Raw genomic sequence first — 69,754 nt, forward strand, 5'->3', positions numbered from 1 at the left:
CTTCTAGGCCAAGGGGACCCCTGAGCAGAGAGGGGAAGGAATGATGCCCTCCAGGGAGCCTCATGACTGGGGTGGCATCATCTAGAGGCCATGCTCCTGGCCTCATGATTTGGCCTGTATGTTATTCATCAGCTTGAAGTGCAGAGAGGGAGAGAATGGGGGCTACGAGCCAGAGTGGAAGTCCTCAGGCTGGCCAAAGGACCTGACCCAAAACTCAACTGAACTCTGAAAGGGCATGGTTCCGATGAAGCTCGGAGGAATATATTCCACAGAAAGTAGAACCGTCCCCTGGAAATGAAGTAACCTCTCCATTTTGGGGCCAGAGAGACTGAAGGCCTGGCGCCGCGCGGACTTGAGTCAGAAACCTTGGTGTTTGGAGGAAGCTTGAAGCCAACTCCTTTCCCTTCCTGGGCTGGCAGACACGTCTCCCAGGATGCCACTGGGGCTGAGTACCTTAGAGACATCAAACTATGGGGACTGAAAAGAGCTGCAGAAGGCACCCCTTCTGGTGGGAGAAGCAAAGCCCTGTACCCTGGGAGCCTCCAGTCTGATGGGAGAGACAGGCTGTGCTTTACAATGCCCCAGACTGGAGTGAAAAGTGGTGGTGGGTACACATCAACCCCTTATACACACACACACACACACACACACACACACACACACACACACACACACAGAGGATTTAGGAAGAGAAATTATCTAAGCTTCAGAGGGGATGTGTAACTTGCCCAAGGTTACACAGTAAGTAGGAACCAAAGCAGTGCTTTCCTCACCACCCTGTGACCCCTGAGATCCCTCCTCCTTGAGTTGCTGTCAGGGCAGGGGCGCAGAGGGTTCGGTGGAGCCCTCCGAGAGGACAGCCTTTGGGTTTCTGTGCCAGGGCTGGAATCTATGGCTACATCTGGGAGCCACAGGAAGGGCTGGGACGGGAGCTCTTGCTGGAGCTCAGGAAAGGAAGCAGGCAGGGCTTCAGGGAACAAAGAAAATAAAGTTATAATCAAATTATCAGGTTCTTGGCCATTCGGTCTCTCTCCCCAACTGCTTACCAGGGAAATATTCTCAGAAAATAGGAGACGGACAGCCAGGAAAAGGGGGTGGGAACGAGAAGGGAGCGGGAGAAGCTCACACATAGGGAAGCCAGTCTGTGCATTTCTGGGGATGTTTCAGTCTATTTTCGCATGTGTTTAAGTCCCTGGGCATTTCCTCTTGGTTCATCCCTTTGTGTTGTGCTTCAGTCTGTGAATACATAACCTGGGAGTGTACCTCTCTGTATATGTCCATGTACCACCATGGAAGGTTTCCTGTACACATGCTCACGTGTGTCTTGCATGCAGCTCTGCCCACTCCACGTATGCTGGTGTGTGTGTGCACGCACTTTGTTCTATGGCAATGTGTGTGCCCTTATGATGTCCCTGTGCCTGGGTCCTTGCATCTGCCTGTCTCTGTGCATTTGTCTGGGGCCTTTGTACTTTGAGGTTTGGGGTAGAAGAAACTTTAATTCCCCCCCTTTTAACCAATCCGAGCTGGCCAGGAAAGGGGGAAGGGGAGGCATGAGGAGGCAGCCACTTTTCTCTCTAACTTTTTTCATCTTGGAAGGGGAGAGACAGCAGTCGCCCAGGGACTCGCTGATAGGATTTCTCCCTGGCTGTCCCAGGTCCAACAGCAATGCTACTCAGAGAAGGGGTGGGAGGAAGGGCTGGAGAGGGGAGACTAGAGCTGAAGGGCCCCTCCTCTTCACTCCTCCTTGGCATGGGAGAAGCCAGGAGACAGATGGGAGAGAAGGGAAGATATGAAAGAGAAATACTTTAGGGTCAGTGAATTTTTCTTTTCTACCCTTATTGTTAAAACATTACTCATCTCTTGGAACAGGGGATCCCAGGTGAAGGGGGACATTCGACCCTTGAAAACCAGGTATTTTGGGAACAGGGTTCAGAGGAGTTTTTGCAGAGGTCTGAAGCCCATCCCCACACACTGGTCCCAGCCTCCTACCTTCCACCCCAGTCCCCTCTAGGCACCATACCCGCCTCCACCTCCTCCCAGGACAAATGAGCCCTGGCAAGGAAAGAGTTATCCCAGGTGAATTAGGGGTGGGAAACACCTGCAAGATGCTTCTCTGAAGGAAGAGGCTTCAGTGGTCCCAAGCACAGAAAGCTGGGAGGAGATCTGCCACCACTACAACGGCAAGAGTTGAGGTTAGATGCCAGACAGAACTAGAAAGCTGATTATCGGATCAGGGGAGGAGAGAGAGTGGGTGTATCATCACCTCCTTGGAAGCAAGAAGTCAGTGTATGTCTTCTCTGGCCCTTCCCCGCTCTACCCACATCCTTTATAAATTCTGGGGAAGTCCTTGATCTCTAAGGCCTCATCTACACAGGCCTCAGCTACCCGGATAACATTCCATTGACTCTGGATACAGTCCCAGAGGCAAGTTCAGGCATCCAAACTCAAGTGAGGCTTGGAGCTGAGTAATCAGCTGCTCGGGCTATGCAGACATTTTGTCGGGGGAACAGCCAGCTCCGCACCCCACCTTGCAGGGCAGATGTGTGGTGGGGGAGGGGCGGTCTGTCACTCGGTCTTCCCAGCCCCCTCCCACCATCGCAAGCTCCCTCTTCCCACCTGCAAGTAATTTGGCCAATGGGAGGGCAGTTCAGATGGCAGTGTGGAATCCCTCTAGATCTGTGTGTGATTGGTGGGGAGGGGGCTGACTCCTTCCCCCCAGACCCAGTGTGCCCTTCTCCTCTTCACAGCGGCAAATTACTTGTAATTATCTCGCATTGAAAGCCTTCAGGAGCTGCTCCCAAAATTGCTTTAATTGAATTAATTGAATCTCATTTTGTTGGGGGAGAGATGGGGGACATGTCTTAAAATAGCACGTGGGGAGAGGGCAGGACAGCTCCCAGTCAGCTTTCCTGTGGCTAAGACCCGTGCAGGTGAGAGAGTGGGCTCCAGGCTCAGCTGCTTCTAGATTCCGGCGCTTTTGCATTTAGGTCCTCGCCTGTGTCCTGCCTCTCAAAGGTGATGACCCGGGATGTGTGGAGTTCTCTAGTCTCCAGCCCCTTTTCTCCTCCTTGCCCTGAGGGGGCAGGTAGGCTGGAGGCAGGAGGTGAATGGATGGCCGTGGCAGTATGAATTCAGCATCGCTGTGACCTCTCCTCTTCGATAATCACACAGCAGCTACGAACACCACTTATTAAGTGCTTACTATGCTCCAGGTACCATGTCAAGCATGTTACAAGCACCATCTCATTTCATCATCACGACCGCACTGGGAAGCAGGTCCTATTAGTGTTCCCATCTTAGGGGGGAGAGAAAGGAGGCGGAGAGAGAGGTTAAGCAACTTTCCAAAAGTCACACAGAAGAGCAGGACTCTTTGGAGGCCAAAACCCCAGTTCTAAACCATTCAGTAGTGTCCCCCCTGCCTTACTGACCCAATTTTCCCAGAGGGGTGTCCTCACAGGAAGAAACCACAGCCTCCCTTTCTGCAGCTCCAGTGGTTTGTGGGAAGGGAATGGGGTACCTCTTCCACTGGGGTTCATTTCCATCAGCAGTCAGGAGCCCAGGGAAACAGGACCAGCTCCCAAGTGGACAAGGGTTCCTGTTTCCACTGAAAAGGGAGGATGGATGGGTGTAGGGAAGAGGGGGCACCGTCAGCTCAGCTGGCCGCTGGCTGGAAGAGTAATTACACTCCTTCTGCTACTGAAGTTTACAATCTGGGCTGTTGTTTTAACGATGCGACTCTTGTCGGGCTGTCCAATTAATCTCGCCTTTGGAGGTTTTCCGAGATGGAGCGGTAGATCTTATCTCAGGTCTGTGGAAAGAAGAGTGCAACCTGCCGTGGGAGGGAACAGCTGCCTTGAGGACCTGTGGCCTTCAGAGAAGACCCAGAGGAGGAATCTGGGGCTGGGACTACCAAGAGAGCCGGTGGAGATGGGGTGGGTGGCGAGTGGCAGGAGAAGGCATCGGTGGGGAGGAAGAGGAAGGCGTTTCTCTTCCTGACATCCTCATTCCTCACTGCTCCTAGAGCTTGTCTTTGACCCACCCTGTGCCATTTGCCACCCCCAGGAGACCCCTCCATGTGTATTTTGGGGAATGGGGGTGGCCGCTGACACATAACAGGGCCTAGGAGGGGCTGATTGCAGCCCTTTTGAGGTGGAGGGCTGCCACTGACTCTCATAACCCCTCTCCCCTACATAAGACTCCAATTTGGGCTTCTCTGTGGCCAGCCTGGGTTGGTGAGAAGTGCCTGGGTGGGCTTTCTAGTTTGCTTGGGAACGGGTTTAGGTAGTAAGAGGGAAGCTTGACTTGGGAGCTTCTAGTCTGGAACTGGAGGCCCCTCCCCCAAGGCCTCGGGCCAGGCTAGGCTGGATTCCCTGAATTATTTGCAGCCCCTGTCCTCAATCCCCCTGCTGCTGGGTGCCAGGTGCACGCATGTGTGTGTGTGTGTGTGTGTGTGTGTGTGTGTGTGTGTGTTGACTATGCCCTCACTGCCCTCTGTACTTCCCTTAGCCTGGCACTTCACACAAGTGGCTGGTCATTGTCTGGCCTCTGTTAGCCCACAGGGTCTGCCTAGGTCACCTTGATATCCCCAGGATCTAACACAGAGCAGCGGCTCTACAAATGTTCGTTGGATGGAGAAGTCCAGTTCCTTCTGGGGTTTTCCTTCTCCTCTCCCTCCTGCTCCCCCTTCCACTAGGTGAATTGGGGCCTTTCCACCCCAAGGAGCTCACTTCTCCCAGGGGAGGACTGGACTGGGTCAGTAGGTGTGGCCTCCCCCAAGGTGAGCAGGTGCTCTCCCTGGGCTGAAGGTGGGCACAGGGGGCTGTGAAGTGCCTGGCTCCCTCCAGAACTGGGCCAGGAGAGAATTTGCTGTGAGGATCACTCAGACTTTGATCGTTCCCTGTATTAGCATCTTCTGGTTTCACACTGGAGTGTCTGAAAATATGGATATTACTAGAACATTCCAGAGCTAGAACCGGATAGCCAGTTAGTGGTAGAGGAGGATCCAGTGCCTCCGGTTCAGTGCTGGAAGGGTCAGGTGGGAGAGAAGAGAAAGCTGAGCAGAAGTCATGAGACGAACATACCTCACAGCCAAGGCCCAGGCTTCTGTACAGACTTTAATCTCTGGATGCTTATGATATGGGGGCTGGTAAGAGCTTGGGGGGCTGCTAGTCAGACTGGTTATAAATACGAGCAGTTCTATTCGACAGAGACAGCTGTGAGGAGCTAAACTGCTGGGCTCACCCCACCTATTTGGGGGCATCTCTACCTACACTTGTCCCCATTCTCCCCAAAGTGTTACCCTGCTGGCTTCCAGAGAGTGTGTGCATGTGGGTTTGTTTAGGTATTAGGAGTAGGAATCAGACTCTTAATAATAAATACTAGATGGGTAATTGGGTCCATTATCTACTCATAGTGGGTAGACATGGGGAAAAGGGGCTTTTTTAGGAAGAGGGTAAAAATTACCCATAGGTGCACAAAACTCTGCTCCATCCCACCTACATCAGAGGATGGTGAGTAGGTGTCTCAGTTACGGGGGGAAAAATCAGGAAAAATCAGTGGGTGGGTCTCGATGGCGGTCAACTTGGAGACTCTGGGTGTCCACTTCACTTCTGCTTTTACGCACCCGTGGGTTGGGCAGGGCCCAAGGCACACAAAGAGAAAAAACACTCAGTGTTTGTTGCTGGTTGAACCCCAGGCTGTGGTGGGACTGCAGTCCTTTCAAGGAGGAGTGGCAAGACTAGGGGTCCTGGGAAGTCTGAACTCCAGCCAATGAGTCTCTCTCCAGAGCCTCTGACCAGCTGGAGGGAAGGTGTCCAGTCCTTGGTGGTGGTGGGGGGCAATGGCCAAGGCTGTCTGGGTTATGAGGCAAGGAGGAAAGGACTCCACCCCATCCTTTTTCTCCTCTACCTCCTCCTCCTCCTCCTGAGAAAACCCATCTGGGTCTGGCTTCCTCCTGGCCCAGGAGGGGTGCAGGTGGGCTGGGTCCTGCCTGGGCGCTATAGGAGGGCTGGGAGCCTGACCTGCACTTCCCCAGATTCACATCATCTGAGGTGGAACCAGGACATCAGGGGAGTTATGCTGATACCAGGCTCTGAAGTTGTTGCCATAGCCACTGGCGGGCAGGGCCCCTGCCTTGGGTAGATCCCAGGGGGATGGAAGGGGTGGGGAACGGGGAGACAGGGAGGGGGACCTCCCAGGGAAGTCCCCTTCCTGTCCCCCAGAGTTCTGCTTCAGGAGCTTCTTGTACTTGGAACGTTTGTTCTGAAACCAGATCTTTACCTACGGGGAGAAAAGGGGAAAGAATGGAAGGTCAGGAGGACTGTGCCTGTGGAAGGGAGTGACGAAGGGAAAGGGACCCCGCGGGAGGGAGCCGTCCTGGGAGAAGAGCAGAAGTTGGGAACATCTGCTCCAGCCCTCCATAAGCTCCTGAAGGCCCTGAGTTCCTGCATCTGAGTTAGAACACAGTTCTCCCAGTCTGGGTACCCTCCTCTACCCTCTGAATCACCGCCCTACCTCCCCCGCACCCCCCGCACACACCTTTTAACACATTCCCCCAATTTCCTGGGGGCCAGCTAGAACTGTGAAAACAGGGCTTGGGGGCTCATGAGTCGTTCACACCCGAGGGTGAGTTCCCAGAGAACACACTTGGGGAGGGCTAGCATGCAGGAAGGATGGGACTGGCCCCACCTGTGTCTGGGTGAGGCCAAGCTGCGCGGCCAGCTGGGCCCTCTCGGGCAGAGCCAGGTATTGCGTGTGCTGGAAACGCTGGTTCAGGCGCTGCAGCTGCAGACTCGAATAGATGGTCCTCGGCTTCCGGAGCTTCTTGGTCGAGGCCTGCGGGCGCCGCTCCGAGGGCTCCGGGGACAGCGGCGGCTTCTCCGAGTCTGGGGGGCGGCCCGAGACGATGTGTGCACGCATAGAGGGGCTGACGCGCCGTCTCACGGCTCATCTGCATCTCGTTTGCATTCCGGCCACGGGTTAGCAAAAACTCGGGCTTGGGGCTCGGCCCTTCTCTACCTTCCGCTCCACCCTCCTTTCGAACCCCACACGTCCACTGTGTGCCACGTGGGACTAGCCGCAGTTCTTGCCCTCAGGGAGCTCCCACTCTTAACGCTCATGTGTCCCTAAGGGGGACAGCGTCACCGGCCGGAGCGAGGGTCGGGGCGGCGCCCAGCGGCGGGATGACAGAGTTCAGCCGCGTGCGGTGGCGCCAGCTTGGGGCGGGGCGGGGAAGAAGGGCTGGGTCGAGGGCTGGGCTGAGGCCAGGAGAGCAAGGGGGAAGGGCGTTCCGGACTGGGGGGAACTCAAAAGCATTGTTCGGAGACCCGAGACAGTGTCTGCGTGGCAGCCTCCCCGCTGCCGGAAGAGGGGTGGTCAGAGGGGCCCGGCAGAGTGGGCCTTGAACGCCAGGATGAGCAGCCCTCCCAGCTTCAGAGTATGGAAAGTGCCCCAGGGTTTGCCATCACCTCCCCTATTGTAAGGGCCTCCCCCTCCTGAGGCACAGCCTCCAGAAGAGTGACCATCTCTTCCATCCGCCAAGGCTGGCTGGCTAGAGTAGTGGCTTTCAGGGGCCCTAGAAGCCCGGTGGTGCAAGGCAGCCCCCTCCTCCGCCCGGCCGCACCCACGGAGGGGTTCCCGGCTAGCACGGAAGGTGACCGGGGTTCGGAGAGAGCGCAGCGCCGGCAGCGCAGGCCCTCTGGGTCTCTGCTGGATCGCGCTTGCGGCGCCGCCGCGGGAGATCTGGTCACCTCCTGCCTCCCGGCCCAGCCTCTTGAGGAATCTCGGTCTGGGAACAGCTCGGCCCCGGGATGGGGGTGGGCGAGGGGTTCCCCTCTTCCGATCCGGGAGGCCCCAACTACGCCACTCTACGGGGACATTGGGACCATTCGTGTAGAGAGCAGTGTTGGGGAGGACGGAGCGGCCGAAATGCCCGCGGGCTTAGGGTTCGTTGCATTCCTCGCAGGGCTGCCGGCCGACCTCAGTCGACAGAGCGCTGCGCCCGGGTGCCCAGACGCAGCGGGGGTCCGACCGCGTCCCCCACCCCCTTCCTCCGGTCGGGCTCACCCCGCCCTTCAGGTTCCACGCCCTCGACCGGCCACGGTGACCCTGTGCCTTCACCTCCCCCGCATCCCTCACCCTTGGCCTCAGGCGCTGCGGGCTTCTCAGATCCACCCCCCTCGACCCCCGCCTCAGCCAATTCCCAGAAAAACCGTTGGGTTTCCGCTCCCGCCCGCGCCTGTCGGGCCTCCCCTGCTTAGACCCGGCTGCTCGCCGCCCCGGCGACCACTCGTGCCTCTCTGGCTGCGTGAAACAATTCGGACCGTGAGGCAGAGCTAGCGGGGAGCCTACCCCAGCTGCTAAGCTCTCAAAGCCCTCCGCGCCCTAACTCTGCCAGCAGACACCCCCCGACCCTTCCCAGTTCCTTTCCCGACAGCTGCTTTCTCCACAGCAGTTGCAGGAGTCACGACTGGATCTGCCCAGGTCTTGATTCAGGAGCCCAAGGGCCTCCCTTGGACCATAGCGGCACCTGCCTGCTCATCGGGGTGGTGGCACGCAGCTCACTTGGAGCCAAACCTCTCCCTGAGGCTGGGGTGGACAAGAGTGGCGGCAAAAGGAAGACCCCCCAAGCCCTCTCTCACACCCCAATCATTTAATCTAGAGTGAGCCCAATGCCCCAGTTTCAGTAGGTAAATGCTATAATCTAATCTAAGGACATGTGTGGTTTTCGTTGGATCCGGGGAAACTTTGTAAAGAAAAGGAACCTTCCGCTCTCTTGTCCTTAAACCAAGAAAAGGGAAGGCAAGAGTGTAGAAGACAGGACTGAAAATACCAACCCCAATTCCAAGAATTCTCTTAAGGACAAAGTTATCTTATTCCCACCCCACTAAACAGACACACACGCACACACAAATGTACCACATTAGCATATACCGAAGAGAAGAGGCCAAGGGATTCGTTTTTTAGAAACTAGATCATTTGTAGAAACACCCCCTCCCCAACTGCTCCTCTTCCAACCACAGACCCAGAAGCGGGAAAGAGGCAGCCCCAGTTCTAGCACAGAAGGCAGTTAACTTTTGGGGGCTTTGAGGAAGTTCCCTAAAATCCTCTTTTCTGGCTTCATGCAGTGAAAGCCAATTTGCAAGCGCCAAGCCTGGAAAACAGTCTGTGTCCTTGACCCATGCACACCCTTTCTTTGGACCTCAGTTTGCCCATCTCTACATTAAGAAGCTCCTAAATCTCTAGGGTCACTTCTGGCTCTGATGTTTATGAACTCATGTGTCTCAGCAGAGCAACAAGGGAAGGGAGGGAGACATCTTGGTCCTGGCTGAGTCCAGCTAAGTCACCCAGTGGATGTGCATCCTTAGAGGAAACTGTGCCAAGGACAATTGTGGGGTAATTAGGTGGGGACAGGGAGTGCAGGGGAACTGAGCTCTAAACCCAAGCCACTACAGATGGATGTATGTACTGTGTTGCATGGGTACAGCCTGTGCAAGGCCCAGGACCAGGAAGACTAGCCAGCTCCCTGGCTTCTTTGAGGCCTTCCAGTGAGCGCTTTCTTAGGAGCTCAGAGTTGCTCCAGGCAATGTAACTGGGGCCTGACCTACCCCAAAGGCAAGGGATGGAGATAACAGGAATGGCCAGTTCCTTTGGCTGGAAGGCTGAGATCTACTAGGAGAGACTGCCTGACCCACCTGTGGCTACATTCTTAGAACAATGGGTAGTAGGATTTAGCCTCAGATTCTACCAGGTCAGCTTTTGGTCTCGGTCTGGCACATTCGGGTGCCAGCTGGGGAGAGGGGGAGGGGCCCCGAATAAACCCCCACTTCTACTGCCCTCCAGCTGGGACCTGATTTCTACTTATCAGGCTGTGGCTTGAGCACTGCTTTATGAGACAAGAACGCGGAGAGGGGCGACATGGAGGAGAGAAGGAGTGCATGATGGAGAGAATCCTAGGGAAGGGGCTAGGCACCTACACCCACATCTGGATTGTTTCAGTTTTCCGTTATAAGTAGGTACACAACCCTGCTGCTCCAAGGGGGTGGGGTAGGGAGCCCTGCCACCCGCCTTCACATAACTGCAAATCGAAACCAGGTCGGTCTTGAAAGGAGACCTAGATCAACTCGCCCCCGCCCCTCCCCCCTGTCTCCCGCCCCATCCCTTCGCCCTCCCCCCAACCCCAGATCCCGTGGAATCTGAGTAAGGTCTGAATCCCGCCAGCTGCGCCCAACCAGGCGAGGGCGAAGTTCAGGGGCTCACTGGAGCAGGACCCCGGAGGTGGGAAGAGCCGCTGCGGCCGTACTTACCTGGCTCCCGCTCTTGATGAGACTGCTGAGACGGCGCCGTGGGTAGCTGGCAGGGCAGGTAGGAGTCTCCGGGGGTCGCCGGCCCAGGGTAGGGATAGGGCAGGACGTGGCCATACGGCCCAGAATAGGGCAAATCGGAGGCGGCTGCGGTTGCGGGGGACAGGCCAAGCTGGTAGGCAGCCACTACCGATGGGACGGGGGCGATGTCCGGGAAGACGGCTTTGGAGGCGTCCGGGCCAGGGAGCGGGCAGGGCAAAGAGGTCATTGCGGCCGGGGCCGGGGCCGAAGGGCCTAGGCCATGGTCCCGCACGGAGTCCGCTCCCTCCGCCAACTCTCTCTTTTCGGAGCCTCGGGCGTTGGAGCCCCCAGTCAGCCTCCCCCACACTTATCCTGGGGAAAGTGTCTCTCTGCGCCTCATCCAGCGGAGAGCGCGCGCCTGGGAAAGGGGTTCCGGGGGGTGCCCCCCATGGCTTTTCCCCTCCCCCCTAAATCCATGCCCCCCCCCCCCCCCCCGCTCGCTCTTGGCTTCGGTTCCCGGGACCCGACGGGGTCCCCGCCCACTTAAACGCCGCGGATTGGCTACCACACGCGGTGACCTCATGGAGGGCTGCAGCCGGGGCCCGCCCCTCCGGGGCAGCCCTGGGTAGGGAAATTCAGAACCGGGAGATGGGAGGAGAGCGGTGCGCACGGCCCAGGCCCAGCCATCTCGGAATCAGCTCCGAGAGGGATGCCGGGGTTGCAAGGCGATTGGGGCAGTCCGATCATAACCGCAGAAACGCAAGGAAGTTGACAGGGCCGCGAAGCCTTGGCGGAGGCGCTGCGGCTGCGGGGGCGCAAGGAACCTGCGGTCGCGCTCTCCGACTCTGGGGGATCTGCGCGACGGTTGTGATCCCGCCGCCACGGACCTGCAGAGGAGTCGAGACCAGCCAGCTAGCCCCGCAGCTTATTCAGCGCGTCGGAATGCGTCGCTGCCGAGCGCCGGCAGTTTGTTGGTAAACAGATGCCGGGTCGGAGGCGGTACCGCCCGGAGCCCAGCCGGCCTGCACGCGCGCGGCGCGCACACGCCCGCAGGGCGCCCTTGGCCTGGCACGCCGCAACCGCCGCGATTGAGCCTCACCGCCCCTGTCGCTTCCGCTTCCGGCAGGGGCCAGGGTTTGGTTGCGACACCGCAGCTCCGCAGGCCCCCGAGGCCGAAGGAGGGGTCCGCCGTCTGAGCTTCTGCCAGTGCGGCGCCCCGCCTTTCCTGGCGCCGCTTGAGACTGAAGCCTCGCACGAAGCCGGACAAAATCCGAAAGTGGGAGGCAAGTCCAGTTTGATGGCTCCTCGGCGGGCGTAGGAAATACGGCAAGCCGGGCTCCGTGGCCAAATCTTCCAGTCTGTGCACAGGGCTTTCCTCTAAGATCTTGGTGGGTGGGTGTCTCTGTGGCCACAGATACACAACTACACAGAGACTCCATTCAAATACAACAGATGCACTAGCGTTTACCAGCACACAGGTGTCTACAACGATGTTCACATTAGCATCCCTCCGTGAACAGAAGTTCATTTATGGATCTGCAAATGCAGAGCACAGACTGTGGTGTGTACACACCTACACACCCAAAGATGAATAGCAACACCCCTGAATAAAAGCACTATGGTTGTCTTACACAGACCCACGACAGACCCAAACTGTTGGTGCACGCTCTAAAATACAGAAAACCCAACCATATAAACATTTATGTACTTGTATGCATCTTAGGAGAACACCAGTCCACACACATTTAGGCTGCTCCATGTTAGCGGACAGTTACCCCGCCCAGAAACCTGTCAGTCCTCACAGATTCCCCAACATACATACAAACCCTCTGTCACTAGAATGTGCAGATAATTCGTGTTTGTACACACATGTGCTCTCGTTATCAGGGTGCAGAGTGAAGGCAGCAGTCTTAGAATTGGGGAGTAGGAGAGGACAACAGAGAAAGAGGGAAGCTTAGAAGAGTAAGAGAAGGCACTCGGGGGTGGGGGTAGCCAGGAGAGACAGAGAGATTTGGAAGGGTGTGCAGTCAAGTGTCCTGAGGGAAGGAAGAGCAAGTCGGCATCAAATTGGATGCCCTGCTGGAATGTATAGAGGTGAATTTTCCCAAGAAACCACTCCTCTGGCACCTGACTCTGAGTCCTCTCGCCTGAAGTCTTGGAGCTTCAGGAGAAGGAACTCTGTGAGGGAGCCCCCTCCCTGGATATCTGGAACCCACTTCCCTCTCATCCAACAGGGTGTGCAGGGTTTGCACGGTTGAGAAATGCTATTTCCACATGGGATCACCCTTCCCCCTTTGTTACCCAACTCTAGCCATGCCACCACCACCTCCTTAGAGCTGGGGCTAAGAACTTACCGGGATATCACCTTCCAAATCTTCCTTCCTGCCACCACCATTTTCCTCTGGAGAGAGGCAGCCACACAACAGTTCCGTGATGGGTTTCAAGGACTGCATTTGAGCATGCACCAAAGGAAGAGAACGCTCTCTGAGGTGGGGTGGGCCGTCAGGGAAGCTTTCACAAAAGAGGTGCTTTTGAGGTGGAACTTAAAGTTTGGGTTGCAGGACTCTTCCTCCCAGGGCCATGTACACAGAGTCCTTTCCATGCTAGACCTAGCAAGAAAGGGCAGGGTCAGCTTTTCCAGAGGCCCCTAAAGCAGTGACTTTGGGCATCCTCCAAAGCCAGGCGACCCATAGTGAGAGCATCTCCTAAGCTCAGGGGGCGTGGCTGGACTCATGCAGGATCTTCACTTCCATGTACCAGTAGGAAACATCCTGCAGCCCTCTAGAATTTATGAAGCACGCTCACAGCATACAAGCCTTGTGTATCTTCACCAAAAACCTGTGACGTGAGAACTGTTATTATCCCCAGTTTACAGACGAGGAAACCTCTGCTTCCATCACCACCTCCCTCTTCAGGGCTCCCTCTTCCCACATGCTGGAGGGTGTGGGGCTGCGACACCTCTTTGGGAAACTTCGTGGTCTCCTCAGATGCAGAATCCCCAGGGAGTGGTCCCCTCCAACAGGTGCCACATCTCACCAACTTTGGAGACTGGAGGGACAGTGGGGAAAGGTGGAAGGGATAGGCACGGGGGCTAGGAAGGGCTGTAAATCTGAGTTTGATCAGAAGGAAAGGGACGGCGAGACTGAGAGGCCTGAGGCCTGGGTTCCCATCCCAGCTCAGCCACGAGCTGGCTGGCTGTGATAGCCTGGGTCAGCCATTTACAGTCTCTCAGACTTATTTTATCCAATAAAATGAGGGAGCTGCGCTCAAGACCTCCAAGCCATTGTCATTTGCTTTAGAATGAATTGCAAAACCCAAAATCCCAAAACATAATAAAACCAAGAAGAAGGAGAAGGGGGAGTTGGAGGAGGGGAGGAAGGAAGGCAGGCAAAACATAGGAACTGTCTCCTGTCACTACCAATACCTCAACCCACTGTTTGTCACAAAAGCCAGAAGTGGCTCTCCCAGCTCTTTCTCACGCGGGTCTTCTCCCTTAGCGAAAAGGGGCCAGCTTGGAGAGCCCCAGCACCGAAGTGAGGGGCTGGGAGCCGACAGTGAGGCGGGGTCCCGAGTGGGGGACACGGCGCCGCCGAGGTCTGGGGAGTCAGCCGAGGCTCGTGAGTGGACGTGAAAGATCCGTGCGGTGCACGGTGGTTTGCAGGCTCTTCGCAGCCGCCCGGCAAGCGCAATCCCACCCGATTCGGTATTGATTCTTGGCTCAGAATAAGCGCCCAAGGCGGTGGGACGTATGCCTCACTTGCAGTTCCCCCGAATTCGGACTCTGCCCTGAAGACGGGAGCTCCATCCGAACGAGTGCCCCTTCCCGACACCCCAGACACCTGGTGGGTTCAGGGCTCACAGCACAGTCCCTGGACTCGGTACCGGACGGACCGCGCGCTTCTGAGCAAAGTGGGGGGCGTTTGCGAGGGGAGCCGGGCGTCAGGTCTGCAACCTGGTGCAGGCTCTCCACGCAGCACCTGTGTGGATCTGCCCTGGGGAGTAGTTTCCATCGCGACTCCAGTCCAAGGCCCTTGGCGGCCATTGCGGGATTATCAGCTCCCTTTCTCCTTCATCCCACACACTGACCCCCGAAGGAAATTTTAGTTTAGTTTCGTCTGTTCTCCGTGGAATTTAAGTACGATTTGTCGGGGCTCTCGTAGTAACTCGGTTTGGGGAAACTTTGTGAATAATTCGGTTTGGCGGGGATGGGGGGGATGAGGAATCCTTCCTCCGCTGGGCGGGGAGCGAGGTGGTTAAGGACCCACCCTCTGTGAGGCCCACGAGGCCGCGGAAGGGGCAGTCTGTAGAGGCTCGCGAGCTCCGCCACACACACACTCGGATTTGACTCTTCCTGAGATGTGGATGAATTGTTGTCTCTTTTGTCCTTCGTGATGGAGCAGTGAATGAGCGCTGGCGCGGGCGGGGCGGCATGCTGGCTCCTGAGGTCACACTGCCCGCCCCGCCGCGCTCCGGGTGCGCTCACGTCCACGCTCCCGAGAGCTGTCTCTGTGATTGTCGTCCCCGCCTCATTTTCCAGATCACCTGGGAGAAGCTCCCAGGAAGGGGGAGGGGGAGGCCTTGGGGTCAGCGCCACCTCGAGGTCCGGGCATCGCTGGGCAGGCGGGCTCCGCACGAGGGTCTCCGGCTGACTCGGTCTTCAGCCACTCTCCCCACGTCTTTGCTTTATTTCCAAATTTCACACCCGCTCCGGGAAACGTCTTCAGCTGGGGTTTGACTGAGACTTTTAAAGTACACACATATATAAAGTCACCAAACACATAAAAAACAAAACAAAACAAAACCATTAACCACTCTTGGACCAAATAACTCCCTACCCCCCCCCCCCAAAAAAAGAAAACGGTTAACAACAACAACAGCAAAAAAAAATGGAGAGGTTTTGAAGATGCGTTAGAGGCGCTGCCCTCAGCGATGAAGGAGCCATGCTCCTGGCTTTGGCCCCGGCCCCGCGCGGGAGCGGGAAACGGCCGGCTGGGGAGCGCGGGAGTTCTGGGCGGGTGTCCCAGAGCCGGTCTCGTCTGGCGGACAGACGGCGGGACGGCGCGCCGGATGCCCGCGGGGAGCGCGGAGAGCTGGCGGGAGGCCCCAAGGCCAGCCCGGCTGCAACGAATTCGCGCGCCCGGGAAGAAGGCATCTCGGCCGGTTTCTCCAGACCTTTCCAGACCCCTGTACAGAAACTAGGGCGTTCCGCCAGTCTCCGTCGCCCGACCCCGGAGGGAAGCCGCTGGTAGGACGTGGCTGGAAGGGGAACGAGCCTCTAGAGAGCACCGACGAAGAGGGTGCATGCACGGGCGCACACCGACACACACTCCCATAACCCAACAGCCGCAGCGCTCACCCCGCAGGCCACCACGCCACACCAGCAACACACACACAACCACATCACGCCCACCACACAGGCACACGCGTGTTACTCAGTCCCATCCCTCTGGACCCCCTGGATCTGGCGGAAGGTCTAAGCAGTGGGGTTATTGGTTTCACTTTCTGACTCCGGGACTAGACCCTTTTCAGGTCCGGAGTGTTTTTCTTTCATAAGAAAAGGGTAGGTCCTGTCGCCGCGTCTCATCTGGGCTGCCGAGTCAGGGAGAAGCGGGACAGCCTTACCTCTGTTGGGCCCGGCCTGGGAGAACGAGGGGGATATTGCCTTGGGGGGTGGAGCGGGACCGTCACACGGTCGCCGCAGTCGCACCCGCACCCCCAAAGTGAGAGAAATAATCACAAGTACCAAAAATACCCCCCAAAACCAAACTCCGCAGCCTGGGTACCACCGCACTAGGCTCCAGGTGTCAGGCCTGGTGTGGGGGGAGGGTGGACGAGGTGGGAGGGTGAGAAGCAGCTCAGTCCCTGCCCCACTCTTCCCGGCTCTTCCAAACCCTGCCGCACCCGCCACAGCTAAGGGGAGCAGGGGCACGAAGCCGAGAGGAGGAGCCCGGCCCACTCCCATCTGTTCAAGGACGGGGAGGGGGCTCGCGCAGCTACTTCCGCCCACATCTACCCTCGTCGTCAATCACCCTCATTAATTCCCGTTGGAAAAGGATCACACACTAGAGGCTCATCACCTGCTGCCTGGAAAAGGCTGGAGGACACAGAAGTGGGCAGAGAGGGGGAGGGGTTTGTTCTTGCGGGACGGGGTGGGGGCTGCACTGGTCGTGGCCTCCAAGGGGAGCTGAACTGAGCTGAGTTATCCTTTCCATCTTCTGGGTCCAGTTTGCCCCTCCCCTCCCCTCTCCCCTTCCCTCCCCTCTCCCCTCCCCCCCTCCCCTCCTCTCCTCTCCCCTCCTCTCCCCTGCCCTCCCCTCCCCTCCCCTCCCTCCCCTCCACTCCCCTCCTCTCCTTTCCCCTCCTCTCCCCTCCCCTCCCCTGAAGACTCCTCTCAGCTTGTGAGCTGACCAGCACCTGTCCTGGCCCCACCTTGGCTGAAGGGTGGCTCCCAAACTCTGGGGGAGACAAGCCCTCCCCAGCCCAGGTTCTGGTTGGAAAGTGCCCCAGAACTAGTGGGGAGGAGGAAGCTCAGCCCCACTCCCCAACTACCGGCCAACCCAATAGGGCACCACTACCTTAGTTGCTTTCCACAGGAAAGGGGTGGGGGAAGGCCAAGTAGTGGTTCTCTGGCTGTGGGAGACACTGGGGGATCCAGATGGAGGCACTGTTCCTGAAAATGCATCTAAGGAACCTTCCGGAGCCTTTGGGGGATAAGACGAGCTTGGGTTATCTGAGGCCCTTTGTCTTCGGTAACACGATAATGATGATAGCTTCAGTGTTTTCTTACTCCAGACACTATGCTAAGCCCTTACGTGCATCATTTTATTTATCACACAGATTCTGTGAGGTAAGTTTCCATATTATCCCCACTTTACAGAGGAGGAAATTGAGGCACAAAATGGTTGAGTAACTTGTCCAAGCTAGAATTGTAACCCAGGTCAGCTTGTCCTCTTAACTACCATGGAATTGTCTTACCTGAAGAAGTACCACTCAGCAAGGGCAAGAAGAAGGGCCGAGGAGGGAGAGGGGAACCCAGGAGATGAATGCCCTCTGTGGAATGGTGGTAGGAGAAGTAATAATGTCAGTAATGGCTGAGAGTTACTGTGGGCTTGTACACTATGCTTTAACATGCCTTTCCTCGTTGAAATCTTCAAACAACCCTGCAAGGGAGTCCTATTACTATCCCTCATTTTACAGAAGACGACACTGAGGCACAGAAAAGATATGTGTAGGGTCTACACCCACTTGGTTGGAAGGCAAGGAAGAGATTCCACACCGTGGAGAGCCTCCAACGCCGCCAACCAAGAGCTTACGATGGGCCTGTGGACAGAGGGGAGGACCGAGATGGGAGCCGAGGGGCTTCCCAGGAGCAGCTTGGGTATGAAGTAGGCTGGGAAGGGAAGAGTCAGGTGGCAGAGAGCCCAGTTAGGAGGCTGTTGCAAATGGGTCGTGTGTGAAGTGAGGAGGGTGGACCCAGAGGCTTGGTGGCAGAGGCGATGGAAAGGAGGGGACATGTGAGAAGGGTTGCTCTAAGACAAACTCTGCTGGGCCTGGTGACTACTGTACGGGAAGAGGGTAGAAGCAAGCATGACTGTGAATTTCCAGGCCTGGGCAACCAGAGGAGCCTGGGGAAGAAGCCATGTGTTTAGTTCAGAGATTCAGGCATTTGATGGGTGGATGGACCGTGGACCGACATTCTAGGTTTGGGTGCTCCAGTGGGCAGCCAGCCATTCTGGTTTCCCTCCGTGCCTCTGCACAGGTGTATTTCCCCAGGGACCTGCCAGGGTGCATGGGTGAAACTTACATATATGCAGATGTATGCATATGAGAGTGACCCAGCCTGGACCCAGAACCAAGAGCCAGGGGAGGAGGAGGGCTGCCCTAGCCCTGACTCACCCTCTGACATGCTGCCTGGAATGCCACCTCCCCAGCTGAGCTTCCTGCAACTTGGGGAACTTGCTCCTGGAATCATACTAAGCTCAGGTCCAGAAGATCACAAGCCCAGAAGACTGGGGGTGCTGAGGTTGGGGACTGTCTAAATCAGAGTAAGGCTTTATTCTGAGCCCTCTTTGCCAAATGGCGGCAGGAGGGGAGAAGACAGGAAAAATACCGGGGTAATATGACCTTTATAAGCATAAACGCACATGGCAGTCCCTAAAGCATTTTCACATCTATAACTTCCTTGGGGCCTCATAGTAACTTGTGAAGTAGGTCATTTATTAGGCCCATTTTACAGATGAAGACACTGAGGCCCATGTCGTGAAGTGCCTTGCCAGGGAAAACCTGGCTAATGTGTACAGAGCTGGATTTCCAGTCCAGGCCTCTGACTCTTTGTACTGCTCAAGGTTTGGTGCTGTGTTGAGGGAAGAGGAAGCTAATTCTGGAGTCTGAGGCTTCTTGGGGACCTGCTGACCCTGAAAGTACCCAGGTAGCCTCTAAATCCTCTCAGTCCTCAAGAAGTCCTCGTTGAAGAACTAACTCCTTGTTAGTAAGATTTCGTCTTTGGACCTGAGGTCACACCCCTCCTGTCTGGCGGGACCACGTACCCCACTTCCATCTCCTGCAATTCAGTACACTCTTTTTTTTTTTTTTTTTTTTTTTTTGCGGTACGCGGGCCTCTCACTCTTGTGGCCTCTCCCGTGGCTCCGGACGCGCAGGCTTAGCAGCCATGGCTTACGGGCTCAGCCGCTCCGCGGCATGTGGGATCTTCCTGGACCGGGGCACGAACCCATGTCCCCTGCACCGGCAGGCGGACTCTCAACCACTGCGCCACCAGGGAAGCCCCAGTACACTCTTTTTAAGCACTTACTAGGTACGGCTCTGGGAAGGGCCCTGTGGGAGGTCAGCCTAGATCCCATCCAACAGTGAATTTGGCAACTTCTGTGTATTAAAATGGTGATTAAAAATACAAAGAAGAGTGAATTAAAATACACATATGCACACAGAGTTAAGGAATACTTAAAACTAGGTACCCAGGTCCAGAAATAGGACTCTGCTAGCTCCCCAGGAACCCCACTGAGTGACCCTTCTGAATTATAATCCTTTCCTCCACCTGGGTATTCCAGGTTTCGTGTTTTTCACTTCCCTGCTTTTCCTTAGTTTCATCACCCATATCGGCTTACTTTCACCTGTTTATGAACTTGACATGAATGGAATCACACTGTATATACGAGTCTTGCTTCTCTCAGTTGACAGTTCGTAGATTCTAAGACATCTTCCTGACTTCCCCATACTGTAACCACTCCTCTGGCAGCATTGCTCCTCTCGGATGCTCTCGGGTGGGTTTGCTGCATGAGGGCAGGGATGGGGTCTTTTGCCTCCGGGAACACAGTATCCAGCACAGGCCCAGGCACATAATAAATGCTCGGTATGCAGGCACTGAATGAATAAGTGAAGATGGGTGAAATGGTGTACTTCTGTTTACATTAATGAGAAATCCCAGGGGCAGGGATGACCTAGGAGGCCATAGGGTGACATTCAGGACGTAGGCTCCTGCCAAAAGGCCCCTTGTCCCTCCCTACCCTCCCACTGCCCCTCAGAGATGAGAGGCTGTAAATGGCAGCATCTCCCTAGATCCTGGCCCTTTCTATGGCGCAGCCAGGAAGGCACAGCAGCTTGGGAGCCAGGCAAATCTGAATTCTAATCCTGCCTCCACACCTTACTTACTGGGCAAATAAAACTTCCCTGTGGGGACTTCCCTGGCGGCGCAGTGGTTAAGAATCCGCCTGCCAATTCAGGTGACATGGGTTCGAGCCCTGGTCTGGGAAGATCCCACATGCCACGGAGCAACTAAGCCCATGTGCTACGACTACTGAGCCTGCGCTCTAGAGCCCCTGAGCCACAACTGCTGAGCCCGCGTGCTGCAACTACTGAAGCCCGCGTGCTACAGCCCGTGCTCCACAACAAGAGAAGCCACCGCAATGAAAAGCCCACGCACCACAATGAAGAGTAGCCCCCACTTGCCACAACTAGAGAAAGCCTGCATGTAGCAACGAAGACCCAACGCACCCAAAAATTAATTAATTAATTAATTAAAATAATAAGAGTACTTGTAAAAAAAAAAACTTCCCTGTGCCTCAGTTTCTTCACCTGTGAAATGGACATAGTAATAAGCCCACCCTCACAGTGTTTTGAAGATTCAGTAAATTACTCAGACCCATAGTAGGCGTTTCTCATATGTTAGCTCCCCTTCCTCTTTCTGTTGTTTCCTTTAGCTCACCCACTGGGATGCGCCTGTCCCCATCACTTAATCTACCTGGAAGATACCAGAGCCAACCTGATTATAAAGCTTTTGTTCCCAGAGGACCCGGTGATGGCTGGAGGTGTCAATCCCAGGATAGAAAGCTCCTGCAGGGCAGAGACCCTGCCTTCCTCAGCTCCTGTCCTCATGGCATCTGGCACTGTGCCCTGCATACAAAAGGTGCTCAGGACAGCTTTCATTCTCCAGCTAATCCCGGAGCCACCCTCAGTTCCTCCTAAGTACAGGGACACGTGTGAGGGTCTGCCCCTCAGCGGCACATGGAATACTTTCCCACTGAGGATCTCAGCTAAACCTCCTCACCTGGTCAGGTGGGGCAAGTACTGCCATCTCCATTTCACAGACGAAGAAACGAATGCTCGGAGCAGCCCAGAGCCATGCCCAACATTGCACAACCAGTACGTGGAAGAGCTGGGATTGGAACCCCCGCCCTCTGACATTGAGGTTCTCTGGGGTTTTCCAAAGCAGAGATGACGGCAATCAAGACTTAGAGAGAATTAAGGCAACCAGCCCCATGGAAAGTAGGCAGTGGGACGTGAGAATTGTCTGCAAAAGTGTGAAAGGCTTCAGACTGATTTTTGAGGCCAGAATACTGAGAATCAAATGGAAGTTGGAGGAATGAATATTTAGGTTCAATAGAAGGAAGACACTTTAGGTAATTAGAGCATTCCAAAGGTGGCACACTCTCCCCCTTTGTCTTAGGCACCAACTCCTTCTGCCTCGTACAGAGCGATTCTTTCAGATCTCATTTCCTCTGTTGGAATAAGGCATTCTGGGGGACAGGCTCACCTGCCTTTGAGTTTTGCCTCCTCCAACCTGTGTACGTACAGTCCATCCTCAATAAGTATTTGAGAGTCCCCATGGTAGGAGGCGTCAGTCAGAATCTGGGGGATGCTCTAAGATGTGGCTGAGAGCCTGGGCTCTGGAGCAGATGGCAGTAGGTTTGAATCCCAGTTCTTCTGCTTGGAGAGCTGGCTTAGAATTTCTGATACTCGTTTTTCTCAACTGTAAAATGGAATTAATAATACCAACCATTAAAACTGTAAGGATCAAATGACATCCTGTATATGACTAGCAGGGTGCAGAGCCCATGAAAAGCTAATAATGCAGATTCTGATGATGTGTATACTTGAGGGGCTGCTTCACAGGCTAGAGAAACGAGGCAGGTTCCCACCAATGTCCCTGCAATTTGACAGCATGAGATTCTATTCTACAAGCATCAAAGGAGCTGAGTAGAAGAAACCCGGAAGCAGATTGACTCAACGGAGGAAACTGGGTTCAAAATAAACAGAACCCCCATTCAGAGTCTGCAGGTACTTGAACTAGGACTTTTCCTACCTTGCCCTGCCTGTGGCCCTCTTAGGCAAGCCCCCAGGCCTGGGATTGGGACCTGGTCCTAGAGAACCTGGGCGTCATTATCCCTGGAAAAGGTACCAAGAGTCCCCAAACAGCGCAGACCACACTGGAAGCCCAGCCTCAGCCAGGAACAGGGTCCCAAAGTTCTGATTTGGCTGTCACCTGCCCTAACCTTGAGCCCTTCACTGACCCAAGCCTCTAAACCAATCAGATGTGGCCACCCCCAGAGGGTGTCTATGGCTTCTGAATACTGGGCACCCCAGGCTAGGAGAGGCCCTTGGCAGCCTCTGGAGTAGTTCTTGGCCTCCAGCACTGCTGCTTCTCAAAGTTTCATAGTCCTTAGAGCTGGAAGGCACCTTAGAAGTCCCCAGAGCCAGTGGGTCTGGAATTCTGGGATCAGGAAGGTCTGGACTGGACCTGGAAATCTGCATATCAATAAAATAACCCCTCCCCCACTGCCCACCATGAGAAGCTGATTTGGCCCAGCTCCCTTGCCCTTGTGTTACACATGGAGAGGCGGAGCCTGAGGAGGGATTTGACTGGTCCAAGATGACATGCTGGAACTGGAAGAAAGCCTGGTTCTCTGGACCCTAGTACAGGGTGTTCTCCACCCCAGCTGCCTGTCAAGGCTCACTCCCCCCGAGGTGGGGAGGGGATGCTGACACAGAAGTCTTTCCTGAGTCTCTCCCCCATGCCACCCTCAGAGGTTGTGTCAATTACACGAGAGCCATTCACCCTCCTGGAAACGGCCACTGAGAAGAATGAGATTGAAGAGTCTTGGACTTGCTGGGGGCCTCCCCAAGGCCAAGGCATGGGAGCAAGTTGGTATCCGGGGCTAGATCCATAGAGGGTCACACAGGCACACATTAGGAAATAGTCATTACACTGGTGGGAAATTTTGGTCTGATGTACAATAACCTTTCTCTTCACCAGCACCCAGCACAGCACCTGGGCCGAATGATTCCACCTGGGCGTGTGGAATTAATGGCTACATGCCCACCCCCTCGGTGGCAACGCGTACGGAGTCTCGGCAAAGCCTGGAGAGTGAAAACAGTGGGTGCTCATAAAAGAGCATGGCCAGGGAGGTAGAGCCAAGAGGAGGGAGGGGGTTAAGCTGGCAGCCGTGAATCGGACACCCCCATTCCTACCACAGGGGCCAGCTCCCACCAGGTCTCAGCCCCAGAGGGCCCGTGAACACAGTGGGTCTCCGTGACGGAGCTGGCACTGCGGGGATGTGAGCGCGTGACTAGTATGTAACTGAGACCGCATGTGTGGGGCTCTTTGTGGCTTGGGTGCGGCTCTGCGCTTTGTGCGGGGGCTGTGTGGTTGTACGCTGCAAGTGACCGTGGCGTGGCTGTGTGTTCGTGTGACTGTCTGTGTAGGAATGGATTGCCTGCGCTGTGTGGTGCGTGCCTCTCGGAGGCTGGTTCCAGAGCTCTGGGTGTCGGGTGTGTGCACCTCTGGGAGGAGACAGCTGTCGTGGGTGTATGTGACGATGTGGGACTCTGTGATGTCGTCTCGAGTGTGCCTTCCAGTCTGGCTCTGTGATGGTGCACGTCTATGCCGGGTGGGTTACATGCCTTCAACTGCGTGTCACTGTGTGTCCCTCAGGGACGCAGCTGTGTCACTGTGTGTGACTGTGACTGTGTGTGAGACAGCATGCCCCTCAAACCACATTTCTTGGGCGGCTTTGATGTGCTTGAGTTTCTGGGGGCCGTAAGGACGCCGGCCTCACTCTTGAGGACTTCAAAAGATGGCTGTCCTTTCTGCCCAGCTGGGGAAAAACCCATTTCCCCCTCACCCTTACCCTCTCCTCCGCCTGGAGGAGGGCCCTGTTTGTTTTCCTATTTTTACTGCCTAGGATGAGTTCATGGCCACAACTGACTCACCACTCTTTCCAAGAGACTTGGGGAAGGAAATAGGGGTTGCTTGGTTGGGGCCTCTGCCCACTAGCCCGGGGACTTTCAGAGCAGGGCCGAGGGGGACATCTGGGTCCATTGTGGCTGTGTGGGCACCTCAAGTCATTCACGATCCCCAAACCTGGAAGGTCAAGGAGTCTTCTTTCTAGGTCATTGTCCAGAACCCAGTCTCCTATCCCAAATGAGAGGCCTCTCTCCTTATCTAAGAGTTCTCCCCTCCCTTTGACAAGGTTAATTCAAAAGTAAGCTGGAGCTTTGGAGGGGCCTTTGACATCTCCCCTGGATCCGTGTCGCTGCAGGTAATCCACGCCTGGTCCAGTTCAAGCAGCAGCGAGGATGCCTCGGCTCAGCAACACTGTTTGGGCGCCCCCTATGGGCAGAGGCTGCCCAGGCTGAAGAAGGCCGAGCTAGAGGCCTGCACAGTTTGATGGGAGAGACACAGTTGTTGTCCGGAAGCTCTCAGTCTTATGGGGGAGTCAGAACCCTCCAATACACAGGCTCTAAGACAAAGGACAAAGAAGATTCAAACTCTCACTCCCTAGGCTGGGAGGAGAGTGATGTTCTGAGTCTGACGTAGAATCAGAGACGGCTTCTGGGAGGGGCTACGGGGACTTGGTGCAGGTTGGGAGGGAGAGCGAGTCCTGGAGGCTGGACAACTGGGAGGACTGGGGTGGGACAAATGCAGGAGGTGAGGTGGCATAATCCTCATGTGAGATGATGAGGGGGACTTGGGCTGGAACCTGTCCACGTGGCAGGGGAACTCTGTGGATAGGAAGTCCCCTCTGGTATCTACCTGGTGTCCCTCCTGCTGCAGCCTGCATATAGCACCCGAGGCTGGTTGCCCAGGAAGGAGCTCAGAGGCTGGACCTCACCCCCTTCCCCTGCTCTAGCCTGGGGAGCCAACACTCCAACCGTACTCCCGGCCAGCTTGCCCAGCCTTCAGGCTCTCCTGCCCCCACATGCCCCTGCCAGGCTCTTACCAGCCATGGCTGAAGCCATGAGAGCTTCCCTCCATCCCTGCCCTCCTGGCCCTCTGCCTTGGAAGCTCCTTCTAGCTCCTGTGACTGGCTCACTCAACAGAACCTATCCCTCCACTCTTCTGACCCTGGCCTGAAACTGTCCCCTTTAGGGGTGTTTGGGCCACCCTCCTAGAGGAATTGAGAAGAGCGTCAGACTAAGGAGTCAGGGGGCCGGGCTTTAGGGGACTCACTGGGCAAGGCCTTTAGCCTCAGTTTCTCCATCTGCAAAATGGAGCTAATGGCGCCTGCCCTGCTGGGTTCCCAGGGTGGGTGGAGAAGGCACCAGTGAGCTCATGGGTGTGAAGGCCCTGGTGAGCTGTAAATAATCCAGTGCTTGTGGGAGGAAGGGAGGAAGGGAAGCTGTGTTATTCCAGCTGGGCCTGGCTGCCCGCATGGAGGGCTTGGTCAGTGAGGGTCTGGGGACTGTGAGGGTCTCTTGCCAAGTACTGGAAACCAGGGAATTCAAGCCCAGCACCCCAATGAGAGCTGGGGGTAAGTAAGGCTCCGCAAAGGCCACATCTGGGACAAGTGCTGGGGTGACAGCAGCAGGGACTGTGATATGAGAGCTTTGGGCAAGTCACTTGGACCAGTGACTCTGGAGAAACTGCTTTTGGGAAGATGGGCGAGAAACCTGAGGTCACCGGTGATATCACTCTCAGCCTCCCTGACATCCCTGCCTCTGCGGGGAGGGGACGGAGACGCCATCTTCTCTGCCCCTCCATCCTTAAGCTCTGGGGACAGGAGGCTGAGTATGTTAGCTAGCAGGGATGCAGGAGATTAGCTGTGGCTTTTTCTGATAAGGAAAATTCTCGAGCTGCAGCCAGCTTTTCAGGAGGGTCTTGCTGTACCTTTCTCTAGTCTATCAGAGAGATGTTTCAGACCCTCCTCTTCCAAAGGCAAACCAGGGCCTTCCCCCAGGTACCCTTGTTCCCTCCAACCCATCTGCCTGCTCTGTTCTTCTCCAGACTCACCTGGTCCTTCCCCCTCTGAACCTTTGAGCAGGCTACCCTCCCCCTTGGGAATGTCCTCCTCCAGAAAACAACCTTCTCAGCCTCAGATCAAGTCCTGCCCTTGTCAGTTTCTAGCCAGGTGACCCTGGTCGAGTCACCAAACCAATTTGAACCTCAGTCTTGCCACCTGTAAAATGGGGCTAATACTATCTCCCAGGGTGGTGAGAATGAAAAGGTAACACATAAAGCACTGAGCCAAGTTCCTGTCCCTGGTGAGAAGCTCAGCACTTCCACCTTTCCCAGAATCCCTCCCAGCACCTCAGTTTGCTTTATACTGACTTGCCTTATTTATTGCTTTGTAGCAAATCAAAAGACAGACGTTTCCTGAGCACTTACTATATGTTTAGCACCATAGCGCGCTCGGTTGGGGAGGGATCCAGGAAGGGTTCTCTGCCCACCTGGAAACAGTTGCCAGCCTGAGTGGGCAGCTGACATCCAAAGACGTGGAGTGTCCAACCACTCCGACAGTGCAGCTATCACGAGGCCAAGGGAGTAGCAGGCGTGTGCAGGAGACAGAGAATGGTCAGGGCAGGAGTGGTTCCGGGGACTTCCTGAAGAAGGAGGTCCGGCGGGACAAGTACAGTAGACAGAGGGTGCAGCAGAAAGGTGATCATGGTGTACTCACTGGGGACACAGGAGTAAAGAGAGAGTGTGGGAAATCTTGGGAGTGAAGGCTGAATGAAGAAGGTCACGCCAGAAGCTGGAGACCCTTAAGAGCCAACTCTTAACGTAGAGGAACTTAGATCAGACAGAGTAGGAAACAGGGAGCAACAGCAGGGGAGTTCTTGAGCAGGGGAGGAAGGTTAGAAGGTAAGGAGTGGGCCTCCCGTTTATTAAGCATCAGCTGTCTTCCAGATTGTTGCTAGGTGCTTATTGTCTGTTTTCTTACTTAATCCCCAAGCAAGCTGGTGAGATATACATTGTTATCCTCATTTTATAGACGGGGAAACTGAGACTTGGAGAAGTTAAGCAACTTCCTCAAGGTCATAGAATTAAGGAGAAAGTGAGACAACTGAAGTCTGCCTAACTCTAGAGTCCGTGTGCTTCCTAGCCAAACCCAGTTTCCCCCAAAGAGGATGGGGGTCAGAACTGGGCAGGGTCCTTCTTCCTCTCCCTGCCCCCACCAAGCCCCTGGTGGAGTTTGTCTCAGAGACCGGGAGCGTTTGGGGCAAGTGTAGGTGAAGCTGCCTTGGCAGATTGATTTTCCAGCTGCTTATAGGGTGCAGAGGACATGGGACCACTGGTCTCTGGTCACCACATAAGGAGGAGGAGTCTGGAGGGCCAGGGGTGAGTGAGAGGCAGCGGTCAGAGGTGACTCTGGGTGTTTGGGCCTGCTTCCCTGGGAGAAGCGGGAGGTTGTTGACAGAACTGGGGAAGCCAGAGCGAGTTGCGGGAAGGATGAGGAGTCGGGTGTGGAACATGCTGAGCCTGATGTACTGGGTGAAGCAGAAACAGCCCCAGCTTTGGAGACCCAGGCTCAGAGCTCAGTGCAGAGGCCTGACCTTGAGGAATTTACAAGCACTGTTTTCTGTCCCCTCCAGACTGGGGATGCCCAGGGAGTAGGAACTGTGGGACCTCTTTCCTTGGTCTCCCCACTGGTCCTCGGAGTGGGGTCTGGGAGTCATTCTAGGAAGGCACCGAGTGGCAGCTCCACTTACCTTGTCCCCTCCTCCCTCAGCCCTTGATGTGCCCTTTGAGGCCTGGGAGCCAAAGGACCAGCTCCCTCCGCTACAGTCCTACACGGCCCACTACCCTGGTCCTTGCTTGTACTGAGCCCGCCAGCACTTGGGTTATCTCTATGTGTGTCTCTCTCTCCCCAGGTCACTCATTTCATTCAATAGATATCTCCTGAGTACCCACTCTGTCAGGCCTTGTGCTGGACCTTAAGGACACAGCCATCCTCAGAAAGCTTACATTCTAGTGGGGGAGACAGACAATAACCAAGATATTAAAGAGAAATTCATTTCAGGTAGTCATCGTGCTGTGAGGAAGAATAAAGCCGAGTTGTGGAGATAGAGGAAACAGGGCTGCCAGGAGACACAGGGGCACTATCTTAAATTAGATCATCTAGGAAGGCCTCTAGGAAGAGGTTTTTGTTTTGATACTTTTTTTTTTTAAGTTTTCTTTTATTTATTTATTTATTCTTTGGCCGTGTTGGGTCTTTGTTGCTGCGCGCAGACTTTCTCTAGTTGCAGCGAGCAGGGGCTACTCTTCATTGCTTCTCATCGCGGTGGCTTCTCTTGTTGCGGAGCATGGGCTCTGGGTGCACGGGCTTCAGTAGTTGTGGCTCGTGGGCTCAGTAGTTGTGGCACACGGGCTCAGTAGTTGTGGCTCAAGAGCTTATTTGCTCCACGGCATGTGGGATCTTCCTGGGGCAGGGCTTGAACCCGTGTCCCATGCATTGGCAGGAGGATTCCTTTTTTTTTTTTTTTTTTGCGGTACAAGGGCCTCTCACCGCTGCGGCCTCTCCCGTTGCGGAGCGCAGGCTCCGGACGCGCAGGCCCAGAGGCCATGGCTCACGGGATCCTCCCGGACCGGGGCACGAACCCGCATCCCCCGCATCGGCAGGCGGACTCCCAACCACTGCGCCACCAGGGAAGTCCCTAGGAAGAGGTCTTTTGAGCTCCGAATGACAAAAATAAAGAAAGGTGTAGGGAAGAGCATTCTAGTTGGAAGGAATGGCCAGTGCAAAGGCTCTGAGGCACAGGTGGGAAGTATACCTGAGGCAGGTGTTTCTGTATGAGAAACAGCAAGAAGGCTGGTAACCCTGGAATGGAATGAATGAGGGGAAAGGGGAAGATGAAGCTCAGGAGGTGAGAAGGGTCCAGGTGGGGTAGGCCTTGTAGAAATTCCATATTATTTTGAACGAGATGAGAGGTCCTTGGAGGGTTTGAAGCAGGGAAAGGAGGCGCTCTGATCTGTGTTGATAAAGATCCCTTTGGCTGAGCGGGTGAGTGCTGAGATCAGTCAGGGCCATTTCTCATCCTTCCCCTCCAGGATCTCGATGCCCCATAGCCCCCAGACACCTCTGCGTATCTGGACACAGGTCCCAGGGAACATTCCAGAGGCGCTGCTTTCATGTATTGCCTCATAATGAAAAAAGTTCTAGGAAAGATTTTGGGAGACCCCAAGGGAGTGACTATCATAGAAGAACTGCCGCATTTGCCCTTTGGGGGTCCTTTTGTCCCCAGCCTGTATGAGGGTGCCTCTGGGTCAGGGGCTCCATGAGGAGGGGGGCTCCTGATCAGGGCCCACACTGACGCCCAGACAGAAATCTCAGGTCTGGACAAATTGAGTGAGGAGAGAAGGGAGGTGGGTGGTGGAACAAGTGGCCCAGCTAGTGGCCTTTGCCCTCTGCTCCCCCCTCAGATCCTGCTGGAGCCCCTGGCTGCCCAACCAGGGGGGGATGGCCTCTGTCTGGGTGGGGCCTGTGGCATCTGGTGGCCTCCTGGGGATTAGCCCTGGGAATGGACGCCCAGCAGAATTGGGAAGGGACTGAGTCAGATCCGGAGAGCAGCGTGGGGTTGCCCGGCTGAGGTCACAGTCTGGTGGCTGGAGGTGGCTTCCAACCCAAGTCCTCCACCCCCAGCCGGTGCTTGTCCCGAGGGCCCTCCGACGTGCACCAGGCGCCTTCCTGACCTCAGTGTAGCACTCCTGGGACGCAAAAAGCTCAGAGCCAAGACCAGGCCGTGGCTGGGCTCCAATCTCCGTCCCACTGTGGGCCCAAATTGACAGAGGCATGACCCTGCCCACAAGGAGTCCCCAGACACAGGAGAGCGGCATAACCCTGCCCTCACAGAGCCCCCAGATTCAGGGGAGAGGCACAGCCTTGCCGTCAAGAGCCCCCGGTCTGAGAGAAGACCAAAAACCCACTTAAAGAACACAAAGGAAACTCCCCAACTGGATCAGGATGAGTGGAGGCAAGAAGACACACAGGTGGCCAAGAAGCCCATGAAAAGCTGCTCAACATCACTAATTATTAGAGAAATGCAAATCAAAACTGCAGTGAGGTATCACCTCACACCAGTTAGAATGGGCTTCATCAGAAAATCTACAAACAACACATGCTGGAGAGGGTGTGGAGAAAAGGAACCCTCTTGCACTGTTGGCGGGAATGTAAATTGATACAGCCATTATGGAGAACGGTATGGAGGTTCCTTAAAAAACTAAAAATAGAACTACCATATGACCCAGCCATCCCACTACTGGGCATATACCCAGAGAAAACCATAATTCAAAAAGACACAGGCACCCCAGTGTTCATTGCAGCGCTATTTACAATAGCTAGGTTGTGGAAGCAACCTACATGCCCATCAACAAATGAACGGATAAAGAGGATGTGGTACATATATACAATGGAATATTACTCAGCCATAAAAAGGAATGAAATTGGATCATTTGTAGAGATGTGGATGGACCTACAGACTGTCATACAGAAAGAGAAAAACAAATATTGTATATTAACGCATATATGTGGAATCTAAAAAGTGGTACAGCTGAACCAGCAGAAATAGAGACACAGATGTAGAGAACAAACATATGGACACCAAGGGGGGAAAGCCGGGGGATGGGGGCGGGGGGGGATGAACTGGGAGATTGAGATTGACATATATACACTGATATGTATAAAATAGATAACTAAGAAGAAACTGCTGTATAAAAAAATTAATTAAATTAAATTTTTAAAAAATTACTCAGCTAAGAAAACCCAAAAACGATGAGGTGAGTGAGGGTCGTGGAGAGAAGCACTGTGCCCTCACAGCCTAGGCAGCTGCTGTCCTGACTTGAGGGCACGGGTCAGCTCACTCCTGGCTCCTTCACCCGAAGCTCAGTCCCTGATCCCCTCATACCCGCAGTGCACTGGACAGGGAGCTGGGCAAGGGTCAGGAGGCAGGGCAACAGACTGGCTGGGGAGGGGAGACTCCTGTCTCCCTCCGACTCCCTGAGGCCTTCCCTCCTGCAGCCGGGCCTGTGTGCAGCAAGCACCCTCCTCCATGGTTGTTGTCCTTGGCTGTCTGCTATCTGGCCTGAGGGTGCCCCCCAGCCCCCCATACCTGCTCCCCCTCACCTTCCTGCTCAAGAACAGCAGCCAGAGGCCTGAGAGAGGAGGAAAGCCAGGGGCTAGAGCTGGGCTGGGGCATGGCTGAGTCCTTGAGCCCAAGAGGAGAATCAAGTGTCCCCTGGACAAAGCCTCACACTGGGAGGTTTCCTGCCTGAGACAGGCATCAGTGAGCCCCCAGCAGGTAAGACAGGACTTAGCCCCAGACTCAGAGACATAGAAGGTGGACTCTAAATTCAAGACCATGAAAATCAGAGGGTCCTCGGGAGAGATGTGGGTGAGCAGTGTTATAACAGTCCCAGCCAACTCCAAGTGTAACTGGCTGTGTTGGAAGGGAGTGAGCTACCCATTAGGGAGGCATTCAAGTAGAGACTGCAGAAGTTAATCATCCTCTCACTGAATACTCATTGACTCCCTTCTGTAGATGGCTCAATCCAGGCAGTAAATGGGGAGGTGGGTGTTGAATCACATGGTAAAGTCCCTTCCAGCCAGGAGAGCCAAGGCAGTGTCAATCTGGGCAGGGTTCTCAGAGGACGTGGCAGACAAAAAAGAAAGGGCTTCTAAGAGGGGCTGGGGAGTGGCCAGGCCTGAGGCCCTGGAGCCTGCTGAAGCCTGAGGGGAGCTGCTGCTAGACACCAGTCCCCGTCCCAGGAGGTATACCGGCTTAGGTCCTGGGGGTACAGTGTGGGGAAGGGGAGCCAGACAGCTCCTTAGAAAGTGGCAGGCAGGTGAGCGGGGCTCCCCAGTGATAATTAAGGAACAAAGGTGCCGAGGAGCTGGGAGCCTGCGCGGGCCTCTGGAGCAGGCAGGCTAATGGGAGCCTGGAGGAGAGGTAATAACAAGCGGAGAACTGAGCAGACAGCCCGGCGTCACTACACCCACAAGCCACCCCCTCGCCCTCCTGCGCCAGAACAATAACTGAGCACCCGGCTGGGGGTGAAAACATATGGATAATACACAGGCAAGCTGTTCTGGGCAGGCGCTGCAACGAGGTGGCGGCCGGGGATGTGCATCTCGGGGAGAGAGGGCCTGGGGGAAGCAGACGAGCCTGCGGGGGGCCGGAGAGGTCAGGATGAGGGCAGGGATGGGGGCAGAGAACGTAGGCAGGTGGACATTGGCCTGGGGTGGGTGCCTGGGGAGAGATGCTTAAACGGATCACTGTCTCCCGCAACGACGCTCTGGTGACTCACCTCTTCAGACGCTGGAGGTGGCCAAGAGTGCTGGACTCAGACAGGAAGCCTGGGCCCTGGTTCTGCTTTGGACAGTACTGTAACCCTGGGCAATGTTCTTAGATCCTGGGCTTCCGCACCTGTTGAAATGGAAACAAGAATATGTACCCTGCAGGGTGGTAGGACAGTTCAATGGGCTGGTGTGCAGAAAAGCCCCTGGCTCACGGCGACCCTCTGTACAGGTATCCCCAGGCTAGATGGAAATCAGACTCTCACCTGGAGCCACACACCTGGTTAGTCCTCTACCTGAGCCTGCACACAAGCAAATGAACAAAACCCACTCACAGAGCCTCACACAACAGTTGGACTTCCCCAGTCCTTCTGCCTGCATACATGTACCCCTCCCCACGCCAGACACCCGTGTCCTATACCTGTGACAGCAGAATCCCTGAACTCCCCTTTACACACACTCTGACAGGGGCATGCAGCTCCCCAGCTGCACCCCCAAATAGAGGCCTGCAAAGCCACCCCAACCCCAAGCCATGCTGCAGTGCACTTGGCTGCTCACTGTGCACCGCCCCCCCATGGGCAGAGTGCTCAGCTAGTACAGACTCATGGCTGCCGGAGCGTGCGCACACACCCATACAGACTCCTGCACGTGCCTAAAACTTCGGAAACGAGGCCGAGATATTGCTGAGGTCAGCCCCCGATTCAAGAATAGAGACCATTCAACTCTCTCACAACAGGTGATTGTCTAGTCATTGGAGATTATTGCCCGCACACACGTTATATACGTGTCCTCTGTTGGTGCATTTGGCAAGTACAGCAGTTGGTCTCCTCCCCTCCACATCCCTCCTTATTCCAATCTGGTCCAGCATAACGCTGTCTGATTCACCTTCCCAAGACTCAGCTCTCCCTGTGTCTCTCCATTGCTCCAGACACACTACATGGTTCCCCACTGCCCTCTAAGATGAAGTCCAAGTGCTTCATCTTCTCTCTTGCTTTTTAGTGGCTTCCTCAGCTTCACTGGACACCTTAGAAGACATCAGTACTAGAATTCTTCGAAGAATTCAGTCTGTGAATCCCCTTTACAAGTTGTTGTCAAGCCTTCCTTTGTGGTTGCAGTGAGGAAAACTCACTGCCTTCTGAGCTAGCCCATTTCATTTCATTACAGACAAGCTGTAGTTATTTGAGCTTAATGTAGTGAAGGCAACCCAGCCCAGGTCAGCTTCTGCTGCCTCCTGGAAGTTTTCTGTAGCCTCTTGCTCCGTGGTTCTCCCTTGTGCATCCCCTGCCTTCATGCTAGCTCTTGTTTCATGCCTTCTTTTCTTTGCCTCTTGGGCACAAGGTACTTGAAATCGTATAGGTGCTCAGTGATTGGGCATCCGTTCGATGGCACATGCCCACATGCACACCCATGTTCAGCTGAACATGTGCCCACGTGTGCGCAAGCCTGTCCCTGTGCATTCTGGGTACGCACAGCACAGAGACTGCAAGTTCTGACACAGGTGGGCATCAGAGCTCATTTCAGGAGGCTCCACTGGCCTGAGATTCATACGCTCCAAATTCTCCACTTCTGTTCCCATCTCCCTCCAGGGGAGTGAGCATAGCTGAAGGAGGGATCAGAGGTCCCTTATCTACTCTCCTGGAGCCCCCAAACTGTCACAGCACCAATTCGTTTTGTGACGTAATTGCAGCCACGCTCCTACTCTCTGACTCCCTCCCTGCGTTATTTTTCTCCACAGCACACATCCCCTTCTACAGGCTATATCACTTGCTTATTTCTTTTAACTACTTTCTGTCCCCCTTTTCTAGAACGTGAGCTCCTTAAGGGCAGGGATTTGGGACTGTTCTGTTCATTTCTGTATCCCCAGCCTAGAATAGACCCTGGCGCGCGGGAATCGTCATCTGTTGAATGAATGAAGGTAACAGGTTTCTTCTCCGTCACCAGCCCTGGACAGTCAGCTCCGGGGCGGCAGAGTCCATGCCTGGACCTGTGTGCTCAGTGTCCAGGGCAGTGTCAGGTGTACAAGACGAGCTCAAGTCCATGCCTGTTGGCCGAACGAACAGGGGTCATCAGCAGAGTTCCTGTCCGTTCACGGCACATCCGGAGACACCTGCCAGCGCAGCCACGGTGGGATGGGCGAGAGGACCAAGCCTAAGAGGAGGAAACCGGTTCCTTCTCCGGTGGGTCTGCATACATCCCAGCTCCCGACAGCCTCGCTGGCCGACCAGCCTGCAGTCTTGGGATGTGGACAGATGGGGAGGGGTCATGGCAGGGTTCTCAGGGGTTCCAGGAGAAGCAGGAGGAGCCGATGGCCACGGCTAGAGGGACTGGAGGTAGGGTGGAACTGCTCGGCTTTGTGTTCTTCTCACGGGCTGTGGAGTCAGCCCCTATGTCACTTTCCGATAGTGTGCTGTTGGGCCTCACTCAGCCTCTCTGACCTCGGTTTTTCCAGCTGAAAAATAATAACAGTACTTGCTTGTAAGCGGAGCCACTGGTACAGAGCAAGCACTGAACTGTTATTGTCCTGAGGGTGCTGATGACAAAGGATCACAATGATGAAAAAATTAACTAGGTAAAACAAGGGACCCAGCCTCTCACTCCCTAGTGCTGGGGGTTGTCTCAGACTCCTCTTCCGGCTGGTGGGTTAAAGGGATCAGGATCCCAGGGGTCTGAGCCTTAGGGGAGCTGAAGGCTAGATAGGGGCTCAGGGACCCAAAGAAGAGATGGCTGGGCCCCGGGAGGCAAGACCCAGGGAGGCCAGGCTCTCCAGTCCACGGGAGAAAGGGGAACTGAGGCGGAACTGAGCCCTTACTGCTCTGCATCACGCACCAGCAGGGGTGGGGCGGGGCACAGAGGATGGCAGTGTCAGGAAATCCTCCCACGGGGCCTGCTACCATGCTGGGGACATGGGACATGGGCTCCATCGGCTCTGGGCAGAGAGCATCCTTGTCCTGGAGGTCCCAGGGATAGTGAGAGAGCCCCCTGTGCGAGGAGTTGGGAGACCCAGTCTTCAGCCCAGACTCTGCCGCTCACTCACCGTGGGACAAGTCACTCCCCCTCTCTGAGCCTCAGTTTCCTCCTCTGTCAAATGGGAGGATGGATTGGATGGTCTCTAATGCCTCCCTGTTGGACAGGCTGTGGTTCTCTAGGGAAAGTGAGGTGAAGCACATCAGCACGGTGCCTGGCACATAGTAGGTGCTCAATAAATATTGGGGCTCCAACACGTTTGAAGCCATCCTCTGAGGAGACTGAAGGCAGGGCTCCCCTCATACTCCACTTGCCACCCCTCCACCAACTACTGCCAACAAGACAATCCTCCCCCAGGGAGCCAGAGATGATGATGAAGCTATCAGTCAGCCTCCTTGGCTGGCCCTGCCTCTTTCCAGCCTCCATCCTACCTCCCATTCTGGCTACCTCTCAGCTTCCTGCCTCCCCTTTCCCTCGCTCACCCCATAGCTACAGGGCAGCTGACAGGGGTCGGGGGGTGGCGATGGGGCTTCCTGCCAACCTCCTCACAGGCCTTGACTCTCTGGGTCCTACTCAGGCAGTTGAGACCTGGGCAAAGACCAAGGTCTCAGCTAGTTGTCCCTAGAACTTCTAGTTTTTTCAGGGTCCAAGTCCTATAGACTTCAGAGGTATCAAAGCCTCCATGGTCCCAGCACTGAATCAGAACTGAGCTCCGATCTCCCTTCCACCTTGGCCACTGCCTACTGCCGGAGCTCCGCCCCTCCCTGCCTATGAGAAGGTCCTGATCCATGCGGGAGGCAGCCTACAAGCCTCACTTCATGGTGGAAGAAGTGCCTTAACAGATGCTTCCAAACAGACTGGGGCATCCGCAAAGGCACCAATCTGCCTGCTGGGGCCAGGGGAGGGCACGTGTGGGCTAAGACTAAAAGTAGGGGTGGGCAAGGGGAGGAGAGGTCATCTCAGGCACGGCGCAGGTACAGCGTGTTCTGGGAACCCCACCCACCCCGACCAGGTCTGAGGGAAGACATCCAGCAGATGGGACTGGAAGAGTAGGCAGAGGCCAAGTTGCGGAGGCCTCTGTGGGCCAGGCCGAGGAGTCCAGCAGGAAGTGGGCAGCGATGAAGCTGGCCACCCCAAGATGTGCAGGGTCCAGGACAAGAGTTCAAATGGAGGCCCACAAATCGAGATAGCAAACTGCTAAATAAAATATGTTCTTCTTGCCTTCCTTGACAATAAGCCTTCATAACAATAAAAACTTTAAATGTGCATAAAGCCATGGATTTTACATGGATGAATATTAATTGACTAAAATATTCTAATATAACAATTAAAATTAAAAGGCAAAATACAAATTATAGCTAATGAACATCAGTAAATCAGAATTATTGATGTAAATCTAAATGTTTAAAATTTTGTAAACATAACTATGTATGAGGAGATATTTTTATAAAATGTAATGCTTTGTAATTCCAGTTTTCAATGCCCACCGAATTGCCAATACAAAGATTCGTTGTCAAATTTCACGTACGGTGCATCTAGACTTACATTTATACAAATTGCTATATGAATTATTTAGTAGAGTAAAATGTTTCTCACTTGCAACGTGCATCTATCTGGAATACTGTGCTAATTTGTGTGTACTTCCGGAACTCGAGGGGAAGCAGGAACACGGATCCTTCATACACCAGGAAATTTTATTATATAAGAATCCATTGCAAAAGAAAAAGAATCCATTGCATTGTTCTTGAATTTTTTAAAATAACCTATTACATGTATGCCAGCTGGGAGGAAGGATTTAACAAGTTTATCCATTTATTTTTTATTTCACCCAAAAGCACTTGTACAGTGTTCATTCATGTCACTGGCACAGGCACACTGGGACGGCAAACAGACACAGTTGCTTTTTTTTCTTTTCTTTTTTTTTTTTTTTTTTTTTTTTTTGCGGTACGCGGGCCTCCCACTGTCGTGGCCTCTCCTGCCGAAGAGCACAGGCTCCGGACGCGCAGGCTCAGCGGCCATGGCTCACGGGCCCAGCCACTCCGCGGCATGCGGGATCCTCCCGGACCGGGGCACAAACCTGCATCCCCCGCACCGCCAGGCGGACTCCCAAACACTGCGCCACCAGGGAAGCCCCGACACAGTTGCTTTTTGTTTCACGAACTTAGAGCAAGTCCATCCCGGCATGATCAGTGTTAACCACAAGAGCAGATGTTTAAAGTTCTGGCTTATGCCATGCAGCACTCAGTACCAGATCCTGCATGACCTAGGCATCCAAGGGTGCTTCAACAAATGTAGCACCGGTGCTGTATTCATGTTTTGAGGGGCCTGGAGAAGGGGGCCCTCTTGATAGTTGTAAGGGCAATATTGCATGGAAGGGTGCTGAGCAAGAGACGTGACATGGTTAGATCCTCACATTAGCAAGACCACCATGGACGCTCTGGGGAATGGACCGGAGGGAAATGAGGAGTCTGGGGGACTTTTGGGGGGACAGTTGAAGCAATTTCTGCATGAGAAAAGACGGAATCCTGTACAGAGATGTGGGTGAGGGTATAGGATGGTGAAGAAAGGTTAAGAGAGATATTTAGGAAGCAAGAAGGTTTTTTCTTCTTTTCTCCACGATCTCTAGAACCTTCTTACAGGGGGACACCGGACAAATAATCATACAGCTAAAGTAAGAGAAATTCAGAATCAAGGGCAAAAGGTGACCAAGATCGACCCAGTCCTGAGCTGTTTGATGTTCTCCAGCAGTTAGTTAGCGACGAACCAGAGGCTGGGGCTAGCCGACAGTCCCCATGGAGTGCAGTGCCTGTAAATGTGCAAAGAGATGGATCGGAGTTAGATTTCAGGAAGCACTGCTCGGGATAGGCGCAAGGGGAAGAAAGGCTGGGGCCAGGGAGGAGCATCCCTAGGCAGGACCTGCTTGGTTTGGGGCCGAGGGCGTGGAGGCATCAGGCTGGACAACATAACCTCATAGGGAAGCCTTCAAACTCCAGGCTCTCTGCCCTGATCCCAAGGGCTAAAACTCCGCCTGCGTCCTCCGCACTCCACCATGTCTACACCTGGCAGCCTTCGCAGAGGGTTAGCTCCCCTCCCCCCACCCCACGCCTCCAGCCGCCTGTCCCTCTGCCAATAGCCCCACTCCCGGCCTTTCATCTCATGCCACAGCAGCTGGCCACGATGCGGCAATCCCCCACCCCACCAGGCTGTCCAGCTCCACAGCTTCTCCCGGGCTTGGGGCCCACAGGGCCGGAGACCCAGGTCTCCCAGGGCTGTAGCTTCCTGCTGCAGACCCTGCCCAGTGTGGCCTAGGGGGCCTGTCCCTCCTCACCCTGTAAGCGTGAGCACATACCTGAGGCACATCCTGACTGCCCTCTCCTCTCCCGGCAACCTCCCCTCCATCAGGCCTCACCCCAAAAACTTCCTGTCTCCAGGGCCCTTGTCCTGCCCCATCCTCTCTGACTTGAAGGACCGGGAAGCCAGGAGGAGGCCGTGAGACTGCGGGAAAAGGCTCAACAACGGGGAGAACAGACGTTGGAAGGATGGTTGCCAATTTTTTCACCCAAATCTTCTTCTTTTCCTGAGATTGGTGGAGGCAGGCACGGTGCTGAGGCAGGGAGATGGGTGAACTGACCAGTGGCAAGTCAGGACGGTCAGCTCCTCAGGTGATCGGCTGCCACTGCAGGCATTGGCCCCCTTCCAGCCCCAGCCCCATCCGCTCCCAGGACCTTGGGGGAAAGTATGGGGTGAGGACAACCAGCAGAGGTGGGATAGGATGAGTCCTCTGTGGTGCTGGTGGGTGGCAGCAGCCTGCCAGGAGGCTGGGAGGGAAGCAGGAGATGCTTTGATGGGGGCAGGTAGGCTGACATAATAGGTCCAAGTCTCTGGATGAGACTGAAAAGCTTGGGATAGAGCCTCCTCCTCTGGCTGGGGCGAGTTGAGGCCAAGGCATATCTTGGCCATCAGAAAAGAACAGAAGTCACATCTGGCAGAGGGAGAGCAGAGACTTTGTCCAAATCCCCCCTCCCCCAGCCTTGAGCACCCTCTGGGCAGTCAGGTGGGCCTGGCCTGAGCTCTATGGGCCACGGTCATCCAGGAGCCAGGCCAGGATGTGTGGGTGCCTCCTGCACAGGCTGGGGGGGCCCTGAGGTCAAACACTGGGTCTTCTGTACCTTCCTACTTGCTCCCCCACAGTATTGGGGGCCACTGCCCACTGCCAATTACATCCAGGTGACTTTCCTGAAGGCTGCTTCGCCTCTTCCTTAACAGCCTCATTACCTGCGGTTTCCTGATTTCCAGGAGCTGGGCAGGGAGCAGCAGGGTGTGGAGAGCTCTGTCAACCCCCCGACTGTTTGCCAGTCACGTTGATCGGACAGTGAGAGGAAGGCGCCCACCTGCGGACTAGGAGCTCCTCAAAGACGCCCAGAAGCAGCAAGGCTTGAGCAGAGCTTCCAGGGACAGGCAGGAATTGGAGAGAAGAGCATTCGCTGCAGCAGGGGACAGGGGTGGGCGAGAACCACTGTCAACACACCACCCAGAGGATGGGGGTGAGCAGTGCGCTGACTGCCAGAGCTCAAGACCCACTGTCTGTTGAGAAGGGGCAGGAAGAAAGTACCTGTGCCCAGAGCGGGCAGAAGAATTACCCTTGGAGGGAGGGGGTGAGGGGACATCATTATTTTACTGTTTATTTTCTAACACTGTTGAAACTCATGCAAGAATGCACTCATCTATTACTCGTGGAATTAAAAAAAATATAATAAACGGTGAAGTCTGAAAAAAGTGTTGGGTTTAGTTAACAGAAATGTACCAGTGTTTAATTCTTCACTGGGACAAAGTTACCCGAGTGATATAGGTTGTTAACAACAAGAGGAATGGGGTGTATGGGAACTTTTTGTTTTATCTTTGCAACTTTTCTATACATCTAAAATTATTCTCAAACAAACCAAAAAAATAGGTGTTAAAAATATAATAAAGGGCTTCCCTGGTGGCGCAGTGGTTGAGAGTCCGCCTGCCGGTGCAGGGGACACGGGTTCGTGCCCTGGTCCGGGAAGGTCCCACATGCCGCGTAGCGGCTGGGCCCGTGAGCCGTGGCCGCTGAGCCTGAGCGTCCGGAGCCTGTGCTCCGCAGCGGGAGAGGCCACAACAGTGAGAGGCCCGCGTACCGCAAAAAAAAAAATAAAGACCAAAAAGAAAAAAAAAAGCCTCACTCAGACAAAGTGCTGTCACTAAGAAAGGCCATTTGTCACCCTGCCACACTGGTGGTCGACAATGGCCTGACTGGAAGGCGGTGGGGCGGGGCCGGTGGGGGGGAGGGGGCCGACTGCGGGAGAGGTCTGGGGTCATTTCACAGAGCACAGCTGGTTGGGGAGGCTCTGAATGCTTGACCAGTGGGCGTCAGGAAGGTTTGTCTCGATGGGTCAAGGAACTTCTAGATTAATGGCAAGCCAGACAGATGGGTTATGGTGGCAAAACACAGGAGCTGTGGGAGCATGAAAACAAACTCTTGGAAGGAGGTAACATCTCATGCCTAAAGGGTAAGTGGGAGATAGGGGGAGAGGGCAGGAGAGCTTTCTAAACAGAGCGCGTGTGGCTCCTTCTGGCTGGGGTGTGCGGGGGAGGGGAATGGCAGCTCAGGGCCACTGCCAGGATGTGGAGTCCAGGCTGGAGTCCAGACTCCTTACTCACTGTGTCCCTGGGCAAGTCACTTAAACTCTTGGGGCCTCAGTTTCCTCATCCATAATATGGAAATTATCATTCTATCTGCCCTGCCTGCCTCCCGGAGTCATCGTGTTGTAAGCATCACATGAGACACTCCTGTGGAGAGGCCTGGAGTGGAGCAGTCACTGCGGAAAAATGAGCACTGAGTCCACAGTGAGTGGAAGGGTGGCCAGCAGCCCCTCTCCGCCAGCACTTAAGTCAGTCTAGCCACACTGAGCTCTGGATGCAGGCCTTGGAGGAGCTCCCCCCACCCCCGCAGGACCCTCCCCAAGAGCGGGTGTCCTCCCCATGCTTGCTGGGGGCAGATGCCAGCCCTCCGCGGGGCCCTGCGGAGGAGATAGCCGGAGTCCCCCACGGTGGGCGGGGGCGGGCAGCGGGGGCCTGGGCAAGCGGGCCGCCGGGGCTGGGAGGATGCTGAGGTAGAGATGGAGGTATCTGTGAGGGCCCAAGCCCAGGGGGGAAGAAATTCTTGCTGGAGCTGTATAATTAAAATCCTATTAGGCGGCGCCTGGCAGTCTCCCATCAACCCCCACGGAGGCTCCACGCTGAACCCTCAGAGCAGCTGCGGTACCCTGCTCTCTGGGCACTGGCTGGGGCTGGCTCCGCTTGGGGAGAGCTGAGGGCCAGGTTACGGCTGGCCTTGGGCAGAGCCAGGGTGGGCCAGGATGGGCACAGGGGAGGGGGAGTGCGGTCAGGGCTCTGGGCCAGGCCTGCCTCTGGGCCCCTGCATCTCCGCCATCCTTCACTCTGCCCTGTGAGGACTCAGCGTCCCCCCTCCACCCCCTCAGCCCCTCCGCCTGGGACCAAGGGAACATCTTCCTGGCTCCCCATTCTCCCTCCTTCTCTTCATTCCTAGGCTCTCTGCTTTTCTCTGGGTAGCTCCTTGGATCTGTCCTCCCTCAGCTCCATCCTTCTCAGCTCAGGGCTCTCATACCCCGCCCCCCCCCCCCCCCCCCCCGCGCTCTCCCCTCCTAAGCTGATCGCCTGTCTGAGGCAACCTCCCTTTCTCCTATCCTCCTGTTCCAGGCTCCTTTTTTCCATGCAGTCTGCCGGGATTCCCGACCCAAGTTCTATTTACCCTTTTCTCCGTGCCCCAGCCCTTCAATATTCATTTCATCTATCTTTCCCTGCTTCTATATCCTGAGGACATTGGTGTCTGACCTCCCCCATCAGACTGATTACTGCCTCTCCCATCACTCTGGAGGGCTCCCTGCAAGCAGAATGCAAACCCTGTGAGTTCGATATGCTCAGGGATTGATTGTTCTCCCTTCAGGAGGGGCTCCATCCAGAGAACCATGGTGTCCGGTCAAAGCAACAGAGTCCTGGGCAAGAGGAGAGGGGTTCGGACCTCGGGGCTCCCCACCCATCCCTTCTGAGTGGCCTAGAGAAGAGGTCCTTAAGCAGGGCCAGTGAAATGGGGGTGGGGGTATGGGATGGGGAACCTGGCTGGGCCCGGCCTCCTCCCCTGAAGAGTGCATCCCAGAACCTTTCCAGACCCACACCTCTAGTTGCAGAGCCTGCCCTTAGCTTTCCCCCTTGGGCCACCAGTGGGAGTGAATGCTCTAAGCCCCTCAGAGCGGGTGGGGCCCTGAAGTAACCCGATCTCCCAGCCCTCCCCCAGGTGCCAGCCCTGGATGACCTTGAGAAGACGCAGGTGGCCTGGAATGCCGGCTGTTAGAGGTGGGCCCTGTGTGCCCCATGTTTCCTGGACTCCCTCCTGGATCACAAGGCTGGAGACGTTCTGAGTGGTCCCCTGCCACCACGCTAGGCCGCTCTCACCAGGCTTCCCCTGATTCTCCAAGACCTCTAGGGTAGAGGATTTCACTCCCTTCAGAGCCCCCTTTGGATCCCAAAGAAATGGCAGGACCATAGCATGCGGCCCTTTGACCTTCCCAGCTGAGTTCTGAGTCTTTCACAGGCGGGTCTCTGGCTCCTTGTGAACTCAGCTCCTCTTCCAGTCTGAGAGGAGGTAACACAGGAAAGGGAGAGCCCCCCACCCAGCCCCCTCCCTCCACGTCCTACCTCTAAACCTCTCAGCATCAGCCTAGGAGTCAAAGGTTCAAGTCTGAGCTCTGCCACCAACCAGCCGTACGACCTTGGGCGGTCGTCACTCCCCCCGCCACCGACCCCAACCCCATTTCAGCCTCTTGATGAATCCAGGGATGTAGACATTGCCTCACGTCCCTCCCTGATTCTGCCTATCACTCCCCCACCTCAGTCAGCCCCTCCCCATACGCTCCCCTCCTGCCTCCCCCTTCCCACAAGGTACCCACCCAGCTCCTCTTCTCAGCCCTTTCACTTCAACAAGCATTTATGGGGCACAGGCTATGTCACAGGCCCTGTGCCAGGCGATGCGGTCACAGAGACAAGACATGGTCTCTGCCCATTGCACCCACCCCTTGTTCATGTCATTTAGGAGAAAGATGAAACCAGAGACTGAAGCAAAGGCAGGTCAACAGAAAAACACAGACACTGTTAGATGCTCCATGAGGCTTTATGCAAACAAGCATGCAAATGAATGAAAGAAGGATGGGGTAGTTGGTGGGACCAAATGAGTGAGCATAGATTTTGATGCAGTGTTCTAACTGGACGGGACATTGGAGATGATATGGTGAAAGGGAGGCCCAGGGAGGGGAAATGCCTCAACTGAAGGCCTGTGGCACATAGGTTGGCATCGGGACCAGGGCCAGAGCTCCGTGAACCAGCCCAAATGGAAGAAGCTGGGCCTTCAGAGGGGACGTCTCTGAATTCGCCAAGTCTCTTCATGAGACTCAGCCTCTGACACGTCTTCACCTGAGCCAGCCAATCAGTGCCAGAGAAGCTGGTCCCTGCCCTAAAGGTCTTATATTCTAGGAAGGGAGGTGGGCAGTAGCCCTCTGACAGTAATCTAAGGCACATAAGCTCTGTCCCAGGGAAAGCTTGAGCTTCTGCTGCTGAGGGCCGAGGCGGGAGAGGCTTTCCCCAGGGGAGGGGACACAGAGGCTGGAAGCAGGTCCACTGTGGACCCCACCCTTGATCTACCTGCAGCAAGTCTGTTTAACGCTTGTCTCCCGAGTTGTCCTTCTATGCAGGTTTGGACAAGGTGGAATCCCTTACCCCTGTCAAAGCCACTGTCCAGGTCCAAGCCCTTCATTTGAAAACAGAGACTGAGCTCAGTAAAGGGCTGTGACACACCCACTGAGGCTCACAGAGCCAGGTGCCCTGACCTCTCTCCTCTCCAAGTCACATTCTCTGGCCCTCGCCACTGACAAGGAGTCACCAGGCCAAAAGGACCCTGAGGAGACACATCTTGTGCTGGGAAGGCCTGTTAGGAAGACAGGGTGGGGACAGATGGGAGGAGTGGGGAGCCAGGCTCTTCGATTCTGGCTCTTTCTGCTTTCTGACTCTGCCCCTCCCCACAGCTCCCCCACGAGACCTCAGCTGAGACCTTCACAGCTGCAGGGGCGAAGGCTCAGCCAGGGGCAGCCACACACCTGGTCCAAAGCTGTGGTGACATCACCTCTAGTTTTGCTGGACGTGGCACTTCCCATGATGACAGACAAAGTCCACGGGCCTTTCATTCCGTGGCGAGGACAGTGTGGAGGGGGGAGCCTATGGAGTAGATACCAAAGACAGCCCCCTTCCCACCCCACAGAAGGATCCAGGGTACCGGACAGGGCCGAATGCCAGCTCCTGGGTTAGTTAGGCACTTCTCTCAGAGTGCCCTCATCCACAAAAGCACAGAGTTCTTCCTGAAGTCTGCCCTCCCTCTCTCTTGCTGCAGTTTAAACCCCTGTGCATTCCTGGAGTCATCAGAACTGAAAAACTCAGCTAGTGAGTAGGTAAGTGTTTATCTCCTGCCATAGGCCCAGCATGCCGTCTGTCCATAGGAGCCATGCAAGGAATTTACCATAAATCCCAGCACTCGAGAAGCTTACAGCTTTGTGAGCAACACGCTCCCCCCATACAGCCTCCACACTTCTCACCCACGCCCCACTCCCGGCCTTCGCTTTTCCGTCGGGAGCCCTGATTTCCTGAACGGCATTCTCCACAGTCTCTGCTCTTCTCTCTGTGCTGTGTGATCCCAGCTGGACAAATCGCTCCGCTCTCTGGACCTCAGTCTCCCTGTCTATAAAAAGGAGGGCCTTTTCCCCCTTTTGTTGGGGGTGTCTCAAAGATGTCACAGCCCACTCAGCCCCAGTTGGCCGAGTCAAATGGGGTCCAGGAGCTGGCTGTGCTCCCAGACCACAGAGGGAGCCTCTGCCTTCCCCAGGAGGGCTGAGATGCAGGCTTTCTCTCTCATCCCTGAGGGCAGGACCATCCTCGCTGACAGCATCAGCTCGGTGCCCTCTGAAGTCCTGCCAGTGTCAGCACTCTCCCCCTCCCCAGCCCACCTCATCCCACCCAGCCTCACCCAGCCAGCTCCACTCAGGCTGACAGCATCACCAGCCTCTTCCCATAGCGGGGGCTTCTGGCAAGCTGATGAGCAGGAAGGGGGGTCCCTCTACTCTCTAAGTCCTATTACCTAAAGTACTACCGCCCTGACTCTATACTAACTGGGGGGCTCATTTGCATTTTGCCTTTGTGAGATTTCAGAGAGGCTTCCTGCCCACCCCATCCCAGGGGCTCCACAGCTGTCTGCTCAAACCCACAGCTGGCTTCAGGGGAAGGAGAGCAGGGCTGGGGGAAAGGCAGGAAGTGGGAGCTAGAATGGGCACTGGGCCACCGGCTTCTCCAAGGAAGGGGAGTCTTGGCAAGGTCCCCAGACCTTGTGCCAGTTTTGACACAAGGGTCAGGGTAGGGATGGAGGGGGTGACGTCCTCCACCTCCCCAGTCTCAGTTTCCTCATCTGTAAACTGGGGCTAATGACACTTAACAAGCGAGGGGGGTGGGGGGCATGTAATTGGCCCCTGCTGGCTCTGGGCTTTGAAGTGGGGTGGAGGAGGGAGGCCGTTGGCCTGGTGCAGGCAGGACAGTGTTGGAGGCCTGAGTGCACTGGCCTGCAGAGGGGGAAGGTACGAATCCCAGGGACCCTCTCCCGTCTGAAGGAACTCAAAAAGCTGAGATCATACACCTAAGGGAGGCCCTGGAGGGCATGGGGTAGACAAGCAGATCCAAGGCCTGGGGGCACAGAGAGGCCCCAGTGTGAAAAAGAATGCCCCAGTCACCTAAGAAAGGTGCCCCATCACCCCCTAACAGGTAGGAGAGGGGGCCTGGGATCCAGACCAGGAGCTCTCAAGCTGTGCTTCTTTTATTTCATGAACCACAGTGGCCCAGCACATACCCAGACACACAAGGCATGTGTCCACAGGGAAAGGCAACAGCCCTGGGCACATGGGCTCATGAGAAACTCATGAGGAGGTGAGAGAGGGTAGGGATGGTGGGAGGGAAGGAGGCTATGGGGACTGAGCCCAGGGAGGTGAGGACAGGAGGGAGGGAGCCACCACCTCCCACGCCCTTGGCCTTTCCGCTCGCCCCATGACGTCAGGGCTGAGTCACTGGGAGAGGCCGCTGTCCAGCAGGGGTGGGAGGACCCTGGAGACCAAGTCTGGACACTATCCCAGGCCAGGCAATGCGTGGGGCACATTTGACCCGGTTGGTGCACACCAAGGATGCAGGCTAGAGCCAACTATCCACAGTCCAGCCACCCACGCCTGGTGGGCAGAGCCTTGGCTGGGCCTGGGAGGCCCCAGAGGGCCATCTGGGAGGATCAAGAAGTCATCTCTGGCATCCCCCTGCCTCTGGACAGGTCAACAACGGAAACATCCAAGATTCACCAAAATATATTGGGAAGGCCTTCTTGATATCAAACCATGAGTCTTCTTGCTACAAGCTACACCCATTGGGCCTTCAGCAGGGGTAAAGTCCAGGTGGTCACTGCTCTTCCTGGGAGTCCTCTCTGCCCCACCACGCTTTCTCCCTCTAGCTCCTTTTATGTTTCCAATAGGTGGTGCATGGAGACAGTTGGACATAGCCAATGGATGGAGCATATGTGCAAAGCCTCAGACGCCGGGACTAACCACCCAATGATTTGTTTGGTGGAGCCTCAGAGCCATAAAATTCAAGGGTTAATTTGGTCTCCTGAATAGAAAGAAGACTAGTTCATTCGTTCCACAAATATTTATTGATACCTACTAGGTACCGAGCACTGTTCTAGGCATGGGGATACAGCAGGGATTCGGGGGCTGCTTCTAGAAGAGGCCTCAGAGGGAGAGGAGGATTTAGGCTGTCCAGGGAAACTCTGGGTAGAGTCTCCACCCACCATAAATCCTGGAGACCCATAAATCCCAGAGGCTCCCTCAGCTGGGGCCACCACTTTCCCACTGGCCTTCTGTGGTCCTGTCTGAGCCTGGGGCTCGCCGGCTGGAACATCTGGAAGAACTGATGTAGTCTTTCACCCACTCATCTCCACCCACCGAGTGTGTGTTGGGGAGGGTGGCAGGTGAGATTTATGGGATGCTGGCTGTGCAGCTTGGTAAACCTCCTTGAAATGCAGGGTTTTTCTGTCTCCTGGGTTGACAGTCCCCAGACAGCCATGGTGAGAGGAAGCTTCCTCCGGTACTCAGGAGCCCACCCAGAAGCTGAGACCTGGGGACCACCCCCCACCACTCCTGCCAATGCTTACCTCCATCCCACTCAGGAGCTTGCCCTCTCGGCCTGCTGTCACTCAGCTCTGTCAGTGTTTGTCTCCTCTGTACATAGCTCAGTGACCTCCTGGGTTCCTGTGGCCTGTAGGGGGAAAACATCCTGGAAAGGATGTTATTAGCTCAACTGAATTAAGTCTAATCAAAATTGGAACATGGATATATGGATGGTAGATTAGATAAAATATTGAATTGATGCAAAATTATAAAATTGATAGCTATACTGTGGTTAAGGAAGAGAATATCCCTATTCTTAGGAAATACATGCTGAACTATTTAGGGGTAAAGGGCCATGATATGTGTAACTTACCCTCAAATTGTTCAGGGAAAAATATATACAGAGAGAGAGAGAGATTAAATGGGATTAAATATTAACAATAGGTTAATCTGAGTGAAATGTATAAGGGTGTGCTCTTTGTACTTTTTTTTTTTTTTTTTTTGGCCGCACCTCATGGCTTGTGGGACCTTAGTTCCCTGACCAGGGATCGAACCTGGGCCCACAGCAGTGACAGTGCCAAGTCTAAACCACTGGACCACCTGGGAATTCTCTGCACTATTTTTATCTGTGAACTTTTTTCTAAGTTTGAAATTATTTCCAGGGACTTCCCTGGTGGTGCAGTGGTTGAGAATCCACCTTCCAAAGCAAGGGACGCAGGTTCCATCCCTGGTCGGGGAACTAAGATCCCACATGCCTCAGGGCAACTAAGCCCGTGCGCTGCAACTAGAGAGCCTGCGCGCCACAACAACTGAGCCCACACACTCTGGAGCCCGCGCACCACAACTACAGAGAAGCCCACAGGCCACAACGAAGATCCCACGTGCCGCAACTAAGACCTGATGCAGCCAAAGAAATAAATAATAATTTTTTTTTGAAAAAAGAAAGAAATTATTTCCAGTGACAGAGCTAAAGAGAACAGCTCTAGCTCTCCCTTATCCCTGCACTCCTCCCATATAGACCTGGGATGGGGGCTCCCCATGTTTCATTCACTCATTCCTAGAAGAGGACCCGGCACATAGAGACACTCAGAAGTCAATATGGCTGATACGCTAGATGCGCTCCTGTCTTTCTGTCTTTGCATTTGTCCCAACATCTCCGTTCATTTATTCACTTATGAGTAAACACTGCATCACTCAGCACACAGCCACTTGCTTTCCCTAGACATATGTGGGAGACAGGAGGACCCACTTACAGAGCCCACCTTGGTGGGTCTTTGTGGTTCTGAGTGAGTCTCAGGCCTGTATCTCGATGCCCCCACCAGACGTTGACCTCCTTGGGGCTGTCACCATCCTCAGGCCTCTCTGGGGGATGGGGGATGGGAGGTACTGGGTGCAGTTTTTAGAGGCTGGGCCCTGCCCACGGGGCTTTGGCGACTCCTTCCTCCCTGCCTCCGTCCACCAGCTGCCCTTCTCCCCTCCTCCCTTGGAGGGCATATGTGCTCCCAAACCCAAGGCAATGGCTGTGGCCCTGAGGGTCCAGCCTCCTCTTTCCCACTTTCCGACCCCTTCTAGTCATGCATGGGCCTGGCCACCGCACCCACCACCCTTGGGCTCCTGAGGTGAGATCACCAGGGCTCCGCCCCCGCCCCCCAACGCCGCGCACACACCCCACAGCAGCAGCGACTCCCAGCACCATCTCACCATCTCTCCTCTGGAACATCAAAGGCCCAGGCAGCAGTGTCCCGCTCCTCCCGGCCCCGGGGGGTAATAAGAGCCCATGTATGTAAATGCTGCGCCTTTCAAATAAATAAATACTGGAACACGCTGGGTCTCCTGTACTGCTGCCTGGAGCCCTGAGCTGGGACCTAGGCACAGGGCCAGCCCCTGACGAGGTCTCGGGGACCACCTGGAGCCCGAGGTGTGTGTGAAGAGTTTCACGCAGGCTGAGGCCCGGCTTATCCTCAGTAGCATCAAAAAGACTGCATATTGGAGGGGCCAGGGAAGCGGTGTAGGGAGGGAAGGTCCCTCAGCGGGTGCCCTCCATCTCTCACAACCCCACCTATTCTACCTAATGCACAAGCCACTCCTCCTTCAACATCTTTGACTCCAAAGCCAGCCTGCCTCTTCCAACAAGTCCAGATTGCATCCTTCAACGGGGTGGAGGGGAAGAAGAAAACACAGGTGGTGATAAGCGTCATTGGAAGGGAACACTTGACAGGCCAGGACCCTGCCGATTCCTACAGCAGAGGGCCGTGGGTGGGCTGCATCGAGCATCTGAGGCCAGGAAGAGGAGGAGAGGGAGAATGAAGTAGCCTATATCGTGCTAAAGGCTAAAAGGAGAGGGAGCCCCTGTACCTCAGGCCAGGGAAGCAGCTGTCCATCCCCGGTGGCCAGGGGACATGCCGGCAGGAAGGCACGCATGTCAGCTGTGTGACTCTGGGTCGGTCACTTAGCATCTCTGAGTCTCAGTTTTATCGCCTGTAAAACAGCCTCTCGCACAGGGGAGCAGAAAGGGGGACACCTTGATGAGGGGTGGGGGAGTCCCTGTGTGTCTTCAACTCCCCCACAGGGCCTGGCACAGAATAGGCACCAAAAACATGTCTGAATAGTTGAATTTTTACAAAATGAATGAACACATTCCAGACTTGATTTCTTCAACTACTTGAAGTTTTGGGCCATGTTCTCATCTTTTTGGCTCAGGACCCCTTGGGGAACCTGATGTAAGCAATGAACCCTCACCCCAGACAAAAGTATATGCACATTTGAATATAATTTCCAGGATACACACCCCGGGCTCTGGCTTCAGTGGTGGGGGGGTGCATCCTGACTCCTCCACTGTTAACAGTGACTTGCAAAGCATGTAGGAGATTTATGCAAGTGTTATTGTTCCCTTTTACAAATAAAGAAACTGAGGCCCAGAGACATAAAGAGACTTGCAGGGATCAACAGCGGGGATGTGCTGGAGCCAGGATTTGTTCAGCATCTCTGACTCCAGAGGGCTTCAAGGTCTGGGCTTTTTCCAGGTTTTGTTCCCTGGAAATTAAGTTTCTGTCTCTGGCTTTTGAACCCCAACACAAGACAGCACAACACCTTTCTGGAGGGGGTGGTGAGTGGGTGGCCCACGGGCTGGGGCAGACAGAGGCCGGCTGACAAGTAAAGAGGGCAAATTAGAACATGAGGCTCAGAGAGAACATTCTATTGAGCTCTGACGCCACACATGGGACAGGTGGCAGAGGGCAGAGGGTGGGCCGCAGGGGTGGGGCAGTTTGGGAAGGGAAGCTTCTCAGGGAAGCTCTGAGATCAGAGCAGAATGCCCTCTCTGGGAGAGCTCCCCAGGGTAAGGTGGGCACAGGTTAGATACTCTGGAGCGGGTCGGAGAAGGCTGGTGGAAGGAGGCTGTAAATACCAGCGACTAGTCACATAGCGACCATGTGCCTATGAGGTGCTCACTACGTGCCCACACTGTGCTAAGCGATTTAAGTACTTTGTCTTGCTTAGTCCTCCCAAGTCTCTGAAGTAGGAAAGAATTATCACTGGCCCCACTTTACAGATAAATAAACCACTTGCCCAAAGTAAGTGGTAGGACAGAGTAGGTATGCAATAAATATTTGTCAAATCAATGGATGAATGGTGGGATGGATGGATGGACAGATGGATAAATGGGTGGGTGGTTGGATGGATAGATGGATGGATGGATGGATGGGTGGGTGGGTGGGTGGGTGGGTAGGTGGGTGGATGGATGGATGAGTAAACCTGTCTGTCTGATCTGGTCTGTCTTATCCCCAGATTTATCTCTTTACTTCTCCCTAATCCTGGGAGGCAGTAAGGAAGAGGGGATTGCTGGCGCCTTTCAGGGGCCCCAAAGGAGAGGCACCCTGGCTCTTTTCCTTACCCTATCTCACTCTGAATAAAATCCAGTCATTGCCACAAGGCCCTGTGTGATCCGATTCCAGCATCATCTCTTACCATCCTCCCCTCCCCTCACTCCGCTCCAGCCTCAGTGGGCTCCTTGCTATTCTCTGAACACGCCAAGCTCTCCCCACCTCAGGGCTTTTGCACGTAATGTTCCCCCTGCCTCAGATATCTTCCCCAGCTGTCCACTTGGCTCTCTGTTCAGGTGTCACCACCTCAGAGAGGCCTGCCGAGCTCCAAATGTAAACTGTCACCTGGTCACTCCCTGTTCCCTTATCCATTTTAATTTTTCTCCTAAACAGGAGAGGTCTCCTAACCAACTACCATCTTACCTCTATGCTTGTGTCTGTCTCCCTCACCCCCAGTCAGGAATATGAACTCTGTGAAAACGGGGGCTTTGTTTTGTTTACACCTGTATCCGCAACACCTAAAACGGCAACTCGTACAGTCGACATCAAGAAATATTTGCTGAGTAAATAAACGACTGGCTCTGATCAGTCCTGACAAGAAGGGCAGGACCTGCTCGTGGTCACTGCTGGGCTTAAACATGTGCTAAATCCACGTGAGAAATTGTCCCTCCACCAAAAAGCCCTCCTGAATTTATACCTTTTTCAGCAAAAAAACAAAACCCCCAGTGTTGAGCTCTCCTTGCTGCATCCGATGGGACGATGGGACGTAGCGCCTCCCTCCTGCCCTCTGGCTTCCCACCCTGCTCGCCCCTCCCTGCGATCATTCCAGGTGAGAGGAAGGGGGAAGAGGGCCGGGCTCTGGGGTGCCCGCCCAGCCAGCCTACAGCACTCGAGCCCCAGCCAGGCGGCAGGAGGCGGTGCCCTGGGCTTAAGGCATGAATGGAGTGGGAGGCGGATGAAAGACAGCCAGCGCTCCTGGCGTAACGTCCAAAGGGGACCAGAGCAGGTGTGAGGGAGGCCTGGGGCCGGCTAAGAGGAGAAACTGGATCTGGATCTGCAGATCAGTTTCACTGGCAGCACTGCAGGTTTCCATTAGCTTTCTGTGGCTGTCACTCACGCTTTGGGGCCAAAGCTACAGCTGGAGGTTAAGGAGAGGAAAAAGTCTGGGGGTGGAGGTGGGGGCGCCTTTCTCCCCAGGGGCAGTTGCTTCTCCACTTCCCAGGAGGCAGCTGCATGAGGCCAGTGGGAGCTTAGGGAAGATGGGCCAAAACGTTGGCATTTTATAGATGGGACCAATGAAGCCTCCAGGTGCAGTGACTCACCCAGGTCACACAGCTACTTGCAGAGCTGGGACCTGAATCCAGGAGTCCCCACTGTGGGGTCAGCTCTTAGGAACTGATTTTTATATACAACCTGTTCTGTCTCCCGGGGGCCTATCGTGTGATTGGGGCCGGGAAGTCTCCACAGGGCAGCTAAGTTTGGGCTGGGTCTGGATGGCACATGAAGGGGGCAGGCCTAGGGCAAGGACCAGACAGGGTGGCTCCCTAGACGGGAGTGCCACAGGCAGATGAGTTGGGCAGGCAGGGCTGGGCTTCCCTGAGCAGAGGCCCAGCTCCCAAGAGCACCATAAGGTAAAGGGACACCTTGCTCCTGCAGAACTGCCCAAAGCCATCCTGACCTCACCCCTGCAACAGCTGCACTGCCACAGGCTATGGAGGGGCCTCTGAAGGGGGCAGGGAAAGGTCTGTGGTCTGGGTGGGGGCAGGGTGGGAGGGGGAGGAGGAGGACAAAGCCAGCCTGTGTGGCACCTGGGACATTCCCAGTCTCTGTCCTGACCCTCCTTGATTCTGCTAGGACCAGGTGGGAACAATGCCCCCATTGACGTGCATACCCCCAGGGATAACATCTCTGTGTCCCCTGGGACAGAAGCCAAGCAGGTGAGCCTGGTGGGGGCTGGGAGCCTGCTCTAAAGCAAGAGAGGCAGGACCTGAGGGATGGAGCAAGGGTTCCAGAGGGCAGAGGTCTCCCTTGGAGACCACAGCACAGGGATGGTGGTGGCCACAGCAGGAGGGACTGGGGTCAGGCTTCTGGGTGGGGCAGGGGACTCACTTCCCAGTCTGGATGGAGCCCTTCTCTGCTCTGAGAGGGAACACAGGAGTACCAAGGACCCAGCCCCTGATCACAGGAGCTGATGGTGTGGGAAAAAGGACCTAAGACATGAGGACTAACCCTCTCCTTTAGGAGACAAGCAACAGAAGAAGTGGGTGGAGGACAAGAGTGACCCTGACCTTGGTTTCATCCAGAAAGTAACAAGTCAACCTTGAAATGTCTTTCCATGTCAGAAACAGAAATGGCTCATTCCCTAGTTGGGGCATCTACTGGATTTCCAATCAATAAGACCTCAAATAAAATAAGAAGCTGCATTTGCTATCATTTTAAGAAGAAATTCAGCTGGAGAGGGTGTGGAGAAAAGGGAGCCCTCCTACACTGTTGGTGGGAATGTAAATTGGTTCAGCCACTATGGAAAACAGGATGGAGGTTCCTTGAAAAACTAAAAATAGAGTTACCATATGATCCATCAATCCCACTCCTGGGCATATACCTGGAAAAGACGAAAACTCTAATTTGAAAAGGTACATGCATCCCATGGGCTTGGCTTCCCTGGTGGCGCAGTGGTTGGGAGTCCGCCTGCCAATGCAGGGGACACGGGTTCGAGCCCTGGTCTGGGAAGATCCCACATGCCGCGGAGGAACTAAGCCCGTGCACCACAACTACTGAGCCTGCACTCTAGAGCCTGTGAGCCACAACTACTGAGCCCAAGTGCCACAACTATTGAAGCCTGTGCGCCTAGAGCCTGTGTTCTGCAACAAGAGAAGCCATCCAATGAGAAGCCCGCGCACTGCAATGAAGAGTAGCCCCTGCTCACCGCAACTCCAGAAAAGCCCGCATGCAGCAACAAAGACCCAACGCAGCCAAAAATAAAAATAAATAAAATAAATAAATTTATTTTAAAAAAAGATACATGGATCCCAATATTCATAGAAGCACTACTTACAATAGCCAAGACATGAAAGCAACCTAAGTGTCCATCAACAGATGAATGGATAAGGAAGATGGCGTGCACACACACACACACACACACACACACACACACACACAATGGAATATTACTTGGCCATAAAAAGAATGAAATATTGCCATTTGCAGCTGGACCTAGAGATTATTATACTAATTGAAGTAAATCAGACAGAGAAAGACAAATATCATATGATATCACTTATATGTGGAATCTAAAAAAATGATACAGGGACTTCCCTGGTGGTGCAGTGGATAAGACTCCGCACTTCCAAAGCAGAGGGCCCGAGTTCGATCCCTGGTCAGGGAACTAGATCCCACGGGCATGCCGCAACTAAGAGTTTGCATGCCGCAACTAAGGAGCCTGCCTGCCGCAACTAAGACCCGGCTCAACCAAATAAATAAATATTTTTTAAAATGGTACAAATGAATCTATATATAAAATAGAAATAGATTCACAGACATAGAAAACAAACGTGTGGTTACCAAAGGGGAAAGAGGTGGGAGGGATAAATCCGGAGTATGGGATTAACAGATACACACCACTTTATCTGAAATAGACAAACAACAAGGATTTACCGTATAGCAGAAGGAACTGTATTCGATATCTTATAATAACCTAACATGGAAAAGAATCAGAAAAAACATATCTATATCTCTCTCTATATATCAATATATAACTGAATCACTTTGCTGTATACCTGAAACTAACACAACGTTGTAAATCAACTACATTCAATTAAAAAAAGAAGAAGAAGAAATTCAATACGGTAGACTCATCCCTTTTTGGAGCAACCATCGGAGCTGGGCTGTCCTGGGCTGGGTCAAAGGACTCCTGCTGAGCCACAGGGGGAAAGGGGAAGCCTGGGGCCAGCCCAGCAGCACTCTTTGGCTGGGTGACCCAGCAGGAGGGTCACCTTCTCTGGGCTCAGTAACTTAGCTCTGAAGTGGGGCCAGAAGACACAGTGGCCTGACCTCAGTGGGCTGGTTCACATCTGCCTCCCTCACAGGAGTAGGTGACGCTGCAGCCAGGAGCCCCAGCCTGGAACAGTGCCTGGCACGTGCTAGCCTTAGAGTTCAGGAACTGTCTGCTGAATTAATTTTGAACAGGGTGTGGGTGAAAGTTTTTTAAAATTAGAGGTTATATCAACATGCTTACCAATCCAACAACATGAGGAAGACTCGGCTCCTGCCCTCGAGAAGCCTGATGTGCAGTGAGCACACAGAGATGAGAAGAGCGGACCAGGGAAGTGAGGGTTCAGGGAAGAGCGGACCTTCCCAGGTGAGGGCCCCAGGGACGGCATTAAGGACGGGGAGGCACTGAGATGCCCCCGAAGGATGGGAGGTGTTCTGACAAGCAGGGGTGGGAAGACGGGAGGTCCTCAAAGCAGAAGGGTAAGGAGTCATTCACTCACTGACTCATTCAGACTGTTGGTTGACTTTTGTTGAGCCCCTACTGGGCACTGGGGATACAAACATGAAAAGGTGTGGCCCTGCCCTCAGGAAACCATCACAGCAATTCGACCACTGCCTCGGTAGGGGCGCCGGCCAGAGTCTTCATCAAGGAGGCAGTTTCTCAGCCTAGACTAAGAGTGAGTTGACTAAGAGTGAGTTCGGGGGCTTCCCCGGTGGTGCAGTGGTTAAGAATCCACCTGCCAATGCAGGGGACACGGGTTCGAGCCTTGGTCCGGGAAGATCCCACATGCCGCGGAGCAACTAAGCCCGTGCGCCACAACTACTGAGCCTGCGTTCTAGAGCACGCGAGCCACAACTACTAAGGCCACGTGCCACAACTACTGAAGCCCACGCACCTAGAGCCCGTGCTCTGCAACAAGAGAAGCCACTGCAATGAGAAGCCCGTGCCCCGCGACGAAGAGTAGCCCCCGCTCGCCACAACTAGAGAAAGCCCGCATACAGCAATGAAGACCCAATGCAGCCAAAAATAAATCAATAAAATAAATTTATTAAAAAAAAAAGAGAGTGAGTTCATGAGCAAGGTGCGACGAGCACACGCCATGTGTAAAAGTGGGAGAGCCCGGGGCCCACTGGTAGAGGGTTGTTTTTCTGTAGGCAGTGGGGAACTACGGAAGGCTTTGGAGCAAGGGAAGTCCGCATTTTCAGCAAGGTCCTTTGGAAATAGCCCCAGCTGCTGCAAAGAGGCAGGGCTAGAGGTAGGGAGACAAGGGAGGACAGGGACATAAAAGTCTACCTCGGCTATGATGCGGCCAGGCTGAGCAAGGAGGAGGGGTGGGTTGGAGGTGGCAGGGAAGGAGAATGGAAAAATGGATGACGCCACTGGCTTGAGGGAAAAAGCCATGAGCTCCAGGCCCTCAGAGGGCAGAACTGAGGTGGAGTACCTCCCAGCATTCCAAGCAAGAAGGACATCTTGGAGGAGAGTTAAGAGAGCCCCCATCCTGTGCAAGACTCCTTCCTGCAATAACTGCTCAATGAACTTCTGTGAAGGGAAGTTCCCTCCCTGCCATTAGCCTGTAATATGGTAGAACAGCTCCAGCAGCTGTGGAAAGGGTTTCTGTGGGTCCTGTTTAAATAGAAAGTGGGTCAATGGATGGATGGGTGGACGGATGCAGAAGAACACACACACACTGAGGCAGAGGGTTAAAAGAGCAGGTCTCCGTTACCCTCTGTGCCCACCCTTGCAGCTCCAGCCCTGATCTTTCCTACCCTCTCCTGCAGGAAGCCTGCCCTTACTTCCCCATCCTTGCAGCTTTCCCCTCCATCTCCCCTGTTTCCCCAGCTCAGACTAGTTGGGTTAGATGTCACTCTAGGTCTGTAGCCTGGGAGCTGCGGAGGGCAGGGATAGAGCTGGGGTTCCTGTTCCCTGCGGCAACACTGCACATGCCCTGGTGTCCACAGGGAACCCATCTCCAGGGGACCTCAGGACAGGAATGGTGTCAGGGAAGTAACCAGACTTGGTCCTCTGGTCCCCACCGCAGGCACGTTGCAGGCAGCCCTTAGTGCCAACCTCACTGGCTTCCTCCCCTTGTCCTCAGTCTCAAAGCCCCTCCTCTGGGGGGTGGGGCACCTGCTTTAAGCAGGTCCCAGCTGGGACCTCAGGTAGAGGCATCTGCCCTCACACTTTACCAAGCTGTAAAAGGGGCTAATGACCCCCTCCACTGGCCCCCAGCTGACAGGAGGGGCAGAGGAATGCTGGCCAGGGCTCTGCAGGTTCTACATGAAAGGGCACAGAAACCTGTGAGGAATTTTTATCCTCCTGGGGAGGGGAGTGGGAAGGGAGGAATGTCACCTGGAAACCATCCACCCTTTCCTCCCCTCTCAGGAATCCTCGGCCTTGAAAAATTAGGAAATCTAGACACCCCTCCCTAAAAATCAACCATGTCCTTTCTATAGACTTCCACATATTTGATGGCCCCTCTTTTAAAACAGTCCTCTCTTGATTCCCCTGCTAATAATAATAGCACTTACTGTGTGCCAGGCACTGTTCCAAACTCTGCAAACTCTCCCCAACTCAATCCTCTCATTAGTCCTATGAGCCTGGTATTTGGATTTCCTCAGCACTGAGGCACAGAGAAGTTAAGTAATCTGTCCAAGGTCCCACAGCAAGCAAGTAGCAGGATGTGAGCCCGCACCCTTATCCACTTTCCAAACACCATGAGTCATTTCCTTCTGACCCTGGAGGGAGCTGAAACCCCAGCTGGTGACAAGGGTGAGCAGAGAGGAAACTGGATTCACAGCTTATCTGACTCCCCCTGCAGCCCCACACCCTGGGCTGGGAGAGATGGCCTCATTTCTTAGAGGCAGAGCCCCAGGCCCCTCCTTCTCGGGCAGTTGAGAGGAGGCCAAAGGGCAGGCAAGAGAGGCTTTGCCCTTCCATCCACCTGGACCCCAATGAGGGGAGACGAGAGTCACACACCAGCAATTTTATCACCGAAGGGAGTGGTAGAGAGCCTAAGGGAGAGGATTCTGGATATAAATCTCACCTCCACTGCTTATAGCTGTGTGATCTTGATACATCGCTTCACCTTCCCGAGGCTTAGTCTCCTCATCTGTAAACTGGAGAAAGTAACAGGACCTATCTCATCCGGCTCTTACGAGGATTGAACACGTCGTCTGTTAAATGCTTAGCCCAGTACCTAAAACGTAGGAGGCCCTCAGTCAAGGGCAGCCAGGACTACCGCCAGCCAGCCGAAAAGCTGCAGTATTCACGAGAAGAGGGAAGCGGACTGTACTGGGGGTGCTCTCTGCCCTGCCTCCCGGGGTGGGGGCGGACCCAGTCAACACTGCAGTCCCTTCGTGGGCAAACCCATGGGCCAGGGAGGGAGTGGGAGTTGGAGGGGGTGCAAAATGCACCAGCTGGGCACAGACCCCTAGCACCTTGAAGCCAGAAGAGAGCCAGACCAACCGACGTGCAGGCTTTTACCTCAATGGCAATTTGAGCAGGTGTCTGCACCTGCCGGTGTGTCTCCCTCCGCAAAGTGAGGGTATTCCCACTTGCCCGTAGGCTAGCACTGAGTGTTGGTTTTTTCTCCTCTATCCAGCCTCCTCGGCCGCCTGCGAAGGCAACACTGTCTCCTTAGTGGGGAGGGAAGAGGTCTGTAGGCTCCATACCTTTGGGGGAACAAAGACAGGTGCTCCTAGGAGAAGAGCAAGTGTTTAACTCCAGCTCTCTGCTATAATCAGCCCTGGGGGAGATCAGCAAAGGCCCTTCCCCTAGGGGTTCAGCCTGCGAGTGGCTGAAAGTGGCCTCCAGCCTGGAGAAGAGGGCTAAGTAGCTGGGAGAGGGGGCGAGAAAACAGGAGGCTTTCTCAGAGGGCCATGGGGCACAGCCTTATCTGCCCCTTGGGGTCTGAGTCCATGGGCTGGCAGAGGAAGGGAATGCAGCCAGACCAGACTCCTTTCCTCTGGCCTGCCCCTCTGGGTCCCTCCAATCCTCTATTCTCAAACAAGATCATCTCCCTCCAAGTGCCCACCCTGCTCTCTGGAATGGCCACGCCTCCTAAACATCTCTTCTCCTCCTCCCCCTCTTCTGCCTTCTCTTACCCATCCTCCTCCTCCAGGAAGCTTTCCAGGACCCAGAAGAGGACATAAGACTGTTGTTTTCACAGCTCCCGGCTAGGATCCACCCCTCCCACCTGCTGCTTCCCCATCAAAGATGCTGAGTCATGATTTGATGTTGGACTCAGTGATGTCGGACTTGGTGATTGGCTGAATTATGGACCCTGTGAAAGCAGGGTTTAGAGTCACAAAAGCTGCAGTGAAGCAGGTAAACGAGCAGGCTCTGAAGTTGGACAGACCTGTGCTGGGCTGCCTGTCCCAAGGCTCTCGGGGATGAACAAACTTACCCCCTCTGTGCCTCAGTTCCCTCACTGTGGAGCAGTAAATGAGACTATGCATGAAAAGTTTTGTAACAGTGCCTGGCGCTATTATTATGAAGGCGGTTATTCCAATCCCGATATCTTGGGACCACATCAGCTCAGGATTTTAGAATCTTAGGATCATAGGACCACAGAGTCTTAGCTCAGAAGGGGCCTTGGAGGTCATGTGGGGCAACTCACCTTCTCACCTTCTGGGTCTCCTCTCCCGGCCTACCCTTTCTAAAAGCATCAGACATGAGTTCCCGAGATCACGGACTCCTCTGTGATGGTCATTGCCATGGCACCTACCCGTGGGTACTTTAATGACAGGGATGACCCAGGTGGATGAGTAAGCCTCTTCCCGTCCCACTCTATCTCCCAAAAGTTTCATCCCTGGCCCCAAGGAAGTATTTGGCCGAGGAGAGTCACCCTCAACCCCATGCTGAGCCTGTCAGCTGGGGCCCAGGGCCTGTAGAGGCCTCAGCCTCAGGACCCTCTCCCTCCTGCTCCAAGCTCTGCTCTCTAGGACCCTAGGGCTGAGCAGAGTAGGATAAAACAGGATACTGCCTCTTTCAGGCCTGGCCCATGATGGGGGCTGGAGGCCAAGACCTGTGGGTGTCTGGCTCTCCCCTTCCCGATCCCTGCCCAACCTGGTGGGCTTCCTGCACCCTGGTGGGCTTGGGAAAAGCTTGTTCATGGTCTGAGGGGTATGCAGCATACGCAGAAGCCAGTCTGGGCTCTAAGGAGGTGGGGGCATGGCAAAGGGCAGCCTGCAGCGGGAGGGATGGGGAGGGAAGGGGGCAGGAGAGACACCCTCAGAGGGCTGCTGGTGGAGCCCTCAGCCTGCACGAGGATGGAGTCCTGTTGGTATCCGGCTGCTAATGCAGAATGTGTTGTCCAGGAAGCCTCCAGTCCCTGCCCCCCGGGAGAGATTGTGTCTAGTGGGTCCCAGACCTCGGGGTCAGGGATGTTCCTTGAGCCTGGCCAGCTCTCGGGACAGGGGTGGCCCAGCCCTAACCACTTGGGTCACTCTGGGCAGTCACCACCCCTTGCTGGGCTCCCTCGTTCTTTTCCTATGGCATTCCTGCCCTGTGACCCACTGGCACGAGCATGGGACATGCCAGGGGGGTGAGTGAGGTGCCCTGGGTGGGTGGGTTCAGCAGCTGCTCGGGCCAGGGGAGGAGGTAAGAGGGGACAGGCAGAGCTGGCCAGCTGCCCACCCCCTGTCTGTGCCCAAAGCCCACTTGTAGCTCTCATCCCACTTGCCAGATCAGAACCCTCTCTGTGTAGGCCTTTGAGGGGCTTTGGGCTCTGGAGGAGGTGTTGGTGCCCCAAGGGGGTGTCAGAGAGGACTGGGAAGAAACTCTACCTGACAGCCCTGCTCCTCTAGGGGAAACACCTGGTGCAGCCCCTCTGCCCTCCCTCCCTGCTTGGCCTCACCCTCTTCTTTCCTTCCTTTCCAGGGCGGCTCCTCGACTTCCTCTTCGGGCACCCTTACAGATTCCTCTTCCCTCTGGCCAGGCTCAGCTCTCCAACTTGCCCCCAAGTGTGTACGTGTCAGGTGCCCGTAACAGGTACCTGGAACTGTGGGCTTTGCCCTATCCCTGGCTGCCCACTAAGGACCTCTAGAAAGTAAAACAGAAACATGCAGCTCTGCCAGATGTGGAGCAAATGGGTATGTCCCTGGGCATCAGGCCTGGCAAAGAACCTTCCACTGCTGCTGCTGGAAGCAAAGGAAACAAGCCAAGCTCCTTGCACCTGGTGCCCAGAGCCCTCAGGAAAAAGAATAGGAAGGGGCCAAGGGGAGCACACTCCCTAGGGGCAATAGGCATTCCCTCCCAAACATCGGGGGCTGCACCAGGCTCTGCCACCAACCTGCCTTCCTAGGAGACATGCCACCCACCAAATGGGCAAACAGCCGCTTGCCCCAAGCCACTTCGGCTGCAGCCCGCGGGCAGGACATGTTCATCTTACAGACACCCTCCTCCTTCCTGGCTCCTGCCTCTCCGTCCCGTGACCTTCCCCCGCAGGAGGCAGAGACACCCTCTCCTTTTTCCAGTATTGCTCCCTTCACTCCTTCCTAGCCCTGATTGCTCCACATCCCCCTTCTCCGAGAAGTCCACCGGGGTTTCTCCCCTGCTCCACGCTGTTGGCTGCTTAACTCCTCCCCCATCCAATCCCTAGCACGCTGGATTTCCAGCACAAGCACACTTGTGTACAAATGATCTCTCACAATGAAGAGTAGGGAGTTGGGGGTGTTATTCTTGGTATTTATTATTCCCCCGACAGTTTACAGTTTTCGTAACACTTTCCCTTACATTGGCTCAAATCATCTTTAACATTACTAAGAGAGGTAGGCAGAAAGAGTAAAATATCTGTATTTTTGTAGAGGACACTGGGGCCCAGAGAAAGGAGGAAATTTGATCAAGGTCACACCGGGCCTATTAGAGGACTCAACCCAGATCTCCTGACCCTCTGTGACTCCGGGACACCCAGACTGTCGGTGCTTGTTAGTCTGGGAGGGCCTCCCGGAGGAAGTGTACGCGTGCGCTGCCCGAGGAGGGGAGGCAGAGACCCAGGTGGAGAAGGGGCGCGGGCCTCGGCCTGCTGGTTGGCGTGGGAACAGGCCGGCCGGAGCGCGGGGAGGGGGCGCCGCGCTCACCGCAAGGCTCCGCCCCTCGGCGGGCGCAGACAAAGGGGTCGCTGTGCCCGGCCGCCCCCTCCCCTTGCTCGGCGCCCCGCGCCCGCCCCCTCTCCCCAAAGCTGCTTTCAATTTAAACGCCTCCAACCAGCGGGCGCTGCCCCGGGGGGCGCGACCGCAGCGCCGAGCGCCCCTGTAATTTCCGCGGGGAGCTGACCGGCTCAAACACGGCCCCGCGGTGCCCCGACCGCAGGCCCAGAGACCGGAGACGGCGCCCAGACGGCCTTGCCCGGGTCGTGGGAGCGCCGCTGGGGCGGCCTCCTCTGCGCACCCAGCCCGGCCCCGCCGCCTCCTCCAGGCAGCCCAATGCCACCAGGGAGCCTGCGTGCCTTCCCCAACCACTGCTGCCTCGCGGTCCCTCGCACCTCTAAAAGCCCAGCTCCCTTTTGGGGAAGGAGGGACTCAGTAGGAGACCGGGTCAGGAGTGTCCATTCTGTTTGTATGTTGTGTCTCCCCTTATCAGACTAGAGGCTCCCTGAGGCCAGGGATTGGTTCTCTTCAGACTAGAGGCTTGTGAGGGGAGGTATTGGGTCAGGGCTTCCCCCATCAGACTGGGGAGATCTCAGATGGCAGGGGTTGGGCTCTCCCTAAAAGACAGAGAGCCAGTGAAAGAAAGTTTGTAAAGCATGGAAGCCTGGTGCTCAGACCTACGGTAAATGTTTGTGTTTTAATTGTTAGCTAATACGACTACTGGTTACATAATAGTTTCCCCAAAGCTGGGGTCACAGGAAGCCGTCATGTCCCGCCTTTCTTCTCTATCCCCCAGTCCACAAGTGCCTACACCAGAACAGTCAGGAAAGAGAGGACACTTTTCACATGCTGCCCCCTCTCCAGGGGCCTTCCTGGAGGGTGAGTCTGAGTGACCTGAGCTGTAGTTCCTACTTGCCTGGTGAGGAAGTGGGAGGGAGTGTCCTGCCCCCAGGTTAGAGAGGAGGGGACCCCAGCCTCTTGGCCTCCAGAGAAGGCCCTAGCATGGATTGTCTCAAAAGGAGTGAGTGGGTGAGGGCCATGGACGTGGCAAATCTACCTGCAGATCCTCAGCTTAGCACAGATCAGGCAGAAAGGGCAGCTGGACACGGGGAAGGACTTTCTGAGTCCTGGCAGGGAGCTCTGGGGACTTCTCCAGGTTGGGCCCTGTGTTGGGATGGTGGACATGCCTGCCAAAGCTCCCTTCTGGCCTGAGGGGCTTATTCTCTTTCCTGCTCCCCTCTGCCTAGAAGCTCTGCCCACCAGCCCTCCACTGCCAGAAATCTGGAGGGGGCATTTTGAGTTGATACATACGGGTGAGTTGTCTAAAGTGCCTGATGTCCCTGGATCATTGCTACTCTCAGGGGACGGGGCTCCGTTGGAATTTTCCAGATCATGGTGTGTGTGTGTGTGTGTGTGTGTGTGTGTGTGTGTGTGTGTGGAGCTGTGGCGAGGGAACAGCTGGGGGCCCTGCTTGTCCTGAATGCTCTGCTCCACCTTGTCCCCTCCCCCATGCCCCAAACACCCCTCTCTTTCCAGCCTGGCTTTTGTGGTGAAGCTAATCAGAAGTAATTATGGGGGAAGGAGGGATCCTTAGAGGGACCCCACAGAGACCACCTCATCCGCCCAGGACCAGCCGTGGTGGCCCTGGCCCCCAGGGCCTAGGCCCAGCTCAGCTCCTCCTGGGGAGGGGGAAGCCGCCAACGCCAACCCTGCCCACTGCTCTCCCCTCTCCCTGCTGACCCAAGCCCTGCAGCCGCAGGTAAGCTCACACATCCGAGTTGGCCTCAATTGGCCCCCAGCTGTTCCATCCTCATTCATTCATCCCACATTTATTGGGCACCTTCTCTGAGCCAGGGCCTGTGCTGGGCACTGAAAGTGACTGGTCCCTGCCCTGGGACGTGGGTCAGTGTAGTCAGTGCAGAGGGGAAGGCAGAGGGCCCCCTCCAGGATCACAGGCCACTTCAGGGAGGCCCTCCCTGGCCACCATCTTGCCGCTACTGCAGGGACTGGGGGGACAGAGCCCACCAGCTCCAGGAGCCCGTGAGGACTTCCCGATTTCTGCACTCCTAACCCGGCAGGCCGCCCAATCCCGCCTCCCACCCGTTGTTGACGGGTGTCAGGCCAACCCTGCTCTGTCTCCCTGTCCTGGCCCTCTGCCCTCTGGCAGCCTCCTCCATCCACTTCTGTTCTCCCTGCTTCTTTGCTCAGGGGTCCCTCAGCCGTGCAGAGACCCTCAGTTGGCACTTCACAGTCACCTCCCTGGGGTTCAAGGCCCCACGCGGGAGAGCCTTAGAGACAGCTCTCCTCTCTTTCATGCACAAGGAAACTGAGGCCAGGACGGGTGGCGGGGAGAGTGCAGGCAGTCAGGGCAGCAGAACTAAACCCTGGTCTTCTGACTCCCGGTCCAGTGCTCTTTCTGGGGAGTCCTCCCTGACCTGCACTTCAGGGCAGTTCGGGTCTGTCCTTCCTCAGTCCCCTTACTGTGCCCAGGAGAACCAAGGAGCAAACAGGGGTCTCCACCATCTTGCCTCCTGCCCTGCCCCAGCAGCCTGGGCCCAGAGACTGGGTGGTGGGGTGGGAAGGACCAGAGTGGGTCTCAGTTGAGGGTCTCTCATTTGCTCCTGCCTCTTGCTGTCTAGACTAAAACCGGCCTTCTGTGCCCAAGAGACTTCCAAGCAGAAGTGGAGGTCAGTGCCCCTCGCCCAGCCCCAGAGGTGCCAAGGTGGTAATTAGGCTTGGGGGTGGGTCCTGGAAGGATGGGGGTGGGGCAGCCATTATCCCTGGGAGCTGAGCCTGGCAGAGGAGCTGTGTGGTCTGGGCAAATGGGTGGTTTGTAGGTGGTCTGGGGAATGAATGAGTGAGTGTTTGGGAGGGAAGCCGGTGGGGAGGGAGCAGAGAGGGGGGCGGAGCAGAGGGGGGTGCAGGCGGATTGGAGAGCAAAGCTGGGTAGACTCTCCCTGGATTCACTGGTCTGGGCCCCTGCCCATGTTCTCAGGCATCACCAAGGAGAGGCCCATGAGGCACCTGGGGGTTCTCAGGGATGCTTGCCCTAGGCCTGCAGCAGTGGGACACCTGGGCCACCACACAGGGCAGGGCGGGAGTGGGGGCACCAAGCTCTCTGCTGAGGTCATGTCCCTGGGCAGCCACCATCTCTCCACCTGCTCCCTCAGCTTCAGGAGGGGTGAGGTGAGGAGGTGGGCGGAGGTTGTTCGGTGCAGGGTCCCTGGCATGCTGTGGGGTGCTGGCCTGCGGCCCCTCTGTCCCCACTCCCAGCCCAGGTCTAATCTCTCTCACTGTAGGGAAAAATTCCTTCTTGGGCAGAGAAGCGTCCTCTGATTGAATCCCTGCCCCTGTCTCAACCTCACAGGAACTGAGGGTCCAAGAGAAGGCCTCTTTCTCTGACCCTCAGGGTCTCCCACCCACTGCTTCTCCGCACAGGGGCCGCGCAAGGTAAATTCCATCAGTGACTTCATGGCTCTGAGCTTTGGTTTCCCTACCTGTAAAATGACAGTAACACAGCATTTAACTATGGGGATTAAATAAGCCACAGCCCAGGGTCCACGTTCCTAAAATGGCAGTGTGGCAATGACTAACGCCCCACAAGATGTCCCTTGTGTCTGGAGGCTAATTCTCCTCCCAGAATGGCTACCTGGAACCCAGGACCTGGCCGTGACTCCTGGCATAGGGACCAGGACTGTGATAGGCAGGCCGTGAGGTGAGCAGGTCACTGGGAAGGGGTGGGATTACTGGACTGTCCGGTGGCATCTGCCTGAGCCTGGGGCACATTCCTCCTCCCCTGCTCTCCCCACCTGCCGGCTGCCACCTATGCTGCTAGCGCCATGGCTCACCTGGCCTCTGCAGCTGCTCTGAGGGAAGGAATGAACTGTGGGAGTAGCCCAATCTGTATAGCCGGCTGGGACACCTTAGCAGCTGGCCCTCACGGAGGGGCTAAGCATCTCTATCCCGGTTTCATCCTGTGACCCTCAGCACCCTGGGAGTACCCTCACAACAGGGGCTGGATCTCCACTCTCAGACTGGGGTCTCCCTGAGGCAGGGTTTGGGCCCTCACCATCAGACCAAAGGATTCCCGAAGTGGGAGCTTTCCCAGAGAACCTGGCCCAAGGGGACTGGGCTGGGATTTGATGGGTCAGCCTGGAACCTTCATGGGTCCAACAGCCTTACCCCACTCCTTGTTCACATCCAAAATTTTCCACTGATGGGAAAGTCTGCAGGGAAGCTGGAGAGAACTAGAAAACCTGGGAGATTCTCTGCTGCCCTGTCATCTGGAATGGCTGAGGTAGGGGGAAGGGCAGTTTCGTGTGGAGAGGCAGCCTCTAGGGCCATTCCCAAATCAGCCTCCCTCCTCCTCCCTTCCCTCATCAAAGCCAGGCAGGCTAACCCCTTCTCTCCCTCTGTGCCCCCAAAGAGCTAGAGAGGGAAGGGACTGCTTGGCGTTTAGTGGTGGGGGTGAGACCAAGGGGAAGAAGGCACCTTTATCACCCAGACCTGCAGTCAGGCTGACACAGCAGCCTGCAGGGGGTGCTACTGGGTGGCTGAGACCTTGGGGGTGGGGGATGGTAAAGCCCAGATTTGGAGCTGATGATACCCATAGCTCCTAATGTCAGCACCCACTCTCCCAGCAGGAAAAAGAGCCCCTTCCCCACCATTCCGCACTCAATCCAAATATGGATCATCTAGGGTTAGGGGATGAAGGGGGAGGGGGAGCTGGGCTAAATGGAATGCTGTTTCCTAGGAACTGGGAGGATTCTGAGGCACGTTGGGAAGTATGGGTTGGGAGTCGTTTAGACAGAGAGAGGACAGAGCTTTGGAGAGAGGGGACATCTAGGAGCCCATAATACCCACCCCCTCCCTGCCATGCCAAGCCTCACTTAAGTCCTCTCAGAGAATGTCTCCTGTTTTCAGGTCTACCTCCATATGCATTCAATGCAGAAGCCTCCACACCCTCACTTAAAAAATAAAAACACTTTCATTAACGGCCTACCGTGGGGCTTCCCTGGTGGTGCAGTGGTTGAGAGTCCGTCCGCTGATGCTCCGCAACGGGAGAGGCCACAACAGTGAGAAGACTGCGTACCGCAAAAAAAAAAAAAAAAAGGCCTACCGTGTTCCAGACCTACAGTGTGCTGAAGGGTGGTGTGCTAAGCATGCCCCTCCCTCACCTGCTCATGGTCTAGAGGCTGCAACACACAAGACAGATTCCCGTTCAAGACAGAATGAAATACAAGCTAGGCAGAGACGCCAAGAAATCTGGGTGTGCAGACAGGGAAATTCGTCCTGACAAAAGATCAAAGATAACCTCCCCGAACATCCAAAGGGTGATGCAAAAAGTAACTTGCATCCAATACCCTGACATGCCTCTTCTGCGTGGAAGCCTTCTCTGAGTCCCCAGCCTAAATCTGTCCCACCCCCATGATACGTTCTCCTTGAGTTCCTAAAGACACCCTGAACTTATCACAGTTTGTAAGGATATATTTATTTATGGGATTATGTGATGAATCCTTCTCGCCCACAGCACCAGGAACAAGCTTGTCTGTGAGCTAAAGTGGTGGGCCGTGAAAGCATGTGGCAGGACTAGGGTGAAACAAGCCACTGGTTATGGCTGGAGTTGAAGGGGGTGAAGTATAGAGTGGTGGGCCAGGCTGGCAAGGGAAGTTGGCACCAGATCAGGGCAGGCTGTAAACGCCAGGCAACGTTGGGACTTTATCCTGCTGGCAGTGGGGAGCCATCAACGTTTGAGCATGAAAGTGGCATGTTCCAACCTGTGTCCTGAGATCCCAGGATCTCTAGTACGATGCGGAGGAGGGATTGGGGGGGTTGGGGTGTGCCCCCCTGGAGCCAGGGGGACCAGCCCTTGTTGCAGTAGTCTCAGGGACTGGTTTAAAAAGGCCTCAGTTGGGCTTCCCTGGTGGTGCAGTGGTTGAGAATCTGCCTGCTAATGCAGGGGACACGGGTTCGAGCCCTGGTCTGGGACGATCCCACATGCCACGGAGCAACTGGGCCCGTGAGCCACAATTACTGAGCCTGCGCGTCTGGAGCCTGTGCTCCGCAACAAGAGAGGCCGCGATAGTGAGAGGCCCGCGCGCCGCGATGAAGAGTGGCCCCCGCTTGCCACAACTAGAGAAAGCCCTCGCACAGAAACGAAGACCCAACACAGCCAAAAATAAATAAAATAAAAATAAATAAATAAGAAGACCCCAAGATCACTATTAAAAAAAAAAAAAAGGTCTCAGTTGAATCGGGAGCAATCAAAGTGGGAAGAAAAGTGGGCACCTTCGAACTACTAATGCTACTGAAAGGATGGGGCTTGGTGACCAGTTGGATGGTGAACGGAGTGGACATTAAGGATGACTTGCAAATTCTAGTCATACTGCCTTGGAAAAGGTGATGCCTTCACGCTGGATAAGACATATCCGAGGTACCAGTTTTTGAGGGAGATGAGCTATACTTGGACACATAGTCCCTCCCGAGGTCTACTCTCCAATTCTCCTACTCTAGCCAAAGCCGATGTTCTCTTACCCCTCCGTGCAAGCTTCGGGGTGGCACAGCTTCCCCCAGGGTGGTGATGCTCAGAGACACCACGGGGAGTGGGGGGTGGGGTGGGAAGGTGGGGGTTGGAGCTGGGCGCCAGGCCTCCTCACTTCTTGCCCCCACTCGGCACTGCCTCCTGACTGGACCTCTACTTCCTGCCCCTCTTGGAGCTCCCACCCCTCCTAGGTGGGGAGGAAGCTCCCCAGGGAGGCTGGATAAGATGGGGAAGAGATCTGAACTCTGAGGCAGGTTTAGCTCCTAGAGGTTTGCCCTCCTCACCCCTGCCCACCAGATACCCCTGTGCACACCTGGACTCTTGGAACTCTTAGCACAAGAGAAAGGGGGTGGGTGTCTGAGAAACACATAGGGTTGTGGGGAGGCATTGGGTCCAGCCACATGTGGAGTATAGAGAGGGAGTGCAGCCCCAGGACATGGACCCTGAGCGATAAACACAAAGTCGAATGCGCAGCTGTCTATGGAGGGCTCAGGACACAACCCCCAGACCCTGGAAGTGGGAGCCCAGACCTCAGCGCATCACAGAATACCCCACAGTGAGCCCCGGACACAGAGCAGATGCCTAGTTGGCAAGGCCCCCGATGAACAGAGATGCAGACAAAAGGAAGAGAAAGCTGTCAGAGCCAAAAAGGATCTCACACCTTACCTAGATCTCAGAGCTTTCCAAACCGCATTCCCTGGAATCCTCCCTAGGTGTTCTCATGAGGTGGATGGGAGGGAAAGGAGACCTCACCCCCTACTCCAACCAGAAACTCTCCACTTTGCTTGATTTATATACTAGGCATCTGCCTGAGACTCTGCTTGGGGGAGAAACGTAGATTGCTACTAAAACAGACACAAATAACCCCACATTTTGAATTACCGACCTTGTAATTCTGCACACTGGAGAAACTCAGAGCCCACTTTCCCTTAGTCTAACAGCTGAGCTGACG

At 55.2% G+C, this 69,754-nt stretch overlaps 1 protein-coding gene and 1 long non-coding RNA gene across 4 annotated transcripts; both read right to left on the reverse strand.

Moving 5' to 3' along the window:
- Positions 1 to 5,094: 5,094 nt before the first annotated feature.
- DLX4 (distal-less homeobox 4) lies at positions 5,095 to 11,412 on the reverse strand. Its single transcript, XM_032616761.1, has 3 exons — positions 10,305 to 11,412; positions 6,688 to 6,884; positions 5,095 to 6,279 (listed from the first exon to the last, which is right to left on the reverse strand). The coding sequence occupies exons 1-3, from the start codon at positions 10,567 to 10,569 to the stop codon at positions 6,037 to 6,039; spliced, it is 705 nt and encodes a 234-aa protein (XP_032472652.1). The 5' UTR covers positions 10,570 to 11,412; the 3' UTR covers positions 5,095 to 6,036.
- A 35,488-nt stretch (positions 11,413 to 46,900) lies between these two features.
- Positions 46,901 to 59,346, reverse strand: LOC116746465. 3 transcript variants are annotated; one of them, XR_004347731.1, is made up of 4 exons: positions 59,277 to 59,346; positions 58,657 to 58,844; positions 58,217 to 58,369; positions 46,901 to 47,527 (listed from the first exon to the last, which is right to left on the reverse strand). It is a non-coding gene; the product is annotated as an uncharacterized LOC116746465 (long non-coding RNA). The 3 variants fall into 3 exon arrangements; XR_004347732.1 differs by lacking the exon at positions 59,277 to 59,346 and having other exon boundaries at positions 46,901 to 47,509; positions 58,657 to 59,218; XR_004347730.1 differs by lacking the exon at positions 59,277 to 59,346 and having other exon boundaries at positions 58,657 to 59,218.
- Positions 59,347 to 69,754: the final 10,408 nt, after the last annotated feature.

Source organism: Phocoena sinus, chromosome 20 (assembly GCF_008692025.1).
Source record: "Phocoena sinus isolate mPhoSin1 chromosome 20, mPhoSin1.pri, whole genome shotgun sequence".
NCBI lineage: Eukaryota > Metazoa > Chordata > Mammalia > Artiodactyla > Phocoenidae > Phocoena > Phocoena sinus.

Bases quoted from the DNA above. Each gene is read 5' to 3' on its own strand.
- DLX4 (XM_032616761.1), bottom strand. From the start codon at position 10,569: ATGACCTCTTTGCCCTGCCCGCTCCCTGGCCCGGACGCCTCCAAAGCC. The intron at 6,885-10,304 runs GTAAGTACGGCC...GCCGCCCCCCAG, and splicing joins TCATCAAGAGCGGGAGCCAG to ACTCGGAGAAGCCGCCGCTG. The intron at 6,280-6,687 runs GTGGGGCCAGTC...TTCTCCCCGTAG, and splicing joins TTGGCCTCACCCAGACACAG to GTAAAGATCTGGTTTCAGAA.